General features: G+C 38.6%; 2 protein-coding genes across 3 annotated transcripts; one reads left to right on the plus strand and one right to left on the minus strand.

Annotated features, from left to right (window-relative positions):
- Positions 1–36,925: 36,925 nt before the first annotated feature.
- LOC121991840 (K(+) efflux antiporter 4-like) lies at positions 36,926–50,820 on the minus strand. Of its 2 annotated transcripts, XM_042545898.1 has the most exons (20): positions 50,366–50,817; positions 49,683–49,726; positions 48,566–48,624; positions 48,263–48,341; positions 48,030–48,091; positions 47,877–47,952; positions 47,635–47,709; positions 47,145–47,216; positions 46,967–47,050; positions 44,997–45,065; positions 44,254–44,331; positions 43,997–44,085; positions 40,980–41,076; positions 40,811–40,864; positions 39,935–40,030; positions 38,476–38,664; positions 38,327–38,404; positions 37,747–37,791; positions 37,531–37,617; positions 36,926–37,448 (listed from the first exon to the last, which is right to left on the minus strand). In XM_042545898.1, exons 1-20 carry the CDS (start codon positions 50,580–50,582, stop codon positions 37,365–37,367), a joined length of 1,734 nt encoding a protein of 577 aa, XP_042401832.1. In that variant the 5' UTR covers positions 50,583–50,817; the 3' UTR covers positions 36,926–37,364. The 2 variants fall into 2 exon arrangements, with proteins under 2 accessions (XP_042401832.1, XP_042401833.1); XM_042545899.1 differs by lacking the exon at positions 38,476–38,664 and having other exon boundaries at positions 50,366–50,820.
- A 9,662-nt stretch (positions 50,821–60,482) lies between these two features.
- LOC121991841 (zinc finger CCCH domain-containing protein 2-like) lies at positions 60,483–61,936 on the plus strand. Its single transcript, XM_042545900.1, has one exon. The coding sequence runs from the start codon at positions 60,572–60,574 to the stop codon at positions 61,742–61,744; it is 1,173 nt and encodes a 390-aa protein (XP_042401834.1). The 5' UTR covers positions 60,483–60,571; the 3' UTR covers positions 61,745–61,936.
- The last annotated feature ends 10,153 nt before the right edge of the window (positions 61,937–72,089 follow it).

Below are 72,089 nucleotides of genomic sequence, written 5' to 3' on the forward strand. Positions count from 1 at the left end.
ACTCACCTGCAGTAGGAGTAGTTCCGCCAGTTTTGATTCTCCTTTGTTTGCTTTTGGGCACGCTGTACAGAATTGGAATTTCTAGAGGTTTGAGAATAGTTTCGAGTTTTGTTTTGGTGTTTCCTTCGAGTTTTGAGACGTGCTGTTGAGATTGTGAAGTTATGCTTGCTGCCGTGAGTTTTTGAGAAGGGATTGGAGGTTTAGGATTTATTTCGGTGTTGTCCTTATTTGCTTAAATAGTTTGCAACCTAAGAACAGATTTGTAGCATGCAGATCAGTTTCATGTTGGAGTATTTTGTTTCCTTTGGTTTCCTGCCGTGCCACTGAACAGGAGGGGTTGTTTCTTTGGTTTCAGATTTTAGTTGTAGAGAATCATGATGTTTAGAGATTTTAGAATAGATTTAAGATTTTTGCTTGCCTTCTTGCTAATCAGTTGATAGCAATTTATCCTATAGCAGCACGTTGGTATCCTTTTGGTTGTCTGCAGTTTTTGCATTTCAGTTGTAGTATCTCACTTGGTTACCAGGATTCATAAACTCTAATACTTAAGCCTGGAGGTTTAGAGTTCGAATCCTGGGGAGGCAAAAATCCACTGGCCAGGGGTGGAAAGTCCTAGTGAGTAACGACACGGCCAAGGGTCGTCGGTCGACGACATTAGAGGTCGCCAAATGGGCCGACGACACAAGGGCCGATGGTCGACGACATGAGAAGTCGCCAAATGGGCCGCCAAATGGGCCAAGAGGGTAGGGTCGTTACAATAAAAAGGTGCCTTTTTATTGTAACGACCCGGCCCTTTGGCCTCTTGGGCGACCTCTCATGTCGTCACTTGGTTACCAGGATTCATATACTCTAGAGTTTAAATCCTGGTAACCAAGTGAGATCATCTCATTTGGTTGGTTCATAAACTCTAATACTTAAGCCCGGAGGTTTAGAGTTCGAATCGGGAGGAAATCAGCCGGTGGAAAGTCCTAGTGAGTAACGGCACGGCCAAAGGGTCGTCGGTCGACGACATGAGAGGTCGCCAAATGGGCCGACGACATAAGGGCCGCCAGTTGGGCCGCCGCAAGGGCCGCCCAAGAGGCCAAAGGGTCGGGTCGTTACACTTTTAATTTGGGCAACCCTCTAACTAGTCCATTTTGACTCATTTTTGAAATGAGTCTAGTGTGAGTGTGGCCCAATCTCCTGTGCCACAACTCAGTTTCCTCTTGTTGTGTTAGAAAACACTTTATTAAGGGTGTTGGTAGATAAATGGTGTAGACATTATCTTTCCTAGTGCCCTTAAGTATGATTTTTGGATTATCAATATGTTTGACTATACATTCGGACTTGGTGAAATTAACTGAGTAACCAGTATCGCATAATTGGCTTATACTTAATAAATTAAAATTGAAATTTTCAACTAATAAAACTTTTTGAATAATAAAATCGGAGTTAAGTTCGATATTACCTTTTCCGATTACCTTAAGTTTACTGTCGTTGCCGAATGCAACCGACCCTAGGTTCTTTAGTTTGAGCTTAGTAAATTTCAACCTATCTCCAGTCATATGTCTGGAGCATCCACTGTCCAGTATCCATTAATCTAATTCCTACACATAAAGTAGTTGAATTGGATTTTTTTCTCTTTGATCAAAAGACAGTTTAATTGAGGTAAACTCCCTAATTTTCAATCTTACCCAATCTAGGTTAATTATCAGTTAATCCTATGGGGGATTGTTAGATGGTTTGAATAATTAAGACATTAATATTAAAGGTTTTAAGTTAATTAAGTTTTGAAAAATATTTTAATTTAAAAAAAATATTTTAAGTTAATTAAAATTTTGAAAAATATTTTAAGTTAATTAAATTTCAAAAAATATTTTAAGTTAATGGAATTTTGAAAATATTTTAAGTCAATTGAATTTTGAAAAATATTTTAAGTTAATTGAATTTTGAAAAATATTTTAAGTTAATTGAGTTTTGAAAAATATTTTAAGTAAATTGAGTTTTGAAAAAATATTTTATGTTAATTGAATTTTGAAAAATATTTTATGTTAATTGAATTTTGAAAAATATTTTAAATTAATTGAATTTTGAAAAATATTTTAAGTTAATTGAGTTTTGAAAAATATTTTAAGTTAATTGAATTTTGAAAAAATATTTTAAGTTAATTGAGTTTTGAAAAATATTTTAAGTTAATTGAGTTTTGAAAAATATTTTAAGTTAATTAATTTTAATTATGAATTTAATTTGAAATTGAATTAAATTTAATTACAAATTTAATTTGAAATTGAATTAAATTTAATTACGAATTTAATTTTGAAATTGAATTAATTTTAATTTTAAATTTGAATTAATTGTGAGTTTGAATTAATTTTTAATTCCTTAGTCATCTCTCCCGATCTAAATTTTCAATCAGAGAATCCTATAATTTTTATGAGATGAATAGATTCAAATTTAGGATTTTGGTTTAACTTTGTGTTAGATTCTGGTTTAACTTTGGGTTCAACAAATAGGCATTCTTTGGATAAATTTCTGGGCTATGGTGAGTCACAAGGACATCATTAAAGTAACCATGCCTTCGAGGTTTTCCAAATAGTCCTACCCATTGAACTTAATACAAAACCTTGGTCTAACTAGTTAGGATCCATAGAGGGTAGCTTCGGTTAGTTTCACTTAGCCAAACGCACCAGGTCAAAGCCATATCTTCCTAGACATGCGATGACTAAGCTTCCCCAACGTACTATCATCCAATACTTCACCAGTACCATGAGTCAAGTTAAACCTTGCCCACTTTACTCTAATCTTAATTACCCTGCCGGGTAGTCTACTCTTGGTTACCCTTATCGAGTGGATTAAGTTAGGAGGTGCCAGCTATTTTGGAGACTTCCTTTGGATTTTAATTTGAATTTGATTTAATTTGGATCTTAGTTTAATTTGATTTAATTTAATTTAAATTTTAATCTTATTTAATTTGAATTTTAATTCAATTTTATTTTTATTGTTTTTCTTCTAGCTCCCCTTGGATCATAGCCTCGATATGGTCTATCGAGGTAATGTATTTGATCCTTAGGGACCCAATATTGACCAAGTCTAACTTGATTAACCAGGTTGGACTTGGGTACTCATGCTTGGACTGATTTATTATTTTGTCTATTAATAATTGACAAATATGATTTATATTTCTTTTTTGGTTTGAATCCTAGGCCAGTTCTATTATAGATTGTCCTTTGTGTCCCAATAATCAGATCAAGGTTCTTGGAACCCAAAGAGAATCATTCTAATGTTTTCTCCAGATCCTTGACCTGAGTTTTCAGGCTGGAATTCTCTTCCTCAAGTTTTTGGACTTGAGTCGAGTTTCCAGTCTGAACTGGTTCAGTCAAAGATTCAGAGTTAGTCACTTCTTTAAGGACAACTACTTCCTTTAGAAGTGACTTAATTCTAATATTAGACTTAGCTAATTTTCGTAACAGGTAATTGACTAGATTGTTTAGTCGAGGGATACTTACAGTGGGATCGGGCCCTTCGGAAACGGATGCGGATCCGTGACTTCTTTCTGATTCTGCTTCCGACTCGCTCTCGGACACGTCGATCTGGTCCCGAGCCATCAGTGCAAGAAGGCTCGTCTGTTCGAGCTCGTCGTCGGTATCCTCTTCTGAAGATTCGTCCCATGTTACCTTTAGGGCCTTTTTCTTCCTTGATTTCTTCGGATCTTTCTGATTTGGGCAGTTCGCCTTGATGTGTCCCTTCTGATTGCATCCGTAGCACATTACCTCGAACTTCACCTTTGATTGAACTTCCTTGGACTGAACTGCCTTCTTGAGGTCCTTCTTGTTGAACCCCTTCTTCTTCTTGTACAATTTCTTTACAAGATTGACGAGTTCAGTTGTTAGTTCGTCGTCTTCATCGTCTGAATCTGGTTCTTCTTCTGACTCTGGTTCGGTTCTGCGCTTTATCTTTGATTCGCGCATTCTCCCTGTTCCTGCAACCAAAGCCAACCCTTTCTCGGTCGGGCGTGCATTAATCTGTTCATGAAGTTCGAATTCTGTAAAAAGTTCATCTAATTTAGTGGTAGATAGGTCCCTAGAAACCTTGTAGGCATTTACCATGGATGCCCACAAGGTGTTCCTCGGAAAGGCGTTTAAGGAGTACCTTATGATGTCCCGGTTATCTACCTTCTGTCCAATTGCATGAAGACCGTTTAGCAAATCTTGAATCCGGGCGTGGAGTTGGGCAGCCGTCTCACCTTCCTGCAGTTTGATATTAAATAATTTATTGAAGATTAGGTCTCTATTACTTACTTTGGTGTCGGACGTTCCTTCGTGAAGTTCAATGAGCTTCTCCCACAGCTCCTTGGCACTGTTGAAAGGGCCGACCCAGTTAAGTTCTTCTTTTGATAGGCCACACTGGAGGGTGTAGGTCGCCTTGGCATTAGCTTCCACCTTCTTAATCAAAGATGTGTCCCAGTCCTAGTATGGTAGTGGCTTGCCGACGCTATCAGTTGGTAGTTGGAGTCCAGTTTTGACGATTATCCAGACTTCAAAATGAGTCTGGAGATATGCCTCCATCCCACCCTTACAATACCCGAAGTCGTCTCCGGTGAATAGCGGGGGGCGAGCTGTACTGTAGCCTTCTTGAAGGGTCATTTTAGATCAACTATGAAGAAAATAAACAACAAGAAAATTCCAAGACTTGGTCCTGGATTAATAGTGCGGGAAGTATAAAAAAAAATAGAACGCGAACTCGGGTGGTGTTGCACCAACCTCGAGCAAGAGATCTAATTACGAAAAATAAATTGGAAAATGGTAAAAGTACCGATTCCAATTGACTCCTAAGACCAAAAAAAAATGCCACAAAAGATGCTTGATTGGTGGTTGCACCAGATCAAAGCTACCCTGCTCTGATACCAATTGTTGGATCGAAAGTACTAGAGGGGGGGTGAATAGCGCTCGTGGCTTTCACAATTGATTTCAGAATCGTAAAAGTAAATGCAGCGGAAAAGAAATAACACAAACACAGAAGACACGAGAAGTTACTTCGTTCGGAGCCTATCTCGACTCCTACTCGAAGGTCCGCGGTCGTTGACTGCTTTCGGTGGGCAACAACTATATAGCGCAAATTTTTACAAGTAGATGAGAACAAGTATGAGCTTAAAAAGAAAGATTATACCGACAAAATACAATATATTAAGAGTGGTTGCTGATTGTCGGAGCAGCAGGGCGTTGTTGAAGCGTACGAAGCAGCACACTAGATCACAGGAGATCTTCTGTTCGAGAGTTGTGTATTCAAGCTGCACCTCGAGGCCTCCTTTTATAGCTCTACAAAGTCTGATCCAGATCCCCAAGCTTCGGGATCAAGTTTGACCCAACGCGGATCGGTCGACCGATCCCAAGGTTCGGTCGATCGATCAGGCGATCCCTCTTATCTGATCCGCCCGATCTTCTCGCTCTGCTTCGATCCGGTCAAACTCCATCCGAGGTTCGGTCGACCGATAAAAGGTCCGGTCGACCGATAAGCTCGTCTGAATCAGCCCAGTCAGCCTGATCCAGTTGACACCCAACCTAGGTTCGGTCGACCGATCCCCTGGTCGAGTCCGGTCCAACCTCTGGAGATCTGATCTGTTGATTTGTGGGTTCGGTCGACTAATCCCAAGGTTCGATCGACCGATCCCGGTCACTTCTAACTCTGCATAAAAAAATGTTAGTTACCTGCAAAACAGAGTTAGAACACAATGGAATATATAAACGAATAACATGACAGCCTTCGGACTGTCTGGGTCTGACTTCGGGTTTCCAATCGGAAACCCTAAGTCGACCCGACGCTTACTGTTCCCTCTACGGGGAACGCGCCCTCACCTACTCCACTCAGGAGATTTACATGTTGTCAGTGTGATCCTCCAGATCGACTGGACTTTTGCTCGACGCTCGTTGCCTCCGGACTTTCTGCTGGACGCCCGCTTCCCAACCCGTCCAGTCTTCCACCTGGTTCGCGACACCAGGACTTTTCACCTAGGGTTACCACCCCCTAGGACTTTCGCCTGAAGCACCCGACCCGCCAAGACTTTCCGCATAGGGTTACCACCCCCTATGATCTAGAGTTACCATCCCCTAGGGTTTTTCCCTTGCCTAACCACAGCTAGGACACACATTAGCTAACAATTAAACTTAACTCTGAATCCCTTTGTCGTTATCAAAACTTGAGTTCGATCGTCGGATGCTTCCCGCACCAACAAAGATCTTGAACAACAATGAGGATGTGTCTATGTTTGCGTTTTACTGGGCCATTTTGTTGAGAGGTTTCAGGGAAGATCTTTGAATAATAATACCTTGATATGCTAGAAACTAAGTGAATTTGAGTCTATGTACTTCATGTCATTATCAGTGAGTAACGTTTTGATTTTAGTGGAAAACTATCTGAATAACATGAGCAAAACAAATGTATATGGAGGACAATTCAGATCTATCATGCATAAAATAAATCCATGTGTAATGAGAAAAATCATCAATAAATATCACATAATATTTCAAACCACCCATAGTGTCATGTGATGTAGGACCCTATATATCAGAATGAATCATATAGAAAAAGAGCTAAAGAAATAAAATCATTTGGCAAAAAGTAATATATGACCTTTAAATAGTTGATAAGAAATATAATTAAAATTATCTTTCTTAGAGAACCACTAGAAATTAGAAATCCCAAGTGATTAATAGATGAATGACCAAGACAAGAATGTCAAATTTGAGAGGTGGTAGCTCCAATAAGGGTTTGTGATAGAAAGCACAAAGAAATTAGTTCAAATAGTTGCTCAACCTTACGCCCTGTTCCAAGGATCTTGTCTGTCACTGGATCCTGCACAATACAACCTTGACTTGAAAATGACAAGTTAAAGACATGGTCACATAATTGTCCAACAATATAAGATTTAGGGAAAATTTTAGAACAAGAAAAGTATTAGATAAAGACAATGTAGAGGTTTGAACAATGTCTATACTTTTGAAGGAGAATTTTGGGGAGGTACTCTCAATTGGACCATCTATGACAGCAGCAGAAGAAGATGCAGAGTGAGAAACTTTGAATGATTGACCTTATGCAATATTTTTGTAGATCAATTTTCTACATTTAGAAATATGATGTCTAAACTTTTTATAATAATTGCAAGAGCCTCTATACGACTTTTTGATAGATTGCTGAGGTGTTTGAACAGCCAAGACAACACTAACTAAATATACATACTTTTTTATATGTAGAGCATGTAGACAAGTTTGTTCGGTGATTAACTCCTTAATCACAGTGTCGAGGTTTGGCAAGGACTCTCAATGAAAAAGATAACTTCTAATAGACTCAAAATCATCTCGAAGAGTCATCAACAACTGTCAGCTATGTTGACGATCGCGGAGATTAGCATAGATAGTAGTTGTGTCAATACTTGGCCATACAGGATCATCAAATGCAATATAATCCTAAATTTTTTATAATTCTGAGACGTATCTATGAATTGTTTGTTCCGGTCGTTGTTGTATTCAATGAAGTCTCCTATATAGCTAAAATTGGTTGATATCATCAAATATAGAATATCATTTCTTTAAGAAATTTCATACCTCTTGAGTAGTATCAAAACATCAAAAGTAAAGCTTGAATCCCTTACCACAAGAATTTTGAAACCATATCAAAATTTGGTGGTTCATGTTATCCCAACTGATCAAACATTCTGTAAACGTGTCTTTTGCTTCTTATGGCTTTCATGTGGGTTTAGGTATTTCACTAGTAACAAAGCACCAAAGAAATCTTTCTTTAAGAAAGTTGCACATCTCTTCAGCCCACAAATCGTAGTTTGTTCCATCAAATATAATATTTATAGGATGAGGGATGTATTGAGAAATTTAGAAGCTTCCATTGAAGTAATCAACCCCTTATTTTAAAATAAAATTGATAACAAACTCAATTTGAATTGTGATTGTTGATAATGAAGATGGAAGGGAGCTGCTGTGTCAACAGAGATCTGTTGTTGCTGCTATTAATGGATGGCAACTGTTGAAAAAGAAGAAAAAGCAAGTCTGATTACGCATAGCGAGAGAAAGAAACCCTCATGAAAAGTAGATTTTATGAGATAACTAATTGCTGGAGCAAGAAGAGGGGTTGCAGGCCAGCTCGAAGAGACCTCATGATAAGGCACATGTTGAGAAAATTGCGAAGGCAGTGAAGATGGGATCAACTCTGAAGAAGAAGACCAAGAAGATTTGGACCTTTGTGACTTTTCATCGGCCAAAGACCTTATATAGCCCAGAAACCCAAAATGCCCTAGAATTAGTGCTCCACCAATTAGAAACAAGTTGGACCACTATCAAATTCTCAAATATCCCTTGACCACTAAATCTGCTATGAAGAAAATTGAAGACAACAACACTCTTGTCTTCATTGTTGACCTTAGAGTGGACAAGAAGAAGATCAAGGGTCTGACTATGATGTCCTTGACGTTTCAAATAAGATTAGTATCATCTAAAGGCAACGATAATGGCAAGCCTCTTGATCACAGCAAATTCATCAGTTGTTGGAGATTGGCGCACTATGGCAGTGGGATTGCTTGCTCTGATACCATGTAAAAAGTTAGAGAGGATTAAAACTTGGAGGATCCTAACAACAAACTCATCATGTAACCTTCTGGGAACATAAGATGTTCTCAACTCTCTCCAAATTTTGAGTCCATGAACCCATCTCTGATCTTGTCCGAAAGTCGGTGAGATGGATGCTGGGGATGTGGCGCTCCCGCTGACCTCCTGTGGACTTCGGTCCAACCTGTAACACAGCTGACGTCAGTGCCGAGCCAGGGAAGGGGCTCCCACCAATGGCCCTGTAACACCCACGAAATGTTAAGCTATACCTAGGAGTATTTTTTTTTAAAATAGAAGAATAAAAGAAAGAAAGAGAAAAATAGAAAAATAGAAACCAAAATAAAAAGAGGTGAGGTCAAGGATTGAACCTTGAACCTCCCACAAATGATAGAGTTAAATTGGTGCATAGAACCACTAGAGTAATGAATGATATGTGAATAAGAAAAGAATGGAAATGGTAGTTAAAGGTGAGAAGATGGTTAAGTAAAGGAACAAGAGAAAACCAAGTAGCTTACTTTCTTTTCCTCTTGGTTAAGAGAAGAAGCAAGCAAAAGACAAGTTGCTTGCTTCCCTCCCTCTCTCTATTTTCGTGAGATTAAAAGAATGAGGAAATAGAGGGGTTAAGGGAATGAATGAAGACATGCTTCATTTACATGGAAATAAATAGGGTTGAGAGAAGAAAAGCAAGAGATTAATCCTTCCTTCTTCTTCTTCCTCCTTCCTTCTCCTTCTTCATTCCCCACCTAAACCAAAAGCTCTCTCTCTCTCTCCTCATTTCCAAAAGCTAAGCTAAGTTTCCTCTCCAAGAAAACTAATTTACAAGAAGGAGCCTCCAAGATCTACCCTTTCAAAGCAAGAGAAACAAAAGGGAGTGCAAGAAAAAGAAACTCTCTTCTTCCTCTTCACCTAGGGTATCTTTCCTTAAGACAAACCACAAGCGAAAGGAAGTAAGTATCCCCTCACCTGTGGTACAAGTTGCTTTTGTTTTCACATAAGAGTAGAATGCTTTAAACCTAGGGTCACAAGTTTGAAACTTTCGGCCAAGTATAGAAAAAGAAAGATTTGGGTAGATCAAGATCTAAATAAAGCGTGTTCATTATGTTCTTATGATAAGTACCCTAGTATAAGAAGCTAGTAAATGTTCTCATATTGTATGTTGACTTAAAACCTAGATTTATAAACATGAACTTTCGGCCAAGTATAGATGAAGAACCTAGGAAAGCTTAAGACCTAAACTAACCATGTTCACTACATCCTTATGATATGTATGCTATGTTAAGGGATTGGGTTGGTTTTTCTTATGCTTGAATGTTGCTTAAATCTTATCTTACTCTTCATGTATGTTTCGGCCAAGAACCAAATTAGGGTTTAGAGAAGCTAAAAAGTTAACCTAGCATGCTCATGTACCTCTTGATAATATGATATGAATTTAGCTAGGTGTTTATGCTTGCATGTTGCCTATAGCTTGGTTTCCTCTTTATGAATGGTTCGGCCATTATGAGTAGAAGCTTAGATATGCCTCACATGATACGTTATGAATTAGGAGATGATATTTAATGATGTCATGCATGATTGTGTCTTTTATGATGTGCTATGTGCCCAAAGATGCATGTTTTATGATATGATAAATGACATGCTCATTATGTATGCTTATGATCCATGTATGTGATGTGTGCACAAATATGCATGCTTTATGATATGGTAAATGACATGCTCATTATGTATGCTTATGATCCATGCATGTGTTGTGTGCCCAAATATGCATGCTTTATGATATGGTAAATGACATGCTCATTATGTATGCTTATGGTCCATGCATGTGCTGTGTGCCCAAATATGCATGCTTTATGATATGGTAAATGACATGCTCATTATGTATGCTTATGATCCATGCATGTGTTGTGTGCCCAAATATGCATGCTTTATGATATGACAATATGACATGCTTATTATGTATGCTTATGATCCATGCATGTGCTGTGTGCCCAAATATGCATGCTTTACTCCTCATGATATGATAAGATAAGATATGTTATGTTATGATATGAAGCATAATATGATATTTTACTTTGTATGGCTTGTACCAAGGGTGAGCTCCATAAGCGCCCCTAGGCCGACGGACTATGAACGGGTCTAGTAGAGGGATGGACTCCTTAGTACGCCCCTAGGTCGACGGACTATGAACGGACCTAGATCTCTAGTAGGTTTGGGGCTAGCTACCCTGTCCTAGGGGTTGAGCGCATTTATGTATGTATGTGGTACAAGCCGGGCCCTCATGATGATATTATGTTTAAGTACTATATGATATATTTAAAAGACATCTTGCATTATGAAACATGATGATTTATGATATGATATAGCATGATGTTTTTTATGATTTATGATATGACATGTTATGCTCTTATGATTTATATGACATGATGATTATGATATGACATAGCATGATGTTCTTTATGATTTATGAATCTGTCACACTCGTAAATCAAATTAATTCATTTCTAATCTACCGAACCCCTTAACCTACACTAAGGTAGTATAGTAGAGGACCGGGTCGTCTCTCACGTGGAAACAGTGATAGGACGTTTGCTCTCAGACGAAATCGAACAATGGGGTTTTGTTTTGGAATTTCTACACCTAATGCAAATAAGGAAATCCTAACTAAACAGCAAATATAAACTCATAATGCAGTGTCACTCTACACTATGAGGATCCAAGAAACATTAATAAAGAAAGCAATACTCAAAGACAATTAACTAAACAAACTTAACGACAATTATATGAAACCTAATTATGCATAAAAGCTAAACTTGTACCATATTGTCACGCTATGATACAAGATCAACAATCATACATAATGAACTAAACAAAATACCAAAACTAATTAACATGCATCATAAGAAGATCGAACACGAAATTAAACTAACAACTACACATTAAACAAGCATAAGAACTTAACTATAAAATGAAACAAGAACAACAAATAAATCCTAATTAACCAATCCACTTCTCCACAATCAAACACAATAAAGTATTCTGTCTGTCACTACAGAATCACCGAGGAAGAAGACCGCTCACTCGGAAATTTCCTGAATCCGGAACTGCAATTCGCGACGGTGGAAGCGCGAAATCCTCGAAGAAACCTCTCCGGAAGGAATCTGCTGAATGAAGGAAATCTTCCAAGGACTGTCAACCCTACGCTGCCTTCTTCACCGTGTCCGGCAGATTCGAGTTGTGTGGTACCAGAGCTTGGAAGAAGTCCGGCTGGAAATTCTCCGGCGAAGGGGAAATGGCGCTGCTGGAATCTGAGCTCCTGCCTTCTTCACCGTTTCCAGCAAAGAAACTCAGGATTCCGATGCTGATGTGAGAAATGGAGTGACGCCGGAGAAGAACCCAGAACTCGCCACCGTCGGTAAGTCTCTGCCCTCTTCACCGTTTCGGGCAGATACTCACTCGAAGGAAATGCGAGGGGATGGAGAACCTCGTCGGAGAAACCTCTCCGGTGATGCTCAGTGACCGTCGCTGCTACAGATCCGCTGGAATCGCCGCCGTCGGCTTCGTTGTCTTCGATTGGGAGAAAGGAACGGGGGCGTCGGGGAGAAGAAATCGCAAGCCCTAGCCGAGTTCCTGTGCTTCCGCATGAGAGAAGATAAAGGGAAGCTTTTCCCTTTCATCTGATCCGTCCGTTTGTGATGGATGAAGATCCGACCGTCCATTTTGTGAGGAGAAGAGAATATTTCTTAATGGGTTGCCGGATCCGGATTAAGAAAGCAGATCCATTAAAGAGTGAATCCGGATCCATTATGAGAAGTGAAATTGGGCTTTTATAATTGGGCTTGAGGAATGGGTTTGAGATGAGGCTTTACTTCTTTGGATCTCCTTGATGTCTTGATCATGGATCTTGATCAATGGTCCAGATTACTTCCCTACAAAACAAGATGCATATTTTAGATAAAATATCAGAAAAATATAGGAAAAATTAGATCAACGCTCTAAATAAATCTCAACTCATAAAACATGATATAAATACAGAATTAAGCATATGAGAGGATAAAAATATCAAGTCCAAGATCCAAAATAACATATAAAAACGCTAGTTATCACTATGCTCTTATGATTTATATGACAAGATGATTATGATATGACATAGCATGATGTTCTTTATGATTTATGATATGACATGCTATACTCTTATGATTTACATGACATGGTGATTTATGACGTCATATAGCATGATGTTCTTTATGAGATAATATGTTATGATGCTATGCATTCACCATGTGATTTTAGATGATTATATTTCCATGATTATATGCTATGTGTTTATGCTTGAAATATGGATTTTGTGAGTAGGAAAGGATCTTACTAAGCCCGTGTGCTTACAGCTTTCTTTCCTTGTACCACAGATAAAGACAAAGAATGGATGACCTAGGGGAGCTGTAGGAGAGGCAAGGAGATGTGTGTGGTGGTGGTTCGGCTAAAAGAAATGGAAGGCCTGCTTATGTTATTTCGTTATGATGAAATGGACTAAGTGTGTTATGTTATTGTCCGTATGACTTCAGGATATTTTTAAGTATTTTATTTTCGAAAGAAATTTTAATATGCATATATGTTTCCGCAATAGTAAGGGTTATGTAAGTAACCCCGCACCCTACTAGCAGGAGGGGCGGGCGTTACAAGTTGGCTAGAAGACGGAATACTAGATCTGATGAGACAGTACCACCACCGGATATGATGCATGTAGTCACTGAGCTCCAGCGTCAGGTTACGGAACAGCAACAGATGATCACTGCCCTGATGAATCAGCAGGGGAATCCTGTTACCCCACCTGGGAATTAGAACACGATACCTATCATACCGGTAGCTACACCAGTACCACTGGTACCTGTACCACCAGTAGGCCCAGCTCCAGTGGTTCATCAAGAGGCATATCTGATTCAGTGGCAAAGATTGAAACTGGAAGTTTTCTCTGGCAACTGTGAACCATGGGATACCCAAGTCTGGTTCAAGACGGTGGAAAGCATCGTGGAATTATTGGATTGGCCTGAACATGAGAAGGTCAAGTGTGTGTCATTCTGCCTTACGGGCGATGCCAGAATGTGGTGGGATCGAGTCAAAGCAAAAAGACAAATAAATCAAATGAGGTGGACAAACATCGAAACGGAATTTTTCGAATAATTCTTCCATATGCGGGTGACAAACAAGCACTATGATGAGTTCACCGAGTTCCAACAAGGTGATCTGTCGGTTAATGAAGCTGTGAAGAAATTCAACCGTTTAGCGCGCTTATGCCCAGAATTGGTTGGCACTGAAAGAGAAAGGGTTAGGCTGATGCTAAAGATGCTCCGACCCGAGATAGCATTGAATGTGGCCGGCGGAATTAATAGACCGCAGACTACAGAAGAACTGGTCAGCAGTGCCCTAATCACTGAACATTATCAGAAGGCGATGAACGAGAATAAGAATCAGGCACAGACACAAGGGCAGAAATCTCAGAGTACCAAACCCAGCTAGAAAGGAAACTTAAATGGAAAAAGGAAACAATGGGACAACACCAAAGGAGGACCAGTAAATAAGCAACCTAAGTACCCTCAGTGTACCATTTGTGGAAAGCAGTATTCCGGAGTATGTCGCAAGGGTACGAGAAAATGTTACAGTTGCGGACGGGAAGGACACCTGGCCAGAGACTACAACAGAAGTGCTCCCTCACAGCTACACTATATGCAAGCTGCCATTGAAGGGACTCCGATTAGCCAAGGGAGATTGGAAGCCCCGCCAACTACGACGAACGCCAGGGTTTTCTCGCTTACCAAGGACGATGTGGCGAGTGCCTCTATCATGGTTACAGGTAAGCTACCTATTTTCAGTCAATATGCTAATGTGTTATTTGATACTGGGGCAACACATTCGTTTGTCTCTACACCCTTCATGGAGAAGTTAGAGATACCACCACAAGCTTTAAATGGCAAATTCTTAACAACCCTACCGTCGGGAGAAGCAATACCATCTACTCATATGCTGCGAGTCGCACCCATCAGGATCGCAGACAGAGAACTCTACTGTTATCTGATAGTGCTTGACATGCAAGATTATGACAGTATATTGGGCATGGATTTTCTGAGCAAGTACGGCGCTTCAATCGAGTGTCGTCAAAGAAAAGTGGTTTCCCGACCTGAAGCAGAACCAATGTTCGAATTCGTTGGAGAACCAAGGAAGGAAACTGGGAGATTCTTATCGGCCATTAAAGCCCAAAAGATGTTAAATAAGGGATGTACTGGGTTTCTAGCACACGTGGTCGATACCGGTCGAGCCATGGATCAGAAGCTAGAAAATGTCAGGGTGGTATGCAATTATCCGGAAGTATTTCCAGATGAATTACCAGGGTTAGCCCCGACAGAGAAATAGAATTCGAGATCGAATTGATTCCCGGTACTAAGCCGATCTCTAAGGCACCTTATCGGATGGCGCCTGCTGAGTTAAAGGAACTTCAGGGACAACTACTAGAGTTGCTTGACAAGGGATTTATTCGCCCGAGTCACTCTCCATGGGGAGCTCCGGTACTGTTCGTGAAAAAGAAGGATGAGTCTATGCGAATGTGTATAGACTACCGAGCGCTGAATAATGTGACAATCAAGAACAGGTACCCTCTTCCACGGATCGATGACCTGTTCGACCAATTGAGGGGTGCAATCGTCTTTTCTAAGATTGACCTAAGGTCCGACTATCATCAAGTGAAAGTAAAACAGGATGATATACCGAAGACGACATTTCGAACAAGATACGGACACTACGAGTTCATAGTTATGCCCTTCGGAGTAACAAATGCTCCTGCTATATTTATGGATATGATGAATCGGGTGTTTACGGCATATCTCAATAAATTTGTGATCGTTTTCATTAACGATATTCTCATCTATTCGAGGATCCAAGAAGAACATGCTGAACATCTGAATACTGTACTATAGATTCTTCAAGAGAAACAACTATATGCAAAGTTTTCTAAATGCAAGTTTTGGCTCGATCAAGTATCATTCTTGGGTCATGTCATCTCCAAGGACGGAGTAATGGTAGATCCAAACAAGATCGAAGCTGTAAGTAACTGGAACAGGACAAAGAATGTCAGTGAAATCAAAAGTTTTCTCGGGCTAGCATACTACTACAGGAAGTTTGTAGAGGACTTCTCTAAAATTGCAGCTCCTATGACAGTTCTCACCAAGAAGAACAAAAAGTATGAATGGACGGATGACTGCGAGAAAAGTTTCACGGAATTAAAAAGGAGACTGACCAGTGCTCCAATCCTTACTCTTCCGGAAAGTAACAAAGGTTTCGATATGAACAGCGACGCTTCCAAATTAGGATTGGGAGTTGTACTCATGCAAGATGGCAAGGTCATTGCCTACGCCTCTAGACAACTCAAAGAGCATGAAAAGAATTACCCCACTCATGATCTAGAACTAGCAGCCGTGGTGTTTGCTCTCAAAACCTAGAGACACTATTTGTATGGTGTTCAGTGTAAGATTTATACCGACCACCAGAGTCTGAAATATTTCTTCACCCAAAATGATCTGAACATGAGACAACGTAGATGGCTCGAGCTAGTCAAGGACTATGACTGCGAGATCTTTTATCATCCAGGAAAGGCCAACAAAGTGGCTGATGCACTCAGCAGGAAGTCCAGTGCCACCTGATGTAGCTATTTTAAGTTTGAGGACAAACTTTCTATGAGGTATGGGGTACTGTAACACCCACGAAATGTTAAGCTATACCTAGAAGTATTTTTCTTTAAAATAGAAGAATAAAAGAAAGAAAGAGAAAAATGGAAAAATAGAAACCAAAATAAAAAGAGGTGAGGTCAAGGATTGAACCTTGAACCTCCCACAAATGATAGAGTTAAATTGGTGCATAGAACCACTAGAGTAATGAATGATATGTGAATAAGAAAAGAATGGAAATGATAGTTAAAGGTGAGAAGATGGTTAAGTAAAGGAACAAGAGAAAACCAAGTAGCTTACTTTCTTTTCCTCTTAGTTAAGAGAAGAAGCAAGCAAAAGACAAGTTGCTTGCTTCCCTCCCTCTCTCTATTTTCGTGAGATTAAAAGAATGAGGAAATAGAGGGGTTAAGGGAATGAATGAAGACATGCTTCATTTACATGGAAATAAATAAGGTTGAGAGAAGAAAAGCAAGAGATTAATCCTTCTTCTTCTTCCTCCTTCCTTCTCCTTCTTCATTCCCCACCGAAACCAAAAGCTCTCTCTCTCCTCATTTCCAAAAGCTAAACTAAGTTTCCTCTCCAAGAAAACTAATTTACAAGAAGGAGCCTTCAAGATCTATCCCTTCAAAGAAAGAGAAACAAAAGGGAGTGCAAGAAAAAGAAACTCTCTTCTTCCTCTTCACCTAGAGTATCTTTCCTTAAGAAAAACCACAAGCGAAAGGAAGTAAGTATCCCCTCACCTGTGGTACAAGTTGCTTTTGTTTTCACATAAGATTAGAATGCTTTAAACCTAGGGTCATAAGTTTGAAACTTTCGCCCAAGTATAGAAAAAGAAAGATTTGGGTAGATCAAGATCTAAATAAAGCGTGTTCATTATGTTCTTATGATAAGTACCCTAGTATAAGAAGCTAGTAAATGTTCTCATGTTGTATGTTGACTTAAAACCTAGATTTATAAACATGAACTTTCGGCCAAGTATAGATGAAGAACCTAGGAAAGCTTAAGACCTAAACTAACCATGTTCACTACATCCTTATGATATGTATGCTATGTTAAGGGATTGGGTTGGTTTTTCTTATGCTTGAATGTTGCTTAAAGCTTAGCTTACTCTTCATGTATGTTTCGGCCAAGAACCAAATTAGGGTTTAGAGAAGCTAAAAAGTTAACCTAGCATGCTCATGTACCTCTTGATAATATGATATGAATTTAGCTAGGTGTTTATGCTTGCATGTTGCCTATAACTTGGTTTCCTCTTTATGAATGGTTCGGCCATTATGAGTTTAGAAGCTTAGATATGTCTCACATGATACGTTATGAATTAGGAGATGTTATTTAATGATGTCATGCATGATTGTGTCTTTTATGATGTGCTATGTGCCCAAAGATGCATGCTTTATGATATGGTAAATGGCATGCTCATTATGTATGCTTATGATCCATGTATGTGCTGTGTACCCAAATATGCATGCTTTATGATATGGTAAATGACATGCTCATTATGTATTCTTATGATCCATGCATGTGTTTTGTGCCCAAATATGCATGCTTTATGATATGGTAAATGACATGCTCATTATGTATGCTTATGGTCCATGCATGTGCTGTGTGCCCAAATATGCATGCTTTATGATATGGTAAATGACATGCTCATTATGTATGCTTATGATCCATGCATGTGTTGTGTGCCCAAATATGCATGCTTTATGATATGGCAATATGACATGCTCATTATTTATGCTTATGATCCATGCATGTGCTGTGTGCCCAAATATGCATGCTTTACTCCTCATGATATGATAAGATAAGATATGTTATGTTATGATATGAACCATGATATGATATTTTACTTTGTATGGCTTGTACCAAGGGTGGGCTCCATAAGCGCCCCTAGGCTGACGGACTATGAACGGGTCTAGTAGAGGGATAAGCTCCTTAGTACGCCCCTAGGTCGACGGACTATGAACGGACCTAGATCCCTAGTAGGTTCGGGGCTAGCTACCCTGTCCTAGAGATTGCGCGTATTTATGCATGTATGTGGTACAAGTCGGGCCCTCATGATGATATTATGTTCAAGTACTATATGATATATTTAAAAGACATCTTGCATTATGAAACATGATGATTTATGATATGATATAGCATGATGTTCTTTATGATTTATGATATGACATGTTATGCTCTTATGATTTATATGACATGATGATTATGATATGACATAGCATGATGTTCTTTATGATTTATGATATGACATGCTATGCTCTTATGATTTATATGACATGATGATTATGATATGACATAGCATGATGTTTTTTTTTTATTTATGATATGACATGCTATACTCTTATGATTTACATGACATGGTGATTTATGATGTGATATAGCATAATGTTCTTTATGAGATAATATGTTATGATGCTATGCATTCACCATGTGATTTTAGATGATTATATTTCCATGATTATATGCTATATGTTTATGCTTGAAATATGGATTTTGTGAGTAGGAAAGGATCTTACTAAGCCCGTGTGCTTACAGCTTACTTTCCTTGTACCACAGATAAAGGCAAAGAATGGATGACCTAGGGGAGCTGCAGAAGAGGCAAGGAGATGTGTGTGGTGATGGTTCGGCTAAAAGAAATGGAAGGTCTGCTTATGTTATTTCGTTATGATGAAATGGACTAAGTGTGTTATGTTATTGTCCGTATGACTTCAGGATATTTTTAAGTGTTTTATTTTCGAAAGAAATTTTAATATGCATATATGTTTCCGCAATAGTAAGGGTTATGTAAGTAACCCCGTACCATACTAGCAGGAGGGGCGGGCGTTACAGGCCCTCCGACGCTCAAGTCAGTCTCCGACGAAGAAGAAGCAAATAGCGAAGCAACAAGAAGACTGTAGTGCAACAGTAAATATCGCATACCTCCGCCGATGCTTGGACCCCCCTTTAAATATAACTTTGGTAGCGTGTGTGCATGCTTCCCAAGGTAAGCACGTATCTCAAAGTTTTCCCTAAAAAGACTTATCAGTAAAGTGTCCCTGATATAGTATCTTAACAAGCTGAGTATAACTCTGAAGTGACAGTGGAAGCTTCCACCATACGATCCTCTATCTGACCATGCCGCTTGTCAGCGACACTAGCTCCCAAAAGGATGTCGAGAGATAGCATGCTGTGTCTATTGCTTGGCCGAGCGGAGTAGTCGCTCGACTATAATTCCACTATCCACGTGATGTCTGTTGTCGGGCCGAGCAGGATAGTCGCCCGACCGAAAGTCCACTGTCGCATTCTCTATTGCTGGGTCGAGCGGGACAGCGGCTCAACCAGAAGTCCATTGTCCGCGTACTCGACTGATGTTGATTCTGTTGTCAAGCTGAGCGGGGTAGCCGCTCGGCCGAAGTTGAACTTTGTCGATGCCAGGCCTCGCTATCTGGCCGAGTGAGATTGCCGCTCAGCTTAGCTTCTGCGCGTCGTTCTCCCTTGAGCGTCGGTTGTTTTGAATGCTCCCCGTGTCGAAATCGACGACGGATCGAGGCCTTCTCCTTGGTTGGGGCATGTTTCACCCGATCGGCTGATGCCTTCTACACATTGACCTCCTTGACTTTGACCAAAGTTGACCTCCACCGTGGCAACAGGGTAGGGCCATTCAACATCACCGCATCACAAGCCTCTCCCTCAAGTCTAGTCGAAGGAGGTTGTAGTCCGACATTGTGTGGTTTCCACTCGGGATAAGACCGACCCTAGCCGATCGGCCTGTTGAAGCTTGTCGTTCGGGCATAGGTATGCTCCCTCGATCTGATCGACACAACGAAGGTTTGCACTTGTGAAATCTTTCCTTGGGCTGTCTTGGGCGAGCGCGAGCCATATTGACGTCACCCAGATTTCTGGAAAATCGTGTAAATCTCTGCGTATTAAGGCTGAGGTGCTTCCATGCCGTCATTAAATGCCGACCTGTGGCGAGGCGCCATGTGTCACACTCGATGCTGCCGCACGCCTGATGTGATAGGCATGATGTGACGTTTGGCGATTCAAATTTGACGGTGAGATCTTGGCCTGGGTTTCCGCGACCTAGATCGGACGGCTCTGATCGGCTGATCCTGAAGCTTATAAGCCCGCCGCGTCGCTTCCTTCACAGTCTTCCTTGAGTGCTCCCGGCTACGCATTCTTCATCCTCCGACGATCTTCTTTATGTTCCTGTGCGTTCTTCATTCTCCAACGTCGTAAGCTTCCTCCCAATTGCTTCCTCCTCCGTGCTTTTCGACCTTTCTTTCTGTTCCAGCTGTATTCCGATAACCTTTGTCTTCTTCGATTGCCTTTTTGTTTTTGCGATGGCAAATTCTTCGTAGCCGTCTACCTCCATCCCTGGACTCTGTTACATATCCATGGAGTCTAGGTTTGATGGAGGCGACGCTGAGAGCTTGAGAGATGTCTTCAAGATTCCTTCTGATCATCAGATCGTTCTGTCTTCTCCCTTGGATCGGCCCAACTCTCCGTTGACCAGCTGTATCTGTTTCTTCCGGGATCAGTTTATCGCCAGTCTGTGGTTTCCCCTTCATCCCTTCATTCTCACAGTTTTTAAATATTTTCGCATTTCCCTTCCTCAACTTGTACCGAACTCCTTCCGAATGTTGTGCAGCGTCGTTGTTTTGTTTCGTTTTCACGACATCCCCCTTATTCCCCAGGTCTTCCACTATTTTTACTATCCCAAACTGTCATATCCGGGGACTTTTCTCTTCCAGTCTTGAGTCGGTTTAGTTTTCTTCAACAAGATGTCGACCTCCAACAAGCACTGGAAAGAATATTTTTTCTTCATACGCCTTCTCGAGCGGCCAGACTTCCCGACCCACTGGCAGCTTGAAGTGGTGCCTTAGCCTCCCTTGAAAAGCTACAAGAGTCGATCGGACTACCCGAAAGTGGCTTCGATGTTGGTCGGTCAAAAGTATGACATCCACAAATTGTTGTTGGAAGGTGTCCTTTATATCTTTGGCTTAAGTCCGATCCGCACCCGGCTGCCGGCCAACCTAGGTATGAAGCTCAAGGATGCCGTGATCAATGTGGCAGTTGCTGAAGAACTGGCGAGTCACGGCCTACAGCCAATCGGCTCATATGAAGAGCCCCAAGATGAGAGCGATGCGATGCCCATCTTGGTGAGCGCAGGCGATGCCAGCCATGCACCGAGCGAAGAAGCGGCCATGGGCTCACAGCCTCCATCCAAGTGGCGTCCGATCATCTCGATTGAGGAGCCATCGGGCTCAGCCTCCTCCGATGTACCACTGAATCGACACAAGAGGCGCCGAGCAAAGCCCTCATTGCGCTCCGCTACCTCAGGTGCGCGGTCTGTCGAGCGGGTCGAAACTTCTACCCCGACTCCGATTCAAGAAACGACGGCCTCCATGTCGTCTGATCGGATGCCCTCCTTGGCTGATCTGCTGCAAGAGACTCTTACCACGCTGCCAGTGGCCTTCATGCCTCCACCTTCGAAGCCCTCGAAGGTAAAAAAGTCCGGCATCCGTCTGATGTCCCCTTTCCGACCGTCCAGTCGAGCGACCTTGGCTCAATCGGCCCTGAGCGGCTAGCGCCATGTCACAGTGATCCTCCACCTGCCCATCGAAGAATATAACGAGTCGAACGCCATACTTATGCGAAGGGTGTGACACTAGATCCTAACTATGCCATGTCTTCTCAGAGTTACCAGCTGAAAATGCATCCCAATTAGTTTAGGTCATCCTATATCTGAAAAAGGCATATAGAAGATGTTTAGATAACGTTTTTGTCTTTGTTTAGAAAGAAATTGTATGAAAGTTGGTTATGTTGGATTTCCTTCATTTTTAGGTCCTTTTCCTTGTTGAATATTTGTAGATTAGGTGTCTTAATTTGGATTCATCTGAAGTCAAATTTTACTGCCATAATCTTTAGTGTCAACTTAATTGTTGTACTAGTAGTTTCATTTCTTTACACTTCGTTTATTTCTTTCCTTACTCCGGTCTCAAGTTCTATTTTTATGAGGAAATGACGAGCCATGTTCCAGCAAATTACAAAAACAAAGTTGCTCTCAACCTTGCACGTGGATCTGTTGCCGGTTTACAGGGCCGTCTCAACCGCTTTGAAGGCTCTAGGTAAATTTTTAATTTTTTTTTAAATAATGTTAATTTATTTTATAAAAAAATTATTTTTTTTTAGATGAAAAAATTAATTAAAAATTTATATTTAAACTTGATAATAATTTTTTTCCGTGGATAAAATTATTAAATTATTTATTTTTTAGAGATATTATTGAATATAAATAAAAGTTTATTAATTTTGATTTTGAAATTTTTTTTCTGATAACTTTATATTAACCAATATTATTAGTAGCATTCAAGTTTTTCATGTATAAAAAAAGATATTTTTTAATATCTCAAGTATTAATCTTAATTTAGATTTATTATATATATATATATATATTCTAAAGTATTATCTTCGAAAAATTAAGTGATTTTTCATTTAAATTTTTAATTGATGTTTTGAGTTTTTATTTTTAATGACTGATATATATATATATATATATATAGCTCATGTAGTTGACATTTTTTTATTGAATAATGTGTTTTTAATATTGGAATCATTTGATGTTTAAAAAAACTAATATACTGTTTTGTATTAAATCGAATGAATAAAAATTCTTATTTTATGTTTTTATTTGAAAGAGGAAGAAAGAACGTAGAAGATAAATAATTCCTTTGAAACTATTATTGTCAAGAGAGGAGAAAGACACGAGATTATCGAGGGAGTGAGAAAAAAAAATGCAAGAACATCAATGAGAAAATAAAAAATTATGAGATTATCGATAATTATTCGAGTGTATGTATTTTTTAGAGATCAACGTATATATATTGTAATGATAAGTTACGGACTGTTTCATGCGGAATAGTCCGCGACAAATTTATCAGGGCGCCTGGAATTAATCCTGACGCTTAGATTTGTTTTTTATTTTTATTTTAGTTTGGCTGGGGCGCCTGGATTTAATCCAGGCGACCTGACTCTATTTTTTTAATTTTTTTTTTTAAAATAAAAATAAAAATTCCTTAAAACATCCTTAATACATATATAATACCCGTGAATATCTAAAATTATTTATATTGAATACTATAATCCAAGAGAGAAATCTAAACCCTAGAGGAAAATCTTATTAACTTAAATCCATTATAACTCAACTCTTAAATTTTAAAATCTTAAATCCTAAATACATATAATATACCCCGTGAATATCTAAAATTTTTAATATGGAACACTATAAACCAAGAGGGAAGTCTGAACCCTAGAGGAAAAATCTTATTAACTCGAATCCGTTATAACCCAACTTCTAAATTCTAAAATTTTGAACCCTCACTACAAAAAAAACATAAATTTGGGGACAAACGTTTGGAACGAAAATTATTCGTCCCAAAATTGCAACAAATTTAGGGTCGAAAACAAATTTCGACCCAAATAACCAACGAAACTTGCAACAAAAAAATTTTGTTGACTCCAATCAATTTCAACATAAAATAAAAAAATAATACTAAGTAAGTCCAGGCGCCTAGACCATGCATGTCACCAACGGGTGCTTGGATCAATTCCAAGCACCCTGACTCCGATCCAGACGTATATATATAGGCAAGGCCAATGCCTTGAGCTGACGTTGCTGGTTTACTAGGGTAGACGGTTGATTGGCGGCTAATATCTAGATGAATGTCAATGCGAGGGATATCATGGAAGGAAAAATCTGTTAAAATTTTTTGTAATAGAATTCTGTTATAATTTTTCATAACAGAATTCTGTTACGAATTTTCATAATAAAATTCTATTATGATTTTACCAGATCTATCATTTAGGCATTATTTATAGGGATCATTCTAAACCAATTGTATCATGAGAATCATTGAATATGATTCAACTGTGTAGAGAGAATTCTAATAAAGCTTTGGCCATTTTTGTAGAGTAGGCACACCGCCGAACCACGAGAACTCTTCTTCTTCTCTTTCCTCGTGTTTGCTCTTTCTTGAGCGTCTTTGTCTCGTTGCTTTGTGCGATCCCTTCCTCTTCTCCCGTGTTAGAGGTTGAGAGGTGTTGCCCCCTCTTTACGCAAAAATTGGTATCAAAGCGAGATTTTGACAGATTTCTTCAACATGTTGGGAACGACTTCTGTGAAATTTGATATGGTGAGTTTGATGAAACTGAAAACTTTTGATTATGGAAGAGATGGGTCAAGCACTTGTTGGTGCAACAAGGCATGGTGAAGGCGCTAGGAGAAAGGAAACCAGAAAGTACGGAGAGATTGGATTGAGAATAACTTTAGGCAAAGGCAGTAGCAACAATCAGGCATTGTCTTACAGATGATGTGATATACCATGTCATGGACGAGGAGTCACCAGTGGCAGTTTAGCAAAAGTTGGAATGTTGGTACATGTCAAAGTTATTGACAAACAAGCTATCTTAAGTAGAAATTATTCGGGCTGAAGATGACAAAAAAAACTAATTTGAGCCAGCATATCAACGTATTCAACCAAATTGTGAGTGATCTGAAGTGGGTTGATGTGAAGATCGAAGATGAAGACAAGACGTTGATGTTGTTGAATTCTCTATCTTCATCTCCTACATACGAGAATTTAGTTACTACTTTGATGTGGGGTAAGGAAACTCTCAATGTTGAGGAGATTATAAGTGCATTGCTAGGATTTCACCAAAGGAAGAAAACAAGCGATAAAATTTCTCAGGGAGAAGGACTTGTGGTAAATAGTAATCAAGAGCGTGGTAGGAGCAAATCTCAACATGGATCTAGTAACGACAACAAGGATCGTTCTAAGTCTAGAAAGAAGAAGGTGATCATGTGCTACAAGTGTGGAGGCAAAAGTCATATGAAGAGAGATTGTCCAGAGATAAAGAAACATGTTACAGAGAACAAAGGTAGTTCAGCAATGTCTGCAAACATAATTGAAGAAGAAAATTCAAAGAATGGTGATGGAGATATGCTATCAATTATGTTGAGTTCGAAGCAACTAACAGATGCATGAATTTTAGACTCTGCATGTTCATATCACATGACTCCAAACAAGGAGTGGTTTGACACCTATAGGACAGTGGATTTTGATTCAATATTGATGGAAAATGATGCATTATGTAGAGTTATCGGTATAGGGAACGTCAGAATCAAGATGTTTAATGATGTGATTAGAACCCTATGTGATGTCAAATATATACCAGAGTTAAGGAAGAACTTGATCTCAGTAGGCATACTAGATAATATTGGTTGTAGTTATAAATTAGTGAGCGAGGTGATAAAAGTCAGCAAGGGAGCTCTGAATGGTAATGAAAAGACAAAGTTAGCAGGGAGTATCTATAAGTTGATAAGGACTACAACTGTAGGTGGAGTTGCCTCAGTGGAGTCTGAATCAGACAGTACTGTCTTGTGACATATGCGGCTAGGGCATATGGGCAAACGTGGGATGCAAAAACTTTATAAGAGAGATTTGTTAGAGAGTGCCAAGATATGCAAGCTTAAATTATGTAAATTCTATATTCTTGGGAAACAAAGTAAAGTGCAACTCAAGACGACAACAAACAAGATGGAGGAGATTCTAGATTACGTATATATGGATCTTTGGGGACTAGCCAGTGTAGCATCATGTGGAGGACACTTATATTTTGTGAGTTTTACTGATAATTACTTACGAAATGTCTGGGTATACTTTATGTGTCACAAGTCGGAAACTTTTACAAAGTTTAAACTGTGAAAAACTAAAGTGGAGAATCAGACTGGAAGGAAGATCAAATGTCTTAGGTCAGACAATGAGACTGAGTACACAGATTCAAAGTTTCAGGAATTTTATGAGCGATATGGGATAATGAGACATATCTTGATTCGCAGGACACCTCAGCAGAATGGGGTGATGAAAAGGTTGAACAAAACAATTATTGAGAATGCAAGATGTCTTAGGCTGAATGCAGGGCTAGCAAAGAATTTTTAAGCAGAAACAGTTAACATGGCATGCTATCTCATTAATATATCACCAAGGGCAGCACTAGAAGGCAAAGTATCAGAGGAAGTATGGACAGAAAATCCAGTAGATTATTCTCATCTTCAAGATTTTGGTTTTCCATCCTATATGCATGTATCTAGTGAGGAACGATCAAAGCTGAATGCGAAGTCAAAGCAATACATTTTTCTGGGATATCAGAAAGGAGTTAAAGGCTTCAAGCTTTGGGATCTTAAGGCAAACAAGGTGATGATCAATAGAGATATGATGTTTGACGAGAAGGCTATGCTATAGCGTACTAAGGAGGAGGAAAGGAAACACTACAAAGCAACATGGAAAAGGATGTTGTGCAGGTGGAGTTAGAGACTCATGAATCCAATGATTCTAGCTCAGAGTACATGAGCATCGCACTATACCTGGTGGCAGAATGAGACAAGTCGTAAATCCACCCACCATATACGAATTTGAAGACTTGGTATCTTATGTGCTTATCACTAGTAGCAGAGACCCTATATCTTTTTAGGAGTCAGTACACAGCTCTGACAATGACAAGTGGATAGGTGTTATGGAGGAAGAGATAAAGTCATTGCATAAGAACCAAACGTGGAATTTAGTGGAACTTCCTGAAGGAAAGAAAAATTTGGGAGAGGCCAAGAAGATTCATGGCATGGAGATTCACAGGGATAGAGCTGCAAGGAGATTATGGTTGTCTCAACATAACTATGTGGAGAAGGTGCTGAATAGATTTAACATGAAGAATGCAAAATCAGTGAGCACACCCCTGGCACATCACTTCAAGTTATCCAATACACAGTGTCTAAAGATGGATGATTAGATCCAAGAGATGTCAAAGGTTTTTATGCCAGTGCAGTTGGTTGTCTGATGTATGCTATGGTATGCACAAGACCAAATTTGGCTAAAGTAATTAGTATGGTAAGCAAGTTTCTCTCAAATCCTGGTTGACCACATTGGGATGTAGTGAAGTAGATTTTTAAATAATTGAGAAATACAACTGATTAAAACATCATGTTCAGTAAACAACTGGAAGATCCTTAAGTTGCTGAATACGTAGATGTAGATTATGCAGGAGATTTAGATGACAAAATATCTACTACAAGATATGTGTTCACTGTGGCAGGAGGACCTATCTGTTAGAAATCTATGATATAATTTATTGTTACATTGTCTATTACTGAGTCAAAGTACATGGTAGCAGCTGAAGTAATGAAGGAAGCTTTATGGCTTATAGGGTTGGTCAGAGAACTGGGTGTTCAGTAAAATGGAGTTAAGTTGTTATGCGATAGTTAAAATGCTATCTGAAGGATCGATAGGGAGCAATAGGGAGGGGGGGTTGGATATCGCTCCTTTAAAACTCTTTTCTTTTCATAATGACTAGTAGAACAAATATCAAAGTGGCAGCGGAAAATAATACAAAAGACTCAAGTGATTACTTGGTTCGGAGCATACGTCAACTCCTACTCCAAGACCCACGATCCTTGATCATACCGTTGAGCAACTCACTATAATCCTTCTTTCTGAAACCTCCGAAAAGAAGCAATTCATACAATGAATAATATAATATAGTAACTGTAAGTACCCTAAGGTAGTTTTGATGTCATCAACCAAGTCAGATTATGTCCTGTTGGTATTTAACCCCTGTGTCTAAGTGTGCAGGAATTTAGGAGGATAGGAAGTCGAGTGAAAGATGCAGCTAGCGAGAAGGACGGTACAGAAGAGAGCCGACGGGTGAGGTGCATCTGAGGGATGAGGTGTTGCGGAAGAGTACGCGGGCGGACGAGAAGGAGGCGCGCAACGTTTTCGAGGGACGAGAAGCCGGAGTGGAAGGTTGCACGATAAGGTTGGAAGTTGGGTTCGGGTGAACCCTATTCCAGATGGTCGAGATCACCCAAGCGAGCAGAAGACCCGGACCAATGCGAGCAGAAATGGAGCATAAGACCGGGACCGAAAATCAATAAAAAGTTGATTTTTCGATCTGGGGTGCCCGGACCAAAAAAATTAGACAAACGAGACGTGTCATGTTGCGTTACAATGGGGAAAAAGTCTTACCCCCGTAGAGGCACCTGAAACCCTTCCAGGCGCCCCGACTAGGTCTATAAATACAGCCCTAGTCCCAGAAGGTCAGAACAACACTTGTGATTGATTTCTTTTCAGTCTGGTTATGTAATTGAGTGCTTTAATTGCTGTAAAGAGGCTTCTTCGTCAGAAGGAGAGTTTAGTGCACTTTCAAATTCCTTGGATTAATAACCTTCCCGGTTGTAACTAAGTAAATCTGTTGTACCTCTTAATTCTAGTTTCTTATTTCTTTTATGCAAGTGTTGATTCTTATTAAGCTGTAAAGTTTGAGAAAAGTTCTTTTTATTTTGCAGGGCTATTCCCCCCCCCCCCCCCCCCCCTCTAGTTGGCTGTCAAGGGTCCTACAATTAGTATCTGAGCGGGTTCACTTCAGGAGGACTAACCGCTAAATGAAGCATGAGATGGCTGGACCAAGCATCAACCCACCGAAGTTCAAGGGAGGTATTGTTTAAAATAAAATTTGAATTATTAATAATTATGAAATATGATTTTGTAGCCCCGAAAGATAAAGAAGCATATCAGTGGACGAAGAAGGAGCAAGTCAACTTCGTGGCAAACGGCAAAGCAGAGTTTCATCTGTTTAGCATTTTACCACCTCAAGAAGTCAACTGTATCGGAGCCTATGAGTTAGCCAAGGAGTTCTGGGAAAAATTCCTGGAACTACACGAAGGGACCTCAGAGGCAAAACTAGCGAGACGGGACCTGCTCCAGAACCATATCAGCAACCTCTGGTTAGAAGAAGGCAAAACTGTCCCACATCTCCACTCAAGAATCAAGGAGCTCATCACCGGACTCACGAATCTCGGAGAAAGGTAACCAACTAAGATTTGCTAAGGTACGCACTTAACGTATTTCCCAGGACTCCAAAATGGTCGACCTTAGTAGATGCGTAATTCATCTCTAAGGATTTAGAGGTAAGCACTTTAGAAGAACTTTTTTCAACTTTTGAAATTCATGAGTCAAGATGTGCATGTCTAAAGAAGGAGCCAAAGCACAACCTTGCCTTAAGGGCAAAAACGGACGAACGAGATTTTGAATCTTCTCTCGATGACGACAAAATGTCACTCATGGTAAGAAAATTTAAAAAAAAAATAAATCTAAAAAACTTAATGCAGGGTACAAAAAAAAGGAAAGTAAGATACTACTACTGCAATGAAGAAGGGCATGTCAAAGATAACTGCCCAAAATTGAAGAATAAGGATAAGGAAAAAGAACAAGAAGCCAGCTCGGCCCAAGTATAATCTAAAGGTGACGTGGGATGACACGTAATCTGAATCGGAGATAGAAGCTCTCGCTGGACTTGCGCTAGTAGCAAGTCACCAAGAAGATAAAGACGATCTATTCTCGTCAAACATCAAAATAGAACTTTTCTATTCTCGTCAAACATCAAAATACAACTCGAGTCAGGTCAACTCGAGTCAAGTCAACCAGGTCAACCTTGACCTAAGGTTGCACCAACAATCATCTCCAGTCGTACCGAGTTGGTTGAAAGGTGCACCAATGTAATTCATTAAGTGTATTTCCGTTCTTCGGTATCCTTCGCTCGCAGGAAGGAATTCATGACACACAAGGGAATAACCAATTTTCGCTGAACGGCTACACTCCATCAAACCGTCGAGCGACGACGTTAAACTCTAGAATCGGACCGGCGACTATAAACCCCCCGGCTTGAAGACCGTCGAGCGGTGACGTTAAACTCTAGAGTCGGACCGACGACTATAAACCCCCTATCTTGAAGACCGTCGAGCGGCGACGTTAAACTCTAGAGTCGGACTGGCGACTATAAACCCCCCCCCTCCCCCCCCGCCCGAAGACCGTCGAGCGGCGACGTTAAACTCTAGAGTCGATCCGACGACTATAAACCCCCCGGCTTGAAGACCGTCGAGCGGCGACGTTAAACTCTAGAGTCGAACCGGTGACTATAAACCCCCGGGCCCGAAGACCGTCGAGCGGCGACGTTAAACTTTAGAGTCGATCCGGTGACTATAAACCCTCAGGTCTGAAGACCGTCGAGCTGCGACGTTAAACTCTAGAGTCGATCCGACGACTATAAACCCCCCGGCCTGAAGACCGTCGAGCGGCGACGTTAAACTCTAGATTCAGACCGGCGACTATAAACCCCCCGGCCCGAAAACCATCGAGCGACGACGTTAAACTCTATAGTCGATCCGGCGACTATAATCCCCCCGGCTTGAAGACCGTCGAGCGGCGACGTTAAACTCTAGAGTCGAACCGACGACTGTAAACCCCCCGGGTCGTAGACCGTCGAGCGGCAACCATAAAGTTCAGCCTTGGCACCGCGTAAACCTAACGGGACTTACGGAAGAGCGATGGTCTTGTACTCGACTGCCAAGTGGTAGCTCGGAGATCAAGAGGCGAAGGCTCACACGAATCAAACAACTCGCTCAAATACACATAGCGATTGGACGAGCAGACAAGGAAAGGCCAAAAAAGTTCATTGATCAAAATAAGCCGAACGACAATTACACACAGTGAAATAGGCCGAACGGCCAGTACACATCCACGACTTCACTCTAAATAATTAAAAATCTCATCCGGAATGGTGGTTAAAAGATCAGCATGATCACGGGCAGGAATAGTGAAATCCTTAGGAAGTCGGCCCTTTGTCTTTAGATAGTCAGCTGTGACGGTGATGGCCAACTCGAACGCATGGACGAGCCGAGCGTAAGCTTTTTCAACAAATTTCTCCGAGAGGATATAATTCTGCTGCATGACAGTAAATCGACTTGGCTCAGCCTCCTGATATTCTTTTAGGGCGGCTCGAGAGGCCTCGAGTGCCTCCTGAAGGGTCTTCAGGTCGCCCTGGAGAGCGACCACCTCCGCTGAGCGGCCCGCTTTCTCGGCGATGAGCAGATCAGTTAACTCCTTGACCTTCTGCTCGAGCGCTCGGGCCTCGACATTCTTTGCCTCTAGGTCGGTGACGGCTCTATTCTTCCTAGAGGTAGCCAAGTCGATCTTTTTGTCATAAGTTTTTACTTGGGTCTCGAGCCGGTCTACCTAGTTTGCAGGCCCGAAGATTTGTGTCGCTTGGCCTTTAGCAGTTTGTTGGTCTTATCCAAGTCGGCCTTCAGCTCGACATAAGAAGGGCCTTGAGGGGGAGCCCCACCAGAGACCTTGATCTTTTTAAACTCCTCTTCAAGGAAAGCTAGGCTGTGGCATACTGCTATACTTTCCACCCAATACTGCAACCAGGTCAAAAGGGAAATAGTCAGTACTGAACAGAGAGGAAGAAATGAAGGCGTGTGATAAAAGTTACCTCGGTGGTTTGTTGCAGATAACTGTTGCCGAGCTGCCCCGGGGGCATCAGAGCCACGCACGCTCGGGCGTCCTCCCAGACTTTCGCGAGGGGTCCCCGGATGGTTATTAAGTGTTCGGGGCTCGTCAGTCGTTCGACCGTCTGCAAATATTCCTCTGTCGGTAGGTGGAGTAAGGCCTTGATAGTCCTACGCTGGGCCAAGGTAGACTGAGCGAACGCTGAAGGGGCAGAAGACTGACCGACCGGTTCAGAGTGAATAAGAGATCGCTTGATTACCCGTGAAGCCGGAGGGAGCGAGCTGAGAGGCTGAGCAGCGATGGGGTCGGAAGGCCAATCTCCTTGAGATGGGGACCGGTCAGAAGACAGCGTTTCCACAGTCGCTGGAGCCAGTGGAGGAGGATCGTCCATCCGCTCGGACATGTGAACGGCTGAGGTGGCTGAGCGGGTTGGTGTGCCTGTTCGGCGGCGTTTGCGTCCAACCAACGGGAGTTCGTCATCGGAAGACTCAGCTTCCTCGGGCCGAGTGGCCGGTTCTGTACCCGACAGAGCGATCTCTCCAGCTGCATCAGTAGTGACCGTTCGAGCGGCAGACACATCGCTCGCCGTCTGCACCTCTTCGCTCTCGCCTTCATGAGAGTCAATCGGGGTGATGCTGAGTCTCTCCGCCTCCTGCGCTGCAGCCGCCTCTATCTCGGCAGTCTTGCGTTTCAGCATGTCGAACACCACCGATTTCATCATGGTCTCAGCTGCAAGAAAGAGAAAAGAAATCAGTTAGACCCAAAGAAAAGGAGAGAAAGTTATTTCTTATCAGGGCCGTTCGGAAGCCGCGTTCGGATCGGGCTTAAGCCAAATAGATACAGCATCCCTTCGGGCAGCAGCTTATGGATGTCCAGCTTCAGTCCCGCCAGCAGGCTAGCCGCGTGTAGAAAAGCGGGCTCGGTCCTATACCTTTTCAGGTCGGGGGGAGGCGGCAGCGAAGTTTGCCATTGGGTTCGGAAGGGTGGCGACTCGGGAAAACTCAAAAAGAAGAAATGGTCCTTCCAATGCTTGTTGGAGGTGGACATTTTATCAAAGAAAACCAAGCCGATCCGAGCTTGAAACAAGAAGGCGCTCAGTTCGGATTGCTTGGGATAGTAAAAATAATGAAAAATCTGAGGCTTAAGGGGGATGTTGTGCACTCGGAAGAACACAACTACGTCGCACAGCAGCCTGAAGGAGTTGGGCACGAGCTGGCCGAGGGAATGCGAAAGTAGTTGCACACTTCTATGATGAATGGGTGGATTGGAAACCTAAGGCCACCTACGAATTGGTCGCGGAAGAAGGTAACAGTGTCGGGTGGCGAGTCATGAGGCCAGTCGGACGGCTCGGCCAGGGTGAGCTTGTGGTCAGTAGGGATATCATATGCATTAATCAGCTTAAAGGCATCTCCCGAGTCGAACCGACTCTCCATGGCGTGATACCAAAGGCCAGGAGAGGGGGCGGACGAACTGGCCATGATCGGGAAATGAAAACGCAGAAGCTTCGTCAGAAAGATCGACGGAAAGAACAACAAAAGAGGTGACACCAAGGAAAGCAAGGGGAAGCAAATGCGAAAACAAAAAAAAATCAGGGAGCTTACAAAAGTAGACCTAGGAGAGGGAGGTGGAAGATCGTCGGAGCGTTGGAGGCCGAGGAAGCCGATGAAACACGCGGAAGCAGCAATGATGGAATAGTTGTCGGCGTCGGTGCTTTATAAACATAGGGCTCGGTCAACCTTAACCGTCCGATCCAGGTCATCCGGATCGAAGTTGGCATCTGACCATTGAATTCAAACCGTCGCCTATCCCATCGGAACTGATGTCCTCGCCGTACGATGACGACGGTGGCACCATGTGGCAACAGGTTAGGGGCGACATTTAATGAATGTCATTACGTGGGCGTGGAAGCGTGCTCCACATTAAGGGCAAGGATTTGCACGAATTCCGAGGAGATCCTGAAGACGTCAACATTAATCGCCCTCGGATCGGCAAGGCAATCAGTGACAATCAAAACTTTCCAAGGCCTAGCAGGTAGGCCGCCGAGCGGCAGGAGGGGGCCCTCACAGTGCCCGATCAGAGAATCACTCACTTCAGTGGTCGAGCGGTCAATACACCACCAAACTAGCAGTCCAGTCAGTCGGACTTTCAGCCTCCTTCGACTAGACTAGACGGGAAGGCACGTGATCCGGTGGTGAAGGAGGGGGCCCGGTCGTACAGTGGTCAACGACACGTGAAAGTCAAAGTCAAGATGGTCAGCCCAATGGTCTTGCCGAGCGGGGAGGTCACCTCGCCGATCGGCCGCGATAGCACCCAGGCCGGCGTGAAGACAGCTCGATCGCAAGTCGGGTTTCCGATGCTCAGGGGTTCTCGTATGAAAGAGTCGATTCGCCGAGCGACATGTCCGCTTGGCCGAGCTACCGAACAACTAAGGCTGCATGCTCGTCTGAGTATTCGACCGAGCGGCTCACCCGCTCAGCCTAGTAACAGACGAGAGAGAAGAGGACAAACTGGACAGCTGGCGATATCCTTCTCGAGACACGCGCTGCCGACAGACAGCATGGTCGGCGCCCAGACCGGACAGAAGATCGTACAGTGGAAGTTTCCACTGTCATGTCGGAGATATGCTCGGACGGTTGCGGTATGGCATCAGGCACACTTTTCTGGCACGACCATTCTAAGGTATGCTTTGAGGAGCGTGCATGCCTCGGGAAGCGTGCACGCGCCCCTCGGGATCCTATATAAGAATCTCAGACTTCGACGGAGGTATGCGCGATTATTCACTGTAGCTACAGTTTCGTTACTCTGCTTCCACTTTATTTCACCGGTGTCTGACTTGAGCGTCGAAGGGTCGTCGCCGGGAACCCCTTCCCGGCCCAGCTTTGTTGCAGGTTCACCGGATGTCCACGTCATCTGAAGACAGCAGCGAGCGCCACGTCCCCAGCGCCCGTTGACTCGACTCTCGAACAGGATCAGGTATTATTATATTTATTCAAATTTGTATAGATTTAAAGTAAATATAATAAATACAAAATGTTATCTTTTATTTAGAATATGATACCATAGTTTCATATCAATCATCTCATGGTGGTTGACACTTAGAGCTGACACTAACAATAAGTAGACTAGAGGTAACAGTGAGGGGAAAGGTACTTGCAAGAAGCAGTTGATCGATGCCAATTTGAGCCCTGCATCTGTATGCAACGACACATTTCTTCTTCAGCATTCTCATATATCGTGACCAAGGTTTAAAATTTTGACCCATGTCGAGATTTCGATTCCAGATTGGAACGATATTATTTTGGTATCATATCGTGTCATGCCGATATGATTTTGATATTTTTTTATTTATATATAGTAATTATTAGATAAATATGTTTATATTGTATAATTTAAAAATAAGTTATATATTGATTTTATATAAGTTCTCCATTATTGAATAACTTAATATTATTAAAAAAATAATTAATTATAATTTTTTTTAAAGAAAATTGATTTATAAATAACTCGAATTAAAATTAATATTATTCAGATGAAGCATTGGTTCTCCAGATTAAATAATCATAATTATATTAATTAATATAAAGATGTTATTTTATATATAATAATTATATAAATTAACTATTTATTCATTTAATTAGTTATTAATTTAAATAATATTTATTTAAAATAGTAAAAAAAATCAGAATATCAATTAAACATTAAAATAGTAAAAATAAATAAAATAAAAAAATAAAAATTATCAAAAAATAAATTTAATTTTTAGATTTTTTTTTAATTTTTAAATAGAATTTTAAATGGTAAAAAATTAAGAATATCAATTAATAAAATTTATTAATTTTTTAAAAATTTTAAATATATTTTTATATATTTTATTAGAATAATTTAATTAAGATTTATAAAATCTCTTCAAAATAATTGGAAATTATTTTAATTAATTAAATCTATTTTTTAATTTTTGCAAACAAAGAAGCTCGTGCTCAACGAGTAATGTCAGCAGCATCGCATTACACGGGATACTTTCGATACCACCAGAAACATCCAACGACTGGCATTGACCCTTCTAGCGCGCAATACACACGTGTGACACACGTGATGATGATGCACGATAAAATCATCGAGTTTACTATGCCGGTTTTACTTTGCCGTCGGAATGGTAAACAATGTCATGAAAGACATTTCAATTATTGATTGTGACGTTTTTTTTTTTTTCCTACTGGTAGCAGTTCGAAATTTTTTAATCTTTTTCACGCAGGAATGGCGTTCGACTTGGGCGCTTTCTTCAAATTGATCACGCTTCCTCCCAAGTCCCCGATCCAGCTTAAAGCCATCAAAGTCCTAAAGGTTTAGAGATTTCTTGTCTATTTTGATGTATCACAATTAGATTAATTTTTCTCAAATCTTCTACATGTCATCACACGTTAATTTTGTATGTTATTCACGGGTCATCATTAGTAATGTGGTTCCAAACTTGACTTGATCATATCAGAATTGAACCGACAAATGACGTACTGATTTCTACCCACCATATAAAACAGCAGTCTCTGGCAATGATTCAATCCACAACATAAAACAGCATAGTTTCGTAAATTCTCGAAGCAACGACCAATTATGATCTCAACACTAGTAAATGAGAATCAAAGTAGAGTGGCAAGGATTTTCACAAGAAATAACAAACTGCAATGTTGTAATAGTGCAAGCAGATCAAAGTCCAGGCTCAAGATTCATTAAGTAGATGTTTTCAGACAAAGTTACAAATTCTCGCAAGCTTAGTTAATGTCACCTAGGATCGTATTCTCAGGGCAGGCAGATCTGCATGAAACCAAAGATCTTTTAGAGGTAAATTAGCAATACACGTACTTTCCTGTAACCAGATTCAATAAAGGAAACAGAGTTACAAGGAATGTCTATTAGAATTTAGATCCAGCAGGAAACAAGCTAACACTTTCTCTAGTATACTATGATCTGAAACAATTACTTGACATCAATAAAATGACATTGACATTAAATCGTATACAGACATGCATCATAGATTCACAAATTTGCATTTACAACTGAGCTGCAACTATGAACAATAATAACTTTTGAGCAACAACAATAATGAACCAACAAATTAGATGGGACCTCTGAATCCAAGCCCAGCACAATCTGAACAAACCACAGCTACCAGATCAAATTTTAGCATCATACTATGAGGTTTATGGAGAAAAACTTGAAGTAATTGAAGAACTCTGTTACAAATCGGATAAAATTGTACAACAAATCAAGACTTCAACTATAAAAAAGAGGATAAGGTTTAAGTACAAAATGGATGCTGATGAATCAGCAATTCTAGACTTGTTTGAATGAATATGAAGGAAAAACTCAAATCTCAAAGATGCAGCATATCAACAAACAAAAATATACATTATCGTGTGCTTTACACAAAAACTGCACCAGGATAGGGTATGATAAATCCCATTTAGTGCTAAAATGTAATCAATATAGCTTTTTGGAAGGCTTTCTCCCCAGGATAGAAAGTATGCTCGTTCAGATAATAATGCAGCGGATTCATCCATGCTTTTGAAATTTAATATGCACCATGAAATAGTCTGGTTTCAGTACATGTTCTCCCTGCGATACATGCTCTTGCAAGTCATTATCTTCAGTTACTAATTAGCTGCAGCATGGACTCCTCCTGTGAATTTCTTTTATCATGAATCATGAGAACCCTGAATTATTGAAGTCATGCGCTTATTTGCACTATCGGACCGAAGACTATCACCTTTATGCCCTAACTGCAGATAAAACTGGTTTATTAACATGGAATGGAACATCCAAACATCCCCAAGAGGATAGTCAAGGATGCAATATCATTACCTCGATGCTATCAGGAGCAAACCATCGCAGCAAAACACCAAGATGAATGATTGCGGGGATAAACTTGAATAACAATGGAGTAGTTACCTAAAAACAAGCATGCAAAGATATGATTAATCCTTGATATTTCTTAACGAGGCAAGCTGTAGATGAAAGAAAAATCTTAATAGCAGTGGCTTCCTATCTCCTAAATCTTGATTATTGAGAAGTACTTACCAAGCTAAGTGCAGTTGTCCCCAGAAGTAAAAGGTACAATTTACCCTGTAAAACGGTGCAACTGAAGTTACCATTTTGAAGGACAACTACTATGAACTTTGACATCTAAATAGTGAAAGTATGTGCTAGTATGAAAACCTAAATCGTATAAATGCATGAAATTAGTCAATTCTCATCATGTAGCAGGCTAGCAGCATCATGATTCATGAATTGCTTATGGACCTATTATCTGGGAAGTTTCATTTTGTTGCAGCAAAAAGGCGAAACCCTCGCCCCCAGGGCCCCCACCGACCGGACCCACGGTCATTGTGAGGGAGGGAAGTTTCATTTTGTGTTCCACAGAAAGGTATCAAAGGATCACCATATTGTATTTACCAAGAGAAGTTTTAAAATAATCTGACAGAAACACATGCTAACTTTTTGCCATTCTTCAGCTGCCCCATGAAACCAGAATTAAAGGTACAGATAAACAATTTCAGTTATGACTCAAGTCCCAAGACTAAGTGGCAATTGCAAACCTGACTAACGATGACTGAGCACAAACTAAATTAAGAATTCGAAAAGGAAATATCCATACAACCTCAACAAGATGAAGGTTTGAAGCACGACTTAAGAGGACAAATGCAAATTCTCCTATCTGCGCTAAGGACAAGCCAACCTACAAAGAAAAAAAAAGAAAAGATAAGCATAGTATGACCACATATATAAGAATGTGAGATTTAGACTTACAAGAAGTGAGGTCTTGTTATTGTATCCAAATCCTTTTACAACTAGAGTCATCACTATTGTTTTTACAATGATTACTAGGATTACGGCTGCCAATAAAATATCTACATGATTCCATAGGAATTGAACATGTATTAGCATTCCAATGCTAGCAAGAAAAAGAGCTGCAAAGAAGTTACGAATGGGTTCAATCTGCAAAAAGAATAAACCAGAAGAGAATTTAGAAGAAATATTGCAGCAATGAAGTGATGTCAGAAACTTGAGGACAACATTTTAGTACGAATAACTAAAACCTGAATTCCACATAAAGAACAAAGTGATTATTGGCAGCAAAAAAGTGAAACTGTCACCTCGGCAGCCCCTCCAGGGTGGCCACCCACTATATGGAAGGGAGGTAAATCACAGGGGTTTCGCCCAGCAACAGTGCATGCAAGGAGGGGTTGAGGCAAAGGACAAAGTGATTATTGAATTTATTGATGCTAACTTCATCATTTTGTTGGAAAGTCCCAACTATTTATGTAGTCAGATTTCATCAATAACAAAGGCATAGTTTAACTTAAGTGATGACAGTATGAACAATCTAGCATAGATTAGTAAATTTCCATGAGTTGTTACCCTTCAGTTTGCAGAAAATAAACAATTCAAGTTCTAGATCCTATTACCTCGACGTGTCTATTAAACTTCTAAGTTATCCATATGGTTGATTGGAGTGAACAGCACATACTCATAATATGCATTTGATCAATACACATCTTAGGCTTGGTTGCATAGCCTAATGATTGTATATTGATGAGGAAGTAAAACACACCAGCTATCTGGGGTAGGTTTCACAGCATCTTTTTTCACTTGTTATAAAATGGGTTATACATACGTAGTGAAACTAAAGCAACTGAATTTCTTTTTCTATTGTTCAGCCTTCAGAGTTTCCAAATGCCTCAATGTCCTTTTCCACACACCATTAGGTATTAACCTTGAGATTAACCCTCATTTAAGCTGTATCTAAAGAGCTAGGTAAATCCAAGACTTGTAATATGGTTGATCAGATCAACTCTAACTTGTGTAAAACCACGGCTGGAGGCATCATTCCTTCTAGTCTCTGAACCTGACTTTCGCTGTTGGACAATGAATAACTGAGGATGTAAACTTACACACAGCAGACAACACTAACACACTAGAAAAATGAGGTTAATTAAAACACAGTATGGAAGTTGCCACATTCCTAGAGGGCAAACATGAGTCATAAATTAATCATAAAAGCTTAGCCCCATCATGCAAGTAAAAAAAAACAAAGTAGCAAGAAAAAGCAAACAGCAAACTTTTCCCTTCTGAGTTTACACACACAAAAAAAAAATTATATTTAAATAAAAAAATAATCAAACAAGTAATATTAGCAGTATCATGAAAATATTGACGTGCAAAAAAAAAATTATATGTCAAAACACAGTGATAGAGAAGTACTGACTTGCTCAAGGGTATGTTGTGCAAGATCTGTTGTTGATATCATTACTCCAGCAGCAAAAGAACCCAACTCAAGACTCAAACCCAGCTTATCACTACCCTGAGATAATTAGAATACAAAAAGGAATATTTGAGATAGAAACAACTTCAGATAGTAAATAGTTTATTGAAAGATAATTGGGCATTAAACTGACAATCTGCCAAAAAGCTTTGTTGATTCCTCAATACGTAGAGTTTCTCATTCTAGGATTGGAGGAATTCAAGGGAAAACCCTGATAGAAATACTTGTTAACAGGCAGAAAACACCTTTAATCAAAACAGAGATGACAACTTCTGAAACACATTGATTTCAAGCCAATATTATCTATATAATATTTTGACTCAAAACCAGAAGTTTCAAATTCTTGTTTAGTTCTTCCTGTTTAAATAAAAACAATCTGCTAAATACAAAGATGGACAGATTTCTAACATTTGAATTCCAATGTAGAAAATATTCACAGATAATAAATATTTTGAACCAAAATCGAGCTATTTTGGATTTGATTAATGAGTTGATTCTAAAGAAATTAAAGCTCAATTTTTTTTTGGATTTGGACAACGAGTCAGTTCTGAAGAAATTAAAGCTCATTTTTCTATTTATTCCAGTAAAAAAAATTGATATTCCAACAATATTAAACAGTTATAAAGAACTCAACTTAAGAACATAACATCAACCTAAGATAACAGATTAGGCTCAAATAGAGCAAATGCATTAGAGCAAGTCAAAGATCCCTAGGCTGTGATGTAATTGCATCATAGCCCATAATTGAAGATATAAAAAATTGTGCTAACATGGAGAAATAATCCAAGGATAAAGCTAAACAATCAGTAGGGAACAAACCCAAGCAACCAGCAGACAGAATGCGACAGAGGCCAACTGATAAAGTTCATTGGTCTGCACAAAAGACATGTGAATTTGTTAGCATATAATCAATCATGTCATAAAGCTTTGAGCATGATAACAAGTGAAACTTTTTTGTACAATAGCTTGCTAATTTGGTTGAAAGTACCTGGGTTGAAAGACTGATCATCAGCTTAAGAAACCATGGAACTGCAGTACGAGATAGTATAGAAAGAATTGCCAAAAAGGTGAAAAGCATAATCAACCTGGTGGCATTTTCATGAAGAGCAATTAACAAAATCTATAGTTAATAAAATGTAAATATGAAGCAAAAGAACTAGGAAGAATGATTTCATAATTTTGGCATAAATTTACTACCAAATGCTAAAATCATTAGCTGAGCTAAAAAGTAACGTCCTACAATTACAATCACAATCTGAGCACAGTGTATATTAATCCCCTGTAATTCAAACTAACTGCAGAGACTAGTCAAATAATTAATTCATTGGTATAAACCAAATGCTGAGGACATAGTTATTAAAACCAGACCGAACTGGCATTTCAACTGGAAAAGAGGGGAAATGAGTTTACTCGCTGGATCGATTCCAACCACAGATCAAAAACCCAGCCAAAAACAGTTTGATCGCCTGTTTTTTGAAAACTGGAAAAATCTGCAGGTTTTCAGAAAACTGGTGTAGTTTTTTCATTTATCTAAAAATAACAAAAAAATCCCCATTTTCATGACTAAAATACAAAGGTCACATACAAGATTAGATAAATTATAACTCAACCATATTTTTATATTTGTGATTCTTTAGGAGTTTTCTAGCTGTACAAGTTCTTACATGTGGTTTAGGTATAGTTAATAATTTAATTATCTTATGGCTTTTCCTATTCAGCAGATTTATTTTAATAGTTTATAGTTTGTACTTTGTAGTTTGGATACAAGTTATACAGCTTAATTTTGCTAAAAGATAATTTGATTGTTTACTTGAGACATGAATGGAAATTTATTTCCAATTGTCACCAACATATGATGTAATGGAAGCAATATATTTTCTTTTAGTTGGAATTTATGGTTTAAACAATAGATCTAGGTTTGTTTGACTAATGGACTCAACCAACTTGATGTTTGGGTCTACATGCAGTTCGACCAGTTGGCCCACCAATCTGATAACTAAACAAATTGCTCGAAACTGATCTGGTTCAACTTTTATAACTATAGTTCAAAATGTTAAAAATCCTTCAAATGTTTAACACATTCTGAGGGAAACATACAATTTGCCAACATGAGACGGCCTTTTTTACTTTGCCACCTGAGAAGCAAATTTCATATTTTCAACCCTCTAGTTTTTCTTTCAGATTTCATGTTAAAGTTCTTATTGTTGTGATAATTTTTTCTTTCAAATTCATATTTTTGACTTCCAGTTTTTTTTTTTAAAGAAAATGCTTCCTTTTGAAAAGTTTAATGCCTTATTTTTTTCTCAAATTTACCTCTCCTTCTAGTTTTAAGTTCATTCAATTGTCCTCTCTCCCCTGCCAAAAAAATAAACTCATTTTTCTTCAGAAAAAAATTATATACTAGGTAGTAAGGTGTCACTACCTAGGCCCTTCACACATTAGACCAAGATTGGATCAAAAGCAGTGGAGATGCAGGGCGATCATCGATCAACCCCTGGTCAATCTAGGCATGAACTTGTAGCAGAAAACAAATAGATCTAATGAAATTGTGAGTAGATTTATAGGACATTCATTTCTTAGTCCTTTTGTGGGGAGGACAAGAGATCTTGGATAATTGACTTGTAGTGGACACCAAATTAGCATCATTTCAACTGAGTAAAAAGTGAAGGCATTGACGATTGTTCTCAGAGATGGAGGAATGAGGTGGAAACCACAATTGTCAGCATTGGATGTGGGAATGTTGCTGAGATGTGGAAAGAAGAGGCATAGGGATAGGGGGTGGAGGGAAGGGTGTCTAATCATATCAATCTTACGTCCTCTCTCTAAGGGAAGTGAGTTTCTTTCCAAACAAACTTTTGAGGGAGCAAGAGTATAAATTCTCATGTGAGGAAAAGTGTAGCGAATAGTATTAATTAAAAGGAAAACTTAAGATATAGGTGCTCCATAGAAAGAGGATAAACCATGATAATTTTGAATAAGGAACCATATCTCATCCTCCATAGATTTGGAAAATGGGATAAATTTTACAAGGAGTTTCCACCTTTTATCTTTTTCCCTCTTAAAAAAAATTACAAAAGGTGTAAATGTCTTATATCTCATTAGACTATAAACTAGTCTGATCCCATCCCATATGAAGCCATCTTTCAACACCCGACTGGCAAGGAACCCATTATAAAGGCAAACTCAGGAATAGTTTCACATTTATAACTTCCAAGCAACTAACCAAAATTAATTAAATACTAAAATAGAAGCTATCTAATATTCATTTTTAACAAAAACAAAATGCTGTGTTCATAGGATTTAACCAATGTTCAAAATCTCAAGTTGTACCGGAGTTTTGGTCTTTGAGTGGTATTTGTCGACATTCCAATGTATAGTGCCATTGGTAAATTGGAGGAAGGGGATGAAAGAGAAAAGAAGATAAGGCATCTATATAATTTGACTTTGTGTTTCATCTAAAATAGTATAACTTTGACATTTGTTTTATGAACACGACCTATAAAAAAATATTATCAGAATTTATCTTGATCTATGTTATAGCATGCCAAGGAGTTGTCAAGCATTGGCATGACACATTACTTATAGACACAATTGACACAACGTCATACGAGACATTATGTGTATCAATGTCAAGTAGTATGGAGTTTTAGTTATTTATTGAAATAGAAAATTTCAATCGTACTGCTCAACATGATACGAGATTTCAAACCATGGATTTAATGCTTCATAAATTATTATCACACAACTAACAAATGGATCCTCCATATGTTGTCAATAACTGTGGATCATGATTATGAACTCTAAGCAATTACTTAACAGAAATACACAATATAACTGAAATTCTTATACTGTATAAGGAAAAACCAGTAGACTAAACTTCAATCTTCGCCCTATCATTTGGATAAATTTAACATCAAAAAGTAAGCCCGCATAGAATAGAAAAAGCATTGGAGAGAAAAAAAATACTGGATAAAAAATAAACCTATAGGACAATAAACTACTTACGACTTGGTAACTGACATAAGCCCCTGGAAAATACCAGACGAGCCACCCAAAATGGGAAGCAGTGCAAACAGCAAGCCAACAGCACAATCCTAAAATAAGTTTCAACCACCGCAAACATAAATTGAATGGTCTCAAGAAATGAGCGTAGCGCTACTGAAAAGTTACTTAAAATTTTATTGATATCCCAGTTCATACAAACAGCAATTTTGATATGGAGCACTTGTCACAAAAGGACTAGAAGAAACTCTTTGTAGTACCTGGAGTATGAGTGTCCCAACAGTAACTTGACCATGAAGAGCACTGATAGTGTTCCTTTCCATCAAAAACTTCAAAACCTGCATCACTAGGTTCGCTATTATCAAATGCTACTTGATTTGACTTATGACTCAACTGCTTCCGATGAACGATTATTATCAAGTAAACTGTCTATATGGATGTATAATACTAATGTTCAGAAGAACATTGAACATCTAAAATAATCAAAATAAAGGAATTATTTCACCATGCTGCAAAGAAGCATATTATGAAAAGATACCTATTCAACACAAAGGAAAATGAAACTGCTATTAGAACTATACATTGGAACAAATTATTTGGCTCACTACGCCACAATTTTACATGAGAACATCAGTTGATCATCAGAAGTTTCTGCTTGCTCATTGCAAATTGTAAGCTCTCTATACTTACCAAGTTTGAAACAAAAGAACACAATAAAAGAAAGAGTAACCTGAGCAATACATAGTTCAACAAGAATATTTTCATCTGAACTATTTTCATCAATATGCTTTGACACATGAAAAGGGTGTAACAAGAATTCAAAGGATTGCACAATGAAACATGCCATGTTTGTGGGCCTTTAAACCCACCAGTGGACAATCGTGCAAACACAACCAAGCAGAGCCTGTTTTTAGTATTAGTTTCTGAAATATATATAATTATATTCACCAAGAGGAGAAAAAAGAGTAATTAACATCTTGACCTACAGTAAATGGAAACTAACCACAGCAGTTGAAGACATAGACAAAAAGGCACCAACAAATATCCCTTCTGAAGTTTTGCCTCCACATAACTGAAACAGCACATATAAAGATTATATCACTAACCATTAGTGTGTGTAGCAAAGCATTATGTATAGTACTAATACATGTACCATGAATTTTTTGTTCCAATTTGTATTAATTAAATATTCATATAGTTTCAACCCAGTAATTTAACATCTACAAAACAAACAACATAAACGGAAAAAATAGTGGGACAGACAGTTACATAGACATTAAACTATTAAATTAATATTTTTGTCAATTACAGGGACAGAAAAAGGAAGCTAATTGTTAAATGATATGCTTATGGCAATATACCAAGCCATGTTGCAAAGGTGCCCTGCGTAGAAAAGAAGAAATAAAATCATTGAGGCTCTAAGCGTCCACTTTGTTGATAACATCAAAATTTTGATACAGAACTAAGCACAGCAAAATTCTTCTGCTCAAGTGTATATCACATGGTATAAACTAATTGTAGCAAAAGATGATTACACTCACCCCAAGCACCCCTCACAGCCGGTCCCCAGGTTATGTGAAGGGAGGTAAATCACATGGAATAAACTAATGAACTTACCGCATGTTGCTGGTAGATTCTTAAGATTGAACTTTTTTTGTTATACTCACCAGCTCCTCAAACAGATCTAATCCATATTTAAATGAAGATCCCATAGGAGTATGGCAAATAGATAGCAGGATTGCGATGAATGAAATACACAAAAGAATATAATCCAGTCTAAAGGCTTTATTTTTTTTTTAGTGTTTACACATTTTTATTTGTGATAATTTAAGTCAGTATGGTATCAAAAATTATGAATATATCTACTTTTAGCCCGGGTTTGAAGTGTCGTGTCGTGCCGCCCGAAACCACCGGAATTTACCGTTCCGGTGAGGAAGCGAAACCGGCACAATAGGCGGACAAATTTTGCCTTTATCATCCACCAGCCATTGACGTCTCTGTGCCGCTGGAAGCATCGCCGGACGCTTCCGACGGCGGCAAAGGCATCATGCAACGCTTCTGGCGCCACCGGAAGTGTCACTCGAGTGCTGCTCGCGGGACTCGTGCGACGAGATCGGTATAGGATCACTGTTCCACAAAAGTAAAAAGATTTAATTAATTAAACAATTCCCAACTAGCCTGTGATATTTTGAATAGACTTTTATAAATCCTAATTAAATTATCCCTATAAAATATATAAAAATATATTTAAAATTTAAAAAAAATTAAAACTTATTAATTGATATTATAAAAAATTCTTCTTTACTGTTTTAAATTTATTTAAAACTTCTAAAAAAATTCTAATAAATCATATTTATATTCTGATAATTTATTATTATTATTATTTTTATTTTTATTGTTTAATTGATATTTTAAATTTTTACTATTTAAAATATATAAGATTTAAACTAATAATTAATTAAATGAATAAACAATTAATTTATATAATTATGATGTATCAATTTTTATTTGAGTAATTAATATATCTTTAAATAAAACTATATTTAATTATTTTTTTAACCATGTTTAAACAACTTATATAAAATCAATATACCACTTATTTTTAAATTATACACAATAAACATATTTATCTAATAATTACTAGATATAAATAAAAAAATACCGAAACTGTATCGGCACGGCACAATACGATACCAAAACCGTATCGTTCCGGTCTGGAACCGAAACCTCGGCACGGGTCGAAATTTTAAACTTTGCTTTTAGCATAGTGTTAAGAATATAAAGTTATAGATTGAGCCTTTTCTAACATAACTTTATACTTTCTGAAAGCAAAAGGAAAGAAATGACTTTCCTTCTGCAGTTACTGTGCATAAGAAGCTAATGTAGGTAAAACTGTAAAAGTAGTATGAAGCATATTTGATAGTAGAAAGGATGATTCCAACAAAAAATAGTGCATGAGACTTGTGAACGTACTAATGCAATTACACCACATAAGCACATGAATAGTAGAATTTGGAGAAATCCTCCACCAATAGCCACAGCACGGACAACTCTAATCTGTAAATGCAATGGAAGAGCAACTATAATAGCATCAAGATCTATGGCATCCAAGTGCCTTCTAGGTCAAGTAAAAAAGATTCTGACAAAATACCTTACTTATGGAGAATTCCAGGCCCAAAGCAAAAAGAAGAAAGATTACACCAAACTGAGCTACTGTTTCAACCTAGATACAGCAATGCCAAAGATGATTTCTAAAAAGTACAAACAACATAAAATAGTAGTCAATGTCCTAATAAAAGCTCGACAAGTAGGATAAAATCATATAACATAACAAAAAATATTAATATTAATTACTACAACAAGATGTTTGCAAATTTCTCTTTATGTTGCTTCAAAGCAATGTTCGTTGGGTTTTATCATAAGCTAATTTCACAATCAAAAGTAAAGTTTGCCCAAGAAAAAAAAATATAAGAGGAGAGTTTGTTTCTTTTAATATATGGAAGTGGATGATCATAGTTAGATACTAATAGCATTGGTGAACAAACAAGATAAGTTTTTGGATACAATATTGAGTCATCAAAGTAAATCAACATAGTTTGCTTAATTTCACTTGCTTTACAAGAAAGGTGAAAGTAACTAACTTGCACCATTTCACTAATAAAGCGAAAGCCTCCAGGTCCAATTATAGATCCAGCAAGCAAGTAGCCAGTTATTACCTGAAATACTTCATGAATTAGTAGATATCAAACACATAGTAATAAGAACGGCAAATGGAACGCACAATTGAAGATAATATAGATGGCTAAATTTTATTAATTATTCAAAGTAAAGGAAGATGATCCCAAAAAAAAGAACACTAGTTTCTAATACTTTCAATACTCACTGGCTGCCCAGCACAGGCAAATGCAATTCCACCACATGTTGCAGACACGATAACCACCACAAGATCAGAAATCAACCTGCACAGCTTGTCTATAGTATGTAAGACAGACAAATCATTCTACTGAAACCTTCAGTCATAATCTTGTGAATTTACCTTAGGTCTAATTGTAGCACCGGATATTTTGACTTTGGATTCGATATGATGAAAACATTATCCTATCATAAAAGGGTTCTTCAAAAATTGAGTATCCTTAATGATAAAAGGTCAAAAAAAGCATAGGAAGATTTGATAACAGAAAAGATTCACAAGTTTCGTGTGTATACAAAAAAAAATTTCTAGCATTCACACTTTGGAGTGTTGGAGTGTTGGACAGGTATTTGTCATACCTTACGATCTATTAAGGTAGGAATGTCTTCAACTCGGTTCTCGTTATCCAGATTAAAAACATCATGAAACTGAAATGACCTAGAAAGCACATAAGATGGTTTAAGGGAGTCACTTGGTTATAATTTCTGTAAAGTCATTTTAAAATACAAGCCACGATGGTCCCAACTCCCAAGTATTTGGAGTCGGCTACCTTCATTTTTTCATCTTGTCCCTCCATTGAACTTTATAGAAGCCATAAAAAAATTAGAAAAAAAAAGAGAGAAATGTAAATAAAATATATATTAAAAGAAAGGAGCGCATACTTTTCCTCTTTGGTTTCATTCTTCTTTGTAGTGACTCTAGCTACAGTCTCCAGAACTGCCTAGTATACAAAAGAAGAAGAATCATGAGTTGCTCAATTATCACCACCATTAAGTTCTAATAACCGAAAAAACATTGATAGTGCTTTAGTTAAAGAAGTTAGATAAAGAATAAAACAATAAAAATGAAAAGTTATATCTGTTTGAACTTCATGTAAAAATCTACAGTTGATTCAGTATCAGAATCAAAACAATTGTTAAGAAGCATAGCAATGATGAGAACAATTATCAAGAAAAACTTGAGAAATTTTAAATCTTTTGAAAGGATGAACGATTATGAATATGATCAAAAGGTACAATAATCTACATCCAAGAAATTCCTGACAGATATAAGCATCATAATGGGAGCTATAGCAAAGAACTAAATAGGGACAAAATAGCTTTCAAAGATGAACTAGTTTTATTCTTGTCAATGATTGTCAGAGATAATTTTCCATGTTTTGTCTAAAATAGTTGTATACACAAATCAATTGTTTAACAAGGTTTCTGTCATCATTTATTCTTGATTGCACGCACCAATCAGACAAAGGCATGTTAAAAATTCCTATCGGTATTCCAAGCTTGTTATGTTCAACTTAGGCAGCCCAAACAGTTGCAATATAAATCAGAACCACTAAGCACAGAACTTTCAAAATTAACACCTAGATATCTGCAATGTGTTTCTACACAGATTTAGCTCCACCATCAAGATATAGCTGACAAGATAAGATAGTTGACTCATAAGGTACAATTTGCCATCCACACAACTTAAACTTCAGCTTGGTAACATGCCTCCTATAAAACAAAGTTCACTCCAGTTGAAAAATACTTAGCATAGCAAATTTCATGGATAAGATCATCATCCAACACCTACAACTACCTTGACGGAACCTTAAACTCTCATGAAAGCATGTTGACATTTGCTTCATACTTTTCAGGAAGACTGACAAGGAACAGAGATGCAGGAAAAAAACTAATTCATTTATAACTGAAATAAACAAGTTTAAAGACAGAAAATTTAATGCATAAAGCTCATTTTTTATGAAATCACTCAAATATCTAATTTTTTTATAAACTATACCTGATTTTCAGCAACACTATTGTTGAAGCCGCCGGGGTCAGTTTCTACAGGGTAAATAAAATCGTTAGTAGATTGATCAACTTTTCCTTTGCAATATAAAAGTTCATTTCTAGTAGAAGTCAGTATTTACAGTATATCTCACAGAAATAAAAAGGCAAACGGATGTTATGGCTGCAAGGATTAAAAAATTCATATCATAAACTACTAAAGCCTGAGTTACAAGGAGGATAAATTGACTGAATTTACATATACCAATTGAGATAAGCTTAAATCTGAACAAAACTCCTAGAACCCACCCTAAATTTGGAGGTCAATTTAATCAGATCCCGTAAATTAGCAACAAAATGAGCTTGGAAAGCAACTCCTAAAGCAGCCGGACAACCGGCCTGTCCAACACAAGGACCATAGTAAGCTCACTTGTACAATTTCAGCATCGAACACAGTGGAACTTATTAACAGAAAATAGGAGCAAAAGAGAAGAGAAGACGCAAGGGACCTTAAAAACCTAAAATGGGTGTTTCTGCATTCATTGCTGTATCAGGACCAAGCAACCAAGAAATAGCGAAACAGAGGTCCAGCCTCCAAAAATCCTAACGATCTACCTCCCAGATCACATCTCCACACGTCAGCAAACCCATCCGTGGAATAAAAGAACGAGACTGAGAACTCAGATCTGCACAAACCTCCACCACTCTGCTCGTTGTCGGGAAACTCCTTCTCGAGCGCGCGGTCGATCATGTCCGCGAAGCTACCCTCCTTGTCGGAAACCCCCTTGATCGCCTCCGTCGCATTGACTACCTCCGAGTCATCGGCTCCGGCCAAGCAGGCCAAGCCGGAGAAGCAGACAGCGACGAGGAGCACCGACGTGAGGAGCCACCCGTCGGCGCGGAGGGCCCCCATCGACGCCCTCGGATCAGCTACAGGCCAGAAGGTCAGAAAGCGAGAGGGAAGAGTTGGGGGAACGGCCAGGTCCGGTCACCACCCCGTCTCTTCTTCTTCCTTCTTCCCTTTGCGGTCTTTGACTCCGCCGCTGGATCTCTTTAATTATTTCACTGTGATTCGGGTGGGCGGAGCACCGGAAAGCCAAGCTGGGGCACGTTTTAGTGGTTGAGCATTCCACGGAGATCCGACCGATGAAATGACCTCGAGAAATATCTTAGGCTGTTCGGACCCGTACGATGGAACCAAATTAGGTGGTTATTGACCAAATATAAATAAATATATATGCTTCTCATTTTCTAAGTTATGCTTAAATTACTTACCAACATAATGCTTTTACATATTTATCCTTACGAGTTTAATTCGAATTAATATTATTTATAAGATTTTGTAACAATAAATCGTATCTGCTCTATCTTTTCATTATATAGGAAATTTTTATTTAATAGCTTTGTTAGTACCGCAAGAAATCTTTAAAAAAAAGTCTAAAGAATTTTTTTTAAAAACTAAGTGTCCCGTTCATATTATTCAATTAATCCCAATTTAATCCTATAAGAATTTTGCTATCGATCATCTAAGATAAATTAAGTAAGCGCTCTAATAATTCGTCGGTCATGATTTTCATTGCCTTTGTAAAATGATCTAATGTAATAGTCTGCTTGTAAAGATAAACTCGTAAACTTTTTTCATTCATAAATACTTCGGTTCACAGTCATCCAACTTAAAATTTTTTGTTAAATTCAACATCGATATATATATTCAGGAGAAGATCAGATCATCTCGATAAATTCGAGGTAAATATCTCTCTTATGTGTTAGTCACTATTCCAAAGGTTAGTAGTCCTCATGATTTACCTCCTCCGTGTTGATCCTGAGACAAATTGACAGAAGTACTGGGAACAAACAATATTCACCTTTGTGCCACAAGGAGAAGATCAGATCACGTCTTAATCACTACATCATACCCGTAGGACCTGAAGAACGTTTCATTGATGAGAAAGTGGAATCAAAGTAAGAAAATGGATTGAGATATAATTTTTTATTCTCCCACATCGGAATGGAAGATTAATCACGCTATTCGATTGGATTGAGGAGTCTATGAAACGTTCCAATTACATCACAAGAACATTTCAAAGAAATACAATAAAAATATGATTAATTTTAGAGGTAGTAATTATTATTATTGGAATCTAAACTCTAATTCTCTAATTCATTCTCTTGTTCCTCTAAATATTTTACTACTGCAATCTCATGAGAACTTATTTATTGGCGTTTCAAATATAAAAATATAAAAGTGGATATGGTGAAGAAATTTTTTATGTCTATATTATCACATGACAGTGATAAATATTTATTAAAAAATATAGTTTCGTCAAACAAATTAATTTTGCCGGTTTGAAAAAAAAAATGGTCGATTGAACTATTTTTTTAACATTAATTTTACTAAGCAGCGTGAGAAAATTTCAATATTTGTACTCAACTTTCATTATTCAAAAAATAGGTATCTTATTTTCATTATACCCCTTCTTTATTTTTCATATAAATTTTTATTCCGTTTGTTAAAAAATTTACTATTTATAATTTACGCTATCAAATTCAGATTTGATAACATTAATCCATTAAAAGATCTATAGGAGTACATTGATTTTAGTTTTGATTTAAAGTGATTCAAAGTTTTCTGAGTCTATCATCTAATTTCATTCACATCGCTCAAAAATTTGATATTTTCTTAACTATAGAATCCTATGAATTCATTTATAATGTTAGTTAGTGAGTATCATTGCCTTAAGTTTAATAATAAATTTGTGATAAATTTTATCAAGTCTTCATCAGTTTAAAATTTTACTTCTCTCAATTTGTACTATTAAATTAAGGTATGAGAGCACTGATACAATATTAAAGAAGTTTTCAAAAATAAATTAATTTTGATTTGAAATAATTTAGGATTTTCTAAATCTGTCAATTATTTTCAAACCAAAATGACTAATCAATCTATATCATTCAAAAAATTCAAACGTTTGATATTTTTGATGAGTATTAAGAACCAATAAGTGTTGCTTAGTGGGTAATATATCTAAGGTCTTATAATGAGCTTATACATATTTATCAAATCTTTACAAGTTTAAAAAATCATTATTCTCAATTTATGTTACCAAATTATGATCCGAGCATAAATATATTAAGGAGATTTTGAATAGTACATTGATTTTTATTTTAAAGTGTTTCAGAGTTCTAAGCTGTTAGTTAGTTTTGGGTTGATGAATACTAAAAAAAAAATAATAATAATAATAATCATTTCAAATCAAAATCAATATATTTTTAAAAATATTTCGTATTTAAATTCAATAATATAAATTGAAAGTAGTTAATTTTCTTGAATGAACAGTTGATATAAGAGTACTAGGTTGATGAATCACCCGTTATGAGTATTTCTTGATTTACTAAAATGTTTATGAGATCCGATTAATCACGTTAAAGATTAATTAAGGTAAGCTAGATAACATATGCTATAAAAAATAAAATAAAATTGCGCAGCTAATTCACTTATAGAATTGGGCCGGATCAACTGGGTCCAATTTCTTGGACCAGTTAGCCCGGTCGAACTTTCATAAGTATCCAAAGGAAACAAGCTCTAATTAATGCCTTCTCAGACGCCTATGGTTAGAAATTATATTATATATTGTAAATATAAGTCATGGAAAAAAATAATTTATGAGTGATTGAATGAGATTGCATAAATCCTTAAAATTTCTATAACTGTTGATAAGACAGGATTATTTTTTTAATAGATTGGGTATTAAACTTGAATTCTGCAAAATTTAAGCAAAATCTTTTTCACTTGGACGCACTCCACAAATTTATATCACTATCCCATATGCTAGTACATATGATAGGTTCGAAGAAGTAGATCACAACCCAGTTTAATTTTAATTTTTTTTATTAATATCAAAATCAGATTTAATTACCTAGTATTTGTTCCACCTATCTGCCTATATGGATTTTCATGTATCTAGGATTAAGATAAATCAACTATAGATAATTGCATCTAGAAACCTATAAGTCATCAATCAATTATACTTTACTCCCAGTCATGTTTACTCTAATAAATTTTATTTTAAGGTCAATTTGTAATGAAGGTAAAATATCTGATTCGATGTTTGATCTTTTTCATATAAAGAATCATTATATTAGATAAATATCTCTCATGATTTATCTATCTGTATTTTATTATGGAGTCGATAATATTAGACCGTGAGATTACTTTTGTGCCAATTATATTGTATTATCAAATTTATGGAAACAATTAAAGCTTTTTTAAAAAAATATAATATAGGTAGAGCTATCAGACGGGCCAACCCGTGGCGGGGCGGGTTGACCCATGGCGGGCCAAGTATTTGACGGAGCGGGGCGGGTCGACCCATCAACTTAATGGGTTGAAAATTTTCCAATCCAACCAAATCCAAGACGGGTTGCAGGTTTGGTGGGCCAACTCACGGGCCTATCAAAATTTTTTTAAAAAAATTTTAAAAGTATTTCATATGTTCAACATTTTACTTCAGCAAAATTTCATCAATTAAATGTATCTATAAACATATATTTTAAATATAAATGGACACAAATAGGTACTTATATTGGATGAAAAGTATTATTTTTATTTTAAAATTATAACAAAAAAATAATAAATTGACATAAAACTTGATTTACAAGTGTTTCTCAATCCACGAGTCAACTCAAGTCCATCACGGGTCAACTTGTTAGAGTGTATACTAAAAGCCTAGCTTTTGGTATAAATATTTATCTAGAAATAAGAATCACATTGGTCAAATGTCTACATTTATGATAAATGTAGTTGTTCAATTAATTTATATTGTAGATAACATGGTGTGTGGTGTCACACACAGAGGATCAAGTTATCAGTACCTTATAAATTATAAACAGTAGCTCACGACCATAATGGAAAGGAACAAACCATTGAAAGGTCGTAGTGTAATTAGGTATTAGTTTATCTTAACTATATAATTACACTAGTACACTTAGAGTGTATTGAGTAGGACCATTAGAGGTCGTTTCTTTTATACTGATTTTATAAAGAAACAAAGACCTCAGTTATTATGGAAGTGTGTGCTCTTAATCCTAATATAATAACAAGCACATATATTTGATATTTATTTCTTTAATTTATCAATGGGTGAGATTTAGTTCGATGAATCAATAAGCCCGATAAGTTGGGAAATGATATCACTTATAGTGTGTGTTGTTGATTATAGAAGGAAACTGAGTCCTAGTAATCTAGGTTGAGAATGCCCCCAAGAGGAGCTCATAAGGATTGTCATGTTAAACCTTGCAGTGGACTTAGTCCGACATGGCGATGAAGTTGAGTGGTACTACTCTTGGAGCTAGATATTAATTAAGTGAGTTGTCAGTAACTTACTTAATTAGTGGACATTCGATATCTTAAACACAGGGAGACTAACACACTCATAATAAGAAGGAGCCCAAAAATGTAATTTGGGATTGGTGCGGTAGTTCAATAATAGTTCTCTAGTGGAATGAATTATTATTGATAAAATTAAGTTGTGTGTTCGGGGCGAATAATTTTATCGGGAGACCAAACCAATTCCTCCTCTCGGTCCCTATCGTAGCCTCTAGTATATAGAGATTTATACCCACCGCATACCCACCTTCTTATCCATCCAATGGGGCCAGCCAAGCTAGCTTGGAACCCAAGCTAGGGCCGGCCAAGACCAAGTGGATGAGCCATGAAGGTGGCCGGCAAAAGCTTGGGCCAAGCTTGTGGCCGGCCACTAGAATATTAAAAAGGATTTTTATTAAAATTATTTCTTATGTGGATATCATGATTTTAAAGAAAGTTTAAAAATAAAAAATTTCCTTTTATAGCTTTCTACAAAAGATTAAGAGAAGAGATTAATCTCTTTCCTTATTTGTAGTTTAAAAGGATGGTTTTAATTTTTGGTAAAAACTTTTCTTATTTGTAAATCATCTACATGTTTAAAAGAGAGTTTAAAATTTGAAATCTTTCCTTATTTGTTGATTAAAGGAGGATTTTAAATTTTAAGAAAACTTTCCTTTTTAATTATGTTCATGATTTAAAAGAGAGTTTAAAATTAAATATTCTCTTTATAAGTTTCTACAAAAGATTAAGAAAAGATTTGATATCTTTCCTTATTTGTAGATTAAAAGAGATTTTAATTTATAGAGATAGCTTTCTTTTTATCCACATGTTTAAAAGAAAGATTTTAATTTATTAAATTTCCTTTTTATAAACCAATCATGAAGGGATAAAATTATTGGAGAAATTTTTATAAATTTTCGGAAACAAATTAGGAAGTTTTAATTCTTGTTTAATTAAAACTCTCCTTGATTTGGGGAAATAAAGTGGTCGGCCATGTTTCAATGAGAAGAAAAATTATTTTAATTAAAATAAAATTTTCCTTTTCATGGCAAAAGAATTAAGGAAATTTTTATTAAAATTTCCTTATTTGCCAAGACCAAGGATTATAAAAGAGGAGGTAGAGGAGCCTTCATGGGTGAACAACCTCTATTATTTTCTCCCTCTTTTCTTCCTTGGTGTGGCCCTTCCCTTTCTCTTCTCCATCTTATGGCCGGACCTCTCTTCCTCCTTGAAGATCAAGTGGTGGCGGATTTTAGCTTGGAAGAAGGAGAGAAAGCTTACATCCTTGGAGCTTGATTGGTGGAAAAGATCTTCATCTCTTGGAAGCATAGTGCTTGGCCGAAACTTGAAGAAAGGAGAAGAACGTGCTTTGGTGGTTTCTCATCTCGGAAGATCGTTGCCCACACAACGTCCGAGGTTAGAAGAGGAATACGGTAGAAGATCAAGAGGTCTTTCTAAAAGGTATAACTAGTAATTTTTCTTTCCGCATCATACTAGTTATTTTTGGAAATAATACCAAATACAAGAGGCATGCGATTCTAGTATTTCGAATATGTTTTTCGATGTTGTGTTCTTTTGTTTTCTTTTTCCTTGTGATTTGATTGTTCTTTTCGGTTATCCTAAAGTTATTTTAGGAAATTAAATATTAGCTTTCCATAAAAGGTTTTGTCTAGTCGGTGGTGGTTGCTCCCATATCCAAGAAGGCCATGTGCCTCGCCACGTCAGTACTGGGAACCAATTATGGAAATTAATATTTAATGGAATTAAAAACTTAAGGTGATTTGGGTCGAACGTGTTAAGTTCCGCAGGAGACCCAAGTCAAAACCTAAAAGAACGAATAGATTAAGTTTTGGATCAAACGTGTTAAGTTCCGCAGGCGATCCAAAATTTAATTTAAAAGAACACATGGTAGATAGGAAAAGGTTCAGACCTTTGTACAAAATTTTTGTACAGTGGAACCTCTAGGCTTTCCGAGTAGCAACCAACACAACTCACGCGGGTCGCGGACCTAGGCGGGTCAGCCCTGGCGGGCTGTTAGTTAGAGCCCTAGAGCCGATCATTTGATGATTGTATGAACTCATTGTATCATATTCTTGTATATTAATAAAGACATTTGTTTGGTTATTATACTTATTTGTATTAGTGCCAAATAGACTAAGTATAATAGCGTCCTTGAGTAGAAGGTTCATACCTATATCAATCGATTAGTTGAATCGATAGTGAGATGATATAGGGAACACTACTCTAAATCATTCCTAGTCGAGTATTAACTTTCAGGGATAATGTTAATGTAATAAGACTAGCATGTAGGTCAGCTCGATGACTTGATCTCACAAGTCATGGATATAGAGATATCAAGCTGACACATGGGTGTACATTGGAGAATGTATACTGAATGACCCGCCATGAGAAAGTATCATGGATCGTTATATGAGTGTCATATACTTTCTCATGTGACTATTAGTATGACTATTAGTCCTTAGACCTGAAGTCACCATGGATCCCTACATAAGGAGTTATGTACTTTGGTTTCGTCAAACGTCACCCGTAACTGGGTGGGCTATAAATGCGATTACTGGGTATATAACGAATTATGCAGAGGGATGTGAGTGATGTAGATGGGATCTATTCCTCCCATATGACGGGAGCGACATCGATATTCTTGATAGAGTGAGACCACTAAGTGCATGGTCATGCCCAAATGAGTCAACATTAGATGTTGAGCTCATTTGATCGAGTGAGTCTACTTGGAGTTCAAGATTTAGATTGATTAGAGGATGACACGGTCTATGCCTCATATTGATCAATCTAGATGTCTAGGATAGAAGGACAATATCACATATTGTGAGGAGTCACAATTAGTAGTCACAAGGTGATGTTAGATCTCAACATTCTTGTAACTTGGGTAGTAATGATGTGTTGCTAGATACCGCTCATTACTTATGCTCCTAAATGAGTTTAGGGGCATTGCCAACGTTACAAGAACCTATAGGGTCACACACTAAGGACAATTAGATGGAGATTTGGTTCATACGATGAACCAAGAGGATTAGATTTATTTGATGAATCAAATTGGATTAAGAGTAATCCAAATTGGGCTAATTGAGTTAGACTCAAGTTGATTCATGTATTTAATGAGTCTAATTTAGATTATGACTCATTAGATCAATTTAATTTAATGAATTAGATTCATTATATTAAGTTGGCTTGAATCAAATGGTTAGATTAGATCAACCATGAGAGAGATTGAGTCAAGTTTGACTTGACTAGAGAGGAAGAGGAAGAGTCAAGTTTGACTTGACTCTTTGCCACATCATGAGTGAGGTGGCAAGAAGTGGACCAATAGTGTTGTTCCACATCATCTTGCTTTGCCACCTCATGGAGGTTACAAGCCTCCATTGCATTTAATGTGAGTTGGCCACATTAAATGAGTGGAGGTTACTCATTTGCCACATCATTGTGAGGTGGCAAGATATGGACCAATGGTAATGGTCCACATCTTCATGATGTGCCACATCATAGGAGTTACACAACACCTCTTAATGGCTTCACATTAATTGTGATTAATGTGGAATGGGAGTTACACTCCATGGAGTGGCCGGCCACACAAAAGTGGTGAATGAAATTTGATTTTCGATTCAAGGCATTACTTCTTCTTCTTCTTCCTCAAGAGAGCTCTCTCCCTCTCCTCCTCTTGCCGTGACCACACAAGGTGCTAGCACACCTTTTGTGTGTTTTCTCCACCTACGTGTCAGTGTGGATACTTCTAGAGGACCGACGCTTGACGGTCTAGAGATCCGGCAACTCCTTGGATGAGCGGGAACGCGAAAGGGCACGCAACAAGGGTAAAGCTCTCAACACATAGATCTAGGAGTAGATCTAGATATTTTCAAACTCGTACTCGTAATTTTCGTTCGGTTTTCCTTCCACGGATCCATTGGCCTTGGGTGATTCGGGGTTTCCGCGACGCGAAAAGCGATTTTCGCGGTCCGAAGAACCCAACACGGGCTTGGGTTGATAATATTACAACTCAATCCGTTTAAATTATTTGGCAGAACATGCTAACCTAACGAGCCTAATCCAAATTGATGACTCTAAATATAGGGGTAAATTTTATCCGATTTATTATAGAGATAAGTGATCTTTCCTCCTAATTTACCTATTAAGTATGCATAACTTACGCATATTTAAAATTTTAAAATGGAAGAATGAGGTTAAGCTCTCCTTTGCTCAGACTTATTAATCAAAACAATTCTCACAATTAATTAATCTCCCTAACCCTAATTGCTATTCTTATTAGTTTAAATTGAAATACGTTATCTCCTAAACCACTGCACGAGAGGAAAGGAGGGTGTTTTTATATTATCCACAGATTGTAAGAAAAGACTCAAACTTATTGGACATTATGCTTTTTCTGCCGTAGTTTGGCTATGACTGATTAAGTGCTTAATGAACTTTTCTTGCTTTGAATCCCATCCATGTGTTAATTAATTATTAATTGAGGTGATGATGAAGTTTGTTGGTACTTATCCGAATGAATCTTTAGATTTTATCTGATTAATTAATTGCTAGTGCGTTCGAAGAAAATATTAGTTCTGATTAATATCGAGAAGATATTTTTTCTTCTTTAATTTCCATCAAAGAGGGGGTGGTATTGTCAACTCCGTGCCTTTAAAATTAAAGTTGTTCCCTTGTTTTTTATTATTTTAAATAAAAATAATAAAAAAATTCATTGTTTGGGTTCGCGGACACCGCCCGAAAGGGGTGCATTGATTACGTTTTAAAATTATCTAGTGGCATTTGGCGACTCGTGATTGGGTGTCGATTTAATCGGACCCATCGATCGTCTGCTGGATCGATTCGATTCGTCGAACCAGTTCCATTATTGCTCCTGCAACAGTGGGCTACATGTGCAGGCGTACCCCGATGGCCGTACTGACAGCTAAATCGGACCGAACCGAACTGGACCACCTCCTCCGGTCGATCGTCATGATGCGGAATTAAGAAGGAATTACTGGACCAGCAGCACGCGGAGGCACCTGCTTCGTCGAACCGTCGTCCGACTTACTCGGTTCGTCCGGCGGTCGAACCGGCTCGGGAATCCGCAACGAGCCGAAGGGTGAGAAACCGCTTTGGACTTATCTGCTCTAGACTCCTCTAGAGGAGGGGAGTGGCAGAAGCGTGATTTTAAGGAAATTGAAGGGCGCACCCTCCGCCAATTGAGAGGACGTGTCCTGTCGTTGGGCCCGCCTCGATACCACCTCGCGCTCCGCGCATGGCTCCGCCGTCCTCTGCTGCCTCCACGCGTCCCGCTTGCTCCCTTCCTTATCGGTGCGCTGGCGGCACCGTTAGTTTGGACGCCGTCGACAGTGCCGCACTGGTCGAATAAACCGTGGTTACTGCGTTAACTCGACCGTGGTTAGCTGCATGTTTATAGGACCCTTCCCTCTCACCGCCTCCACTACCTGCCTTGGAAACTGAAGTAGATCGCCGGGGAGGAAGATTGTTGAGTATTGTGAAAGCGAGAGGAGGAGAAAATGATGGTGGGAGGGGAAGCTGGTCGTCACCGAGATCTGTTGGCGCGCGTTCCGCCTTGGTCTTCGCACTTGGACGATCCGATCGGCTATTGCCGTGCCGCCTGTGGTGTCGGGGTTTACTCGCTCGGCGACTCCGCCGCCCTCGCTGCGTCGCTGCAGAGGTACTTGCCTTGCAACGGCGACTTGATCGAGGAGGAGGAGGAAGAGGGGGAGGCGGAGGATGAACCTTACCGCGACGTGGACTTGTACTCCTCCGACGAGTTCCGGATGTATGATTTTAAGGTCCGGCGGTGCGTGCGCCGCCGCTCCCACGACTGGACAGAGTGCCCCTTTGCGCATCCGGGAGAGAAGGCGCGCCGCCGTGATCCCCGGAAGTACCACTACTCCGGGACGTCCTGTCCCGAGTTCCGCAAGGGCGGATGCAAGCGCGGCGACGCCTGTGAGTTCGCGCACGGGGTGTTTGAGTGCTGGCTCCATCCCGCGCGCTACCGCACCCAGCCGTGCAAAGACGGCACCGCCTGTCGCCGCCGCGTCTGCTTCTTCGCTCATACCGCGGATCAGCTCCGCGTCCTCTCGCAGCAGCAGCAGCAGCAGATGACGCCGACGAAGCCGGCCAGCGTAGGCATCGAGTCGTATGACGGCTCTCCGCTACGCCAAATTGCGGTGGAAAACTACATAACCAACCAACGCCTCTCGTCTTCACCGACCTCGACGCTAATGTCTTCTCCTCTCTCCGCGCCATCAGATTCCCCTCCGGCCTCGCCCAACACGGCGGCGTTCCTGAGGGCGTCGTGGCCACCCGGCACATCCATCAACGACGTCGTGGCTTCTCTGCGCCAGCTGCAGATCAGCAAGGCGAACTCTCTACCCAGCTCCTGGGGACTACAAACAGGTAACGGCCGTTTCTTCAGCTCTCCCAGAGGCAAATCCGGTTTCAGCAGTCTGCCGACGACTCCCACCGCCTTGACCAGCGAAATGGGGTGGTTCGACGGCGCGGATGCGACCTATCCGAACGCGGAAGAGCCAGCGGAGAGGGTGGAGTCCGGGAGAGCTCTGAGGGCCAAGATATTCGAGAAGCTAAGCAAGGAGTGCGTGGTGGATAGATCCGGCCCCGCTTCCCCGGCGGCAGCAGCAACGCCGAACGTCGATTGGGTTTCCGAACTGGTCAAATAAACAAACAAACAATCCCAAATTCAAAAAACAGGGCTCCGTGTAAATACCGAACTCACAAAGCTCGTCGTTATGTTCAGTAGAAGCGTGTATAAACCTGTGCATAGCAAATAGCAAGCAGCAGGAAGAGCAGTTAGGGATTTGTTTGGGGGGATTTTGGGGGCAAGAAGACCGCTTCAGATTTGCATTTGTTAAGAATTCTCTTTTGGATTTCAAATTTTACATGTATTTTGTTTTGTTGAATGGGAAGGCTGTCGTGGACAGTTGGGACAGGGGACTCTGTCGCTCCCAGTCCAACGGCACACTGTCCTCCAAGGCAGCAGCAGTGGCAGGAACAGAGTTCTCCGTACGCGCCGAGTTTGTGGTTCATGGCGCTTCCTACTTTCGATGTGGTTGTGGATAAGGCATGTGAGAAAGGGAAGGATGATGGCAGTAGCCGTAGCTCATCCTTTTTCGCTTAAATTTTTTTGAAGGATTTAATATTTTTCAAATCCTTAAAAATCAATCTAATAGGATATAAAAATAAATGAATTGATAATTTCTAAAGACTTTTTGAGGTTTTGGTTAATTTCATATAATTTTCATGGACTGATAAATTTTCATAATCTTCTATCCTTATTTTATGGAAGACACCAAATAGAAGAGTCTTGGGGTTGTCACAGTTAGTCTTTGGGATTATGGTAAGATATTTAGATTGTTATTTTGGTATGTAGTTTGAATTTTAGTTATAGTGTATTATATGATTTTTTTTTAAATTGAGGGTGTAATTAAATGATGTTGAATTTTTGGATTGATATCGTTGTGTGCGTTTTTCGATTTATTTTGACGATCAATGAATATTTTTTGTTGATACAATTAGTATTTAAATGAGTATTTTAAGATCAAATTTTAGTGGGGGTAAAATATTTATGTCTAATTTTTTTCATATAAAATGTTATTGTATTAGGGTAAAAAAAATTTATAATTTATTTATTTGTATTTTATTATGAAATTAATGATATTGGATTGTTTGAGATTTAAAATTTGGAATGAGTGATATTTTTTTCTATAAATAATAAATAGTGCTTCGAGATATTCGATCGTTTGGGATTTGAAATTTAGAATGAGTGATATTATTTTTTTTCCTCTAATATTAGATAACAAATAGTATCTTTGGGTTATAGAGGGGTGGTTCTTGAGATCAGATCCTCTGGTCCAGAAAATTTTAGAGACCCTGTTTATTCATTGGCTGGATGAACTGGATCTCACTTATTAAATAGGTGGGGTCTAGTTTATTCAGCCAATAAATAAACAGGGGTCCAAGGATGATCCAGAGGATCCCTGCCCATGGTTCTTAAACATATATGATTTGATTTCATATTATAATATATAATACAAAAGCAGAGATGTGGTGGAAAATAAAAAATACAAAGTTTCGGGTGATTATTTAGTTTGTAATTCTATGACTACTATTTTAATACCTACAATTTTTTGGACCATTTAAGAATAGGCAATTCATTAAAATTTTCCTTTCGAAACCTTCCAGTAAAGGACGATATCATTAAAAAACTAAAGAGAATGATAATAAGTTACACTAGCTCTTTAATTTAAATGTATGTATTAAATATACTGATAATTTTGGATGTAGATATTTGTTGTAGGTTGTTAGAGAGCCTCTCGGCATGGTTATAGTTAAACTTGTACTATTAGAGCAGTAAAGAAGGAAGGATCAATTAGAGAATTGATTACAAAACTTTAGATCCCAAGATTTCTTTTATAAATTTTTTATTCGGTCGACTAAATTTATTATTCGGTTGACCAAACATCAAATATGTCTAAGTTTCCGTCTAGGTTTATGATCTGGATTATCTTCTACAAAATATACTTTATCGGGTGACTGATCTTCCTGATTAGTTGGCTAGACATTAGAACTTCTTTTACTACTCGATCCGATATATGCTTAACATATGTATTCGATCGACTAACCTCATATTCAGTTGATTGAATTGTAGAATTTCCTTGTTATCTGATTCGATCATATCTAATCTCCGATTACTAAATATGATCGGTCTACTGATTATCCTTATCAGTTTACTGAACCATTATTTCTTTTGTTGACTTGATTCGAATATGATTGATTCTTATCTATTTGGATCGATCGACTGAACTATTATTTTCTATAGACCGAAGAGTATTTTCTGCATAATAGAGTTAGTATAATGATAGCAATAATAATTTTGTAAAATAGAGTTAGAACGGATAAATATGTATATATTAATTTGACAGTATATCAACCTAACTAGAAATCTCTGTTGATTTTTTCAGTCGAATCAACATCTAAGGTTAACCCAACTGGGATGCATCCTCATTATATTTCAGAACGAAAGGTCTCTCTAGGACTTATTTTACTTACCTGCTAAATATCTAATCCAGCTGACTTATTTGGATTTCTTCTTCTGTTTAGTGTCTGATCGACTTGATCCATTAAGACTTTCCTACAATATCCACTGAACAATAGTCATCTAAAATAGTATTAGAAACAATATACTTTGGTCAATTAAATATGCAAGGTCGATCGAAAACCTTTTTGGTTATACTTTCTTATAATTCACTCCTCTAAAACTTCTCACTAGCCAGATCAGTTTTGACCTATAAGAACTTCTCTCTTTGCTAAGTTAACCTTGACCTATCAAAACTTCTACCTTTACCTAGGTCAACTTAACCAGTTAGGACTTCTACCTTTGCCTAGGTCAACCTTAATCTGTCAGAGCTTCTACCCTTGTCAATTATCCAATCAAATATTGATTAGACTGAACTTTTTCCTTGCTGAGCATCCCGGTCAACTTTGACCTGTTTGACTTTTCTCTTTTCCTAGATCAATCTTGACCTATTAGGACTTCTAATTGACTTCTTTAATCTTGACCAGATCTCATTAAACATATTGTCAAATAAACATCAAAATCTTAGAAGTTGATTGCACAAACATTTTCTTCTAGTGGGATGACAAACTTGAGACGTTGGTTGTTGGACGGTGTGATGGTATTTTTTTCGTATTTATTCAAGTAGTCGGTGAAAATTTTTCATGGGGTCAGATTGGTCTCCTCTAGGATTAATTCATTAATTAGATACCTAGATTATTTTAAAAAATACTAGACAACGCTGTAATGACGTTCTAGTGGTTCTCAAGCACTTATGGTTTGATTCCCAACTATGGTGCATTGTAGGATATTTTATTTTAGTGTGATGACAAACATGGGACATTGCTGTAGGACGATGTAACATTTGCACTTCTAGACTTACTTTAGTAGCAAGTGAAAAAATTTTATGGGGTCAGATCGAACTCCTACCGAATTAATTGGTTAATTGTATACTTGAATTATAAAAAAATACTAGACGACACTTCAACAACATTCCAGTGGCTCTCAATCACTCATGGTTTGATTCCCGGCTACGGTACATTGTAAAATATTTTTTTCAATGGGATGACAAATTTAGGACGTTGGTTGTTGGATGATGTGACGCTTGTATTTCTAATGGCATATGTTCAGTATGGGTTTGGCTGGAATCATGCCTAGCAAAGACCCATAAGTTATTTTTTTATATATAGTGTTGGATCGAATGAGTGCGATAGAGGAGGAGGGGGGGGGGGGTGAATATCGCGCTTTTAAAAAAAAATCTTTTAAGAGATTAAAACAAAGTCGTACAACGGAAAGTAAAAAGAGACTTGTTCGGTTACTCAGTTCGAAGTCTAGGTCGATTCCTACTCCAAGGTCCGCGATCCTTGACCGCACCGATGGGTAATCCACTATAACTATTCTTTCTGAAAATCTCGAAAAGAAGCAGTGCGTACAGACGAGCAAGATAGTAACACCCTACTATCTTACTGATAAATGAATACAATGCAAGCTAAAATAATATACAAACAAATATGAAGTTGAAGCTTGGTCGGTACTTCCGGACGGAGTAGTTTGAAGAGTTGTAGAAGACTTGTAGCACGAGTAGCTTGCACAGAGGAGAACTTTGAGTCAATCAGAAAGCGTTACTGTACCTCAGACCTCAAGCTTCTTTTTATAAGAATCGTCTATGTCTGGTCGACCGATCCCTGGGTTCGGTCGACCGAACCAGCTGCTTTCCTTGCTTGATGCTGATTCGATCTTCGACATTTAATGTTCATTAAGGGTTCGGTCGATCGAACAGGTTCCTTCCCTGTTCGTCAAGATTTTGCCGTGATTCACGCATTTAATGTTGATCATTCGATCGACCGATCATCAGGTTCGGTCGACCGATCAATGCATTTTCTTTCTTCTTCTGATCATTGCTGATTGGATTGTTCTGTGCTGAGTCATAAGGTTCGGTCGACTGATCCCCATGTTCGGTCGACCGATCCGGCCGAACCTATAACACAGAGTTAAACAAGGTATTCCTGCAACACAAAGATTAGCACAACAATATATAATGCATGAGCAATTTAAGACAGTAGAAATGTATTGATCTCAACTTGGAAACATTCCCGGCTTCTTCAGTTGGATCAACAATCTTAGGTTGTTTCCTTCAGGAACCTGACCTCACTATCGCTCCTCCAGTTGTTTACCTTAATACCTGCCAAATATTGGTCCTCCAGACTTGTTTGGACCTTTTATGCTCAATGTCTGATCACTTGATCCACTAAAGCCTTTCCTGCAATACTACATTAGCCAGCAACAATAATAGTAATACATAATGCTATGGTAAAACTAAACTTAGAATCACTAAGATCTGCTGGTCCGGTCGACCGCACACGGTCGATCGGAAACCATCCGATCAACCTTGCTTGGAGTTCACTCCTCCAAGACTTCCCGTTACCTAAGGTTACCACCCCCTAGGATTTTCTTAATCTGACTTCACTCACCAGGACTCAGTATTCAGCTACCCAGGGATCAGGTCCTCCAGACCTATCCACCCGGCTTCCCCGATCTACCGAGATTTTCCTTGCCTCAGTATTCGACTACCCAGAAATCAGGTCTTCCAGACCTATCCACCTGGCTTCTACAATCTACCGAGATTTCTCTTGCTTAGTCTACAACTAAGACTTCCCTTGCCTAGCCTACAATTAAGACTTCCATAGATCAAGCTCCATACTTAAACATACTTAAACATATTTGTCTGACATTAAACCCTTGGAGGTCGATTGCACAAACATATAGATATATATATATAATCTAAAATTTTATCAAATCACATGTACCAGAATCCTTTCACAATTCTTTCTCCCAAAATAAATCGGTAGAAAGAAAAAAAACGAGTGAATGACAGAAAGCGAGAAAAGCATAAAGGTAAAAATATTTCAATCATTCACTAATCTTCTTCTTTTTTTTCCTCCTCCTCCTCCTTCATAACTGTCTCTAAGCTTTGCCTCTGCAATAGCTCTTGCTTCGCCTGAACTGCCGGAGGATCCATGAACGCGACACACCTCCTCTCCTGAAACTCCACCACGCAGTTGTTGTGGTGTTGTCTGTTGGTGCTCTCCACCTCGACCGTAACTTCCCTAATGTCCCTGATCCTCTTCTCCTGCCATCTTCAACCTTGAGTTGCGTGACCATGAGTTGATTCATCTCCACTCATCTTTGTAGCCCTAAACTAATTTTATCAGAGTCATTCAGTGAGTTGATTTTTTGAACATACTCATTTACTTATTTTTATTGTTAATTATAGTATTTGATTATTAATATTACATATTTTGGTTGTGAATTTATGATTAAAATTTACGTTGGTTTTTTTACAATTTGCATTTGTAAGTTTTGAAACTTTAATTTGTCTTAAGTAGTAAACATTACTTCATAAATTAAAATCATAATTTAGAATTTATAAAGGCATATTTTATTAAATTATTTTGAGTTTTTTTTATCATTAATATTATGTTTATAGGTGAAATAAATAATGAGTTAGGAATTATTTATTTATAGGTGAATTAAAATGTCAAAAATAAGTATCGTGAATTATTTCATTAAAAAAAATAGTGAGCAATTATCAAAAAATTCAAATGCTCCAAATAATCCTCCTCTATTAAGTTCATGATCAACATTAGGTCCCCTCGGGGCGGTGCGATGGTTAAAGCATGGGGTGTTGCCACATGAGGTCTTGGGGTCGAAACTCGGCGTGACCGAGCATAACCTCCCCCATATCTTGATCATTTGCACTAATGGCTAGTAGCCACCCGTGATTTACCTCCTCCGTGTTGGCCTAGGGACGGGTTGGCGGGGGCACTGGGGGGAGCGAATCGCCTTTTGCCACATGATCAACATTAGAAACCAAAAAACTTAAACTTGACAATGAAGTTGTTCTTGATCCGTTAGAATGAAATAATACATATTATAAGTGAGACCCTGGGAAACAAATTACAATTTGGGAATATCCATATGATAAACAAAATGAGATTAAGAGAGAATATATTGGTATGAGACTGTACCAACCCATTTATGAATATCCACTTGTTGATTTTAAACATCAAAGTGTAGTTTTCAATTTTCTTAGTTCCTAAAGTTTTCATGGCTCGAGCTTTCTAAAGTAAAGGAAAGTGCATTTTGTTTTCCATGTTATTTTTTGATATTCATTCATCACATCATACAAAATTCACAATTGAAGGGTTCAAGAATTGGAAAAGAGTGAATTGCAAAACATGTCCATTGAAAAGTTATGAAGGAGATTGCAATTCACTACATGGTACTGCTATATAAAAATGGGAGGGCTTGAAAAATGTAACTCGACATATTGATAGAAGGATGAATATATAATCTAAAAATATTATAAAGTAAAATAGATTGTTCTAAAGACATCAATTAGAGTTATGAGGTGGCTAGCATTGCAAGGGTGTGTATTTAGAGGACATGATGATGTTGGTACAATTTTTCTAGGTCAAAGTTGACCAGTGTGACTAAACTTGAGTTGGCTCAAGCGTGAGTCTTGATGGTTGAGTTTTGATGTTTGACAATGTATGAAGATTACAGGTGCAATCGTCCATCTAGGGAGATTGTTGGTACATTTCCCTTTTGGTCAAGGTTTGACCAATTTGATGTGAAAGAGAGTTGAGTAGGTTAAGGTTGACCGGATACTTGACTGGGAAGTCCAACGGAAAGGTTGGAAGAAGAAGGAGAATCCTGGTGAGTGAAGCCAGGTGAAAGCCCCAGTGAGTGAAGTTAGGCAAAAGAAAATCCTGGTGAGTGAAGCCAGGTAAACGCCCTAGTGAGTAAAGCTAGGTAGAAGGAAAGTACTGGTGAGTGAAGCTAGGCAAATGGAAAATCCTAGTGAGTGAAGGCAGGTAAAAGCGCCAGTGAGTGAAGCTAGGCAGAAGGAAAATCCTGGTGAGTGAAGTCGGGTGAAAGTCTCGATGAGTGAAGACGGGTAGACAAAAGTCCTGGTAAGTAAAGCCAGACATGTGGAGATCCAGGTGGGTCAAGATAGACCGAACATCTGGCATGGAGAAGATCAAGTGAGTCAAGATTGACCTGACACTTGGCATGAGATAGAAAGTCCAAGTGGGTCAAATGATTGACCGGACACTTGGTGAAGAAGTCCCAACAGGTCAAGGTTGGCCAGATGTTAGGCAATGAGAGGTCTCAACAGGTCAATGTTGACCGGATGTTGGGTAAAGAAACCCTAGACTTTGGTTTGGAAGTTAGGGTTTGGTAATCGACTAGGTTAGTCGATTACCGAAGCTTAATCGATTAAGGCAATCAATTAAGTGAAGTTCGTGAGTGCAAAGAAAGGTTCGTAATCGATTAGGTCAATTGATTACGAATGCTTAATTGATTATGACAATCGATTAAGCTTGGATTTCACAAACGGACAGAGAGCTTAGTAAGTGATTAAGCAGGGAAGCTTAGTTGCTTACAGCAGGTTCTCACGCGAACATAAAGCTTCCTAATTGATTGGGCTAATCGATTAGGCTAGTCGATTAAACTTGAAAAACTAGCCATTATACACACGATAAAAGGGCTTCGCATGCACTGTTTCACTACGATTGCCTCCACATTCTTCTCCATTACTCATCGCTGGACTTTGAGCTTGGAAGAGAAGTGTTGCTACACTTTCCAACTAGTCCAGAGGCATCTTAATCAATAAGAGAGCAAGCAAGAAGAGGTTTTCTGTTTGTATTATTGTATTTTCTTCTTACGTGAGTTGTATTGTTGTTGAGTAGTGTTGTATAAGGTTTCTCCACCTCCGGTAATTACCGAGAAGGGGTTTATTTGACAGTGGATGTGTGTGAGGACTAAATCCTTGGATTAGTCACCTCTTCTTGAGGTGGATACCAAGTAAATTTATATTGTTAGCATTGGAAAGCTTGTTTCGAGTATTCCACTGTAAATCATCATCATCGAAGCGCGAGAATCTATTCACCCCCCCTCTAGTTCCGAAGTGATCCAACAAGTGGTATCAGAGTGAGATCGCTCTTCATCAAACTCATCGCCGGAAGGGTAACGAGCTAGAGTAAAAAGAACTTGAAGTAAAATTTCAATAAGTCAAAGACTTCATCAAGAGGAGCTCAACTTCAAAATGAAATTCCGAGATGGACTCGGATTTGACACAAGAGTGTCTCCACCATTCACATCAATGAGCTTCGATTCTTGAAAATCAAGAATCGAAAGTTTCTTCATGATGGAGATAGAGCAATGGTAGGATTTCAAGCTCCAACAAACGACAAGGGAAAGAGCATCAAAAGGAGCAAATGGAGTCAAGAGCAAATCCAAAGATGTGAGATCAATGATAAAGTGACCAAGCTTTTGGCCAATTTATTGCCTAGTAACATATCTTGAACAAGATAGGAGAATTTGAATATGCTAAGGAGTTTTGGAGTAAGTTGGCAAAGATTCATGAGGCCCCCTCCACTACATCAAATCAAGACAAATCAAAAGAGGGTAACTCTTTAAATCAAGAAGAAGGGGAGTCTAAAGTTGAGAGATACTCAACATTGGAAGAAGAAAATCAAGAAGCTTCATCCTCAATGGAGTGCAACAAAGAAGGCAAAGAGGGAGCATACTCTTTATTTCATGTACAAGAGGATGAAGATTAAGAGGCCTCCACCTCTAGGATTGAGAGGAGGGGGGGCGTCATTCATTGACACCGGAGCAAGAGGAAGCTTCTACTTCCGGGTCAAATGGAGAAGAAGATCGTGGCACCTCCACAAGTCAAGAAAAATTAAATGGAGGATCATATGCCACCCCTACAAGCAAAGAAGGTATAACTATTTTAATTTGTAAAAATAAAAGTCACATTATTGCTTTGAGTGTAAGGAAGGTGGGCATTACAAGGAAGTCGGTCCCATGGAACGAAAGGGCAAGGAGCACATTTTATGCTTTTCTTGCAATCAAAGAGGACATTATAGGAGTCAATGTCCAAAAGGGAAGAAACCAACCAAGCTTAAAGGAGGAAACACAAGTCAAGGAGGAGCTCTCAAGAGCAAAAACAAGGTATCATTTATTGAGTCAATTCTTTTAAGTCATGGTAAAAAACATGCTAGAAATAATTTATATCATTTTAATGTTATTTATCATGAGAATATAAAGCATGATAGGATTAAGGAGAAATATGTAGCATATCATGCTAAGATAACTCAACCTAAGGTTAGGAAGGTAGATAGTAACTTAGGCAATAACTTTAAGGATTTTAGATACATGCCTAAGATAAATAAAAATCATGGTTTTAATGAAAAATATAAGGTTGAGGAGTTATAGAAGGAAAATCAAATATTCAGGTCAAGACTTGATAAATTAGAAAGGACCATTAGAAAAATCACACATGAAGAACAAGGGTTCAAGAATAAAAACCTAGGTTTAAGAATGTGAAAGTCATCCATTAGCCATAGAGATTTGGGATACAAACCCAAAGTCAAGAAGGATGTCTCTTCTCGTCACAGGGTTCCATATAGCTATGGAACTAACCGTAGGTCTAGGGGTCAAACCAAGGTTACAAGAGAGGTCATCCCTAGAATTAACCTTGAAAAGACCAATATGACTAAGACTTCTAAGAAGTCAAAGAAAGTCACCAAGAAAGTCACAAGGAAAGCTATTCCTAGAGTTTATCTAAATGAGTCAAGTGTGACCAAGGTTTCTAAGCAGTCTAGAAAAGTCATTAGGAAGATATCTAGGAAGTCATCCCTAGTGAATACCTAGAACATCCAAGGAGTGTGTCCTCTATACCCTAGATAGATTTAGAGAGTGTTAACTCCAATATCAAAAAGGAAAAAATTGTTGGTACAATTTCCTTAGGTCAAGGTTGACCAGTTTGACTAAGCTTGAGTTGGCTCAAGCGTGAGTCTTGATAGTTGAGTTTTGATGTTCCCTTTTGGTCAAGGTTTGATCAGTTTGATGTGAATGAGAGTCAAGTAGGTCAATGC

The sequence above is a fragment of the Zingiber officinale genome, chromosome 6B, assembly GCF_018446385.1.
Source record: "Zingiber officinale cultivar Zhangliang chromosome 6B, Zo_v1.1, whole genome shotgun sequence".
Lineage (NCBI taxonomy): Eukaryota > Viridiplantae > Streptophyta > Magnoliopsida > Zingiberales > Zingiberaceae > Zingiber > Zingiber officinale.

What these genes read in the sequence shown, in the direction of transcription:
- LOC121991840 (XM_042545898.1), bottom strand. Translation starts at nt 50,582, where the DNA reads ATGGGGGCCCTCCGCGCCGACGGGTGGCTCCTCACGTCGGTGCTCCTC. An exon ending in TCTGTCTGCTGGTTGCTTGG is followed by an intron (nt 40,031 to 40,810) that starts GTTTGTTCCCTA and finishes TAATTATCTCAG; the next exon opens with GGTAGTGATAAGCTGGGTTT. An exon ending in CAAACCTTCATCTTGTTGAG is followed by an intron (nt 37,792 to 38,326) that starts GTTGTATGGATA and finishes ACCGTTTTACAG; the next exon opens with GGTAAATTGTACCTTTTACT.
- LOC121991841 (XM_042545900.1), top strand. Translation starts at nt 60,572, where the DNA reads ATGATGGTGGGAGGGGAAGCTGGTCGTCACCGAGATCTGTTGGCGCGC.